Raw genomic sequence first — 70,335 nt, 5'->3', positions numbered from 1 at the left:
TGAAGTGTAATGATTTGCTGCTCCCCCCCCACACAGTTAATATCTTGGAGCCGTTGGTTGGGGTGATTTGAAGACATTACTTTTGCAGGAGATTTATTTCCTGAAATATGTTTTTAGATTTAGCCTTGATTTGGTGTGGGATTTGAAATGGAGGTTGCATTTTCCTCTTCATCAGTACAGTACGTCAGACTCCCGTTTGCTGGAACAGTCATCATTTAGGGAATCTGCAGGAAGAAATTGCAGCAGCTTGAGGGATCTGTTTTAATAATTTCCAGCCTAAAGGAAAATTTTATTCTTTCATGAGCTTCTAATACCGACGGTTGGTTAGTGGCCCTCGGTGTCTCTGCATGAGAAGCACCAGGCTTTCAACTAACTCCAACATAAATCCATTATATAAGATGCTCAGAGCAACGCATGTAGTATGTGGAGCAAGAATCTGTGTCACGGCACTTGGTTCAAACAATACTTTAACCCAGAAGACCATTGTTCGTGTTCTGTGACGTCAATGTTGACTTATTTGACCTAATTTTCCTTACTTTCGTACTGAAGGGACCTCGTGTATGTAAGAAAGCAAAGAATCACACTTATTTTACATAACAATCCTACTTCTTAGAACCAAAACCTAGTACTTTTGTTGCCTAAATCAAACCAAGTAAACCTTAAAACTGATTAAACCTACGATGGAAGCTTATTTTAAAAATACACTGTATGCTTATCATATACTTGTGTTTCTGTGGACCCTATAATAATTTAAATTTTGCCGTAGAATGTTTGAGGACATTCATGTTCAGCGCTGAGGAGGGGGAGACCATCCAGTAAATAATGTTTCCAAAAGGAGGAAGGTGAGCTGCACCTTTCAATGAGAGGTGGATTAAAGCCAAATGAATCAATCAGAGGTTAATACCTTCCTAGCCCGTCTTAACCTACCCCCTTACACACACACACACACACACACACACACACACACACACACACACACACACACACACACACACACACACACACACTGCTGCCTACACTGCTGCCAGATAACCCTGGAGTGGAGATTGATTCATGAGGCTAGTGTCAAGTTCAGACCAAGGACACCCAAGCACCTGCTTACAGCCAAGACAGCTGAACACCACACACACACACACACACACACACACACACACACATTTTAATGGGAAATAATGAGCAGTTCAGAACAACTATTTTGACAAAGGCTACCAGATTTCAGGTTCTATTTGGTCGCTTATCTAAGGATCATTCAGGACTCTTTGCAGAGCCGAGAGATGGATCCAGTTTGGTTAGAGGTGGAGGCTGCTTCATCTATACCGGCATCTTTGCCCTCCTTCACACACACTCCATTACACACCTTTACTCCTCCTTCACTGAACATGTGACAGCTCTGGAATCAATTTAGACGCCACTTTGGGTTTCAGACAACCTATTTATTTATGCTCCCGAAAGCCGAAAACACATCTGCATGATCGATGTTGCGACGTGGTCTAGTCTTGGTCTTAATATATTTTGATATTTCTATATTAATGATGCATTAACTGTGTTTGAGCAACCATTAGTTACATTTAGTCTCCCCCAGACATTTCATTTTTACATTTTTACAGAGCCAGAGTCACGTGTGGAGCATCAATTCTCAAACGTCCATGGTGGGCAATGGTACCTGAAAGGTATACTGACAATAATCTACAGACACATCTGCCTTTAAAAGCCAACTCGTTCAACCTCACGGGAGGAGGAAATGGGCAAGGAATAGATGTGAAACAGGGCAAAGGGCACTCAAAGGGTACAAAACTCTTCTATTTGCAATCAGCATGGTGTCATTCAACATAAACTCATCAGTAAGGCTCATTGGACCAAAGCAAGAGTATCCAAAATGTACAAGGATGTGAACGCCAACGGTGTAAGATGCAATCGGTCTCCTGCAAAGCGGATCGAGGGCAATCTGTCAGATTTTGAATGTTTACAACTCTCACGCTCCTCCCCCACGACCACTGAGCTCCTCCCCCACGACCACCGAGCTCCTTCCCCACGACTTGGTGCCCTTTGAACGCCACCTTTGAAACGCAGGGCCGATGTTGACTCTGGTTTTATCACGGGCCCCGTTGCAATCTTTCTTTTCCACCTGTGTTTTCTTTTCCTTGGTTGTTTTGGACCTCCTTGTTTCGGTTTTTAACGAGGAATTGGAAGCTCGTTGCTACTTCCCTCCGCCTCCCCCCTGTGATAGTGGTACGACCCGAGGGGGGAGGGGCTCTGTGTGTGTACGAACACACCCCTGCGTGCTGATTGGACAGGATGATCCGGGCTCTGTCGAAACAAACAACAGGCTCTTTCTTTCTAAAACAGGATGATTTATGTTGTTCTATCGGAGCATAGTGTTGGCTTCAGTGAATATGATCAAAACAATGTTGCCGACTGGGGCTTTAATATACAGAAAAAAACATCACATAGATGTAAACTCCACCCTTTATTGCATTATTTAGGGTTTCCTCACCCCACAACCATCCAAAATGAAAAAGAATGTAATTGTCTTTTTTGGCCGGATGATACATTTTTTGCTTGTGTTGAAAACCAAATAAGCAAGGTTAAAAAAACAAAAACAAACCCCAATAGAAATCAAACACAAACACAATCACAGTCTCTCTTTCTCTCTCTCTCTCCCTCCTTTTGTGTGAGACTCGAGCAGGAGAGCAGAGGTCAAAACTCGGCACTGAATCAAATTCACGACTTTGCCTTCCCGCTGAAGAATGGAAAATGTCCGGTGGCTTCACGGCAGGCGGATGATGCCTATATAGCGGCTTAGCGCTGTCATCCGGATTAGTGTGTCATCAAGCAGCATTAAGGTCGCTGATCGTCGTGTGACAGTCAGGAAGGGCGAGCCAATTATGTGAGGTCGAAGACATCTGACGAGCACGTTCACCAGCCTGGAGAATATACAGGTTTCTCTTTTTTTAACTTGTGTATCTGCAGTAGCTTTGTTCTCTGCAGTCTTTCATGTTTGTGTCTGTTTATCACATAGCACATCTCTGCTGTAAGTTTAGGAACATCCAAACGAAGCATAACTACATTTTTATTACATCTTCATTCTTATCGTTGCATCTCTGACATCACTTCTTTCAGTTATAGTAACATTGATCTCACCTAAACTATTGATGAGACCTCAAATGTGTAACATTGCTGTAAAAATAGGTCCAGCAGGGAATCAAATATGATCAGGTTGCCAAACTTATTTGAAAAAATTAAACAAACTTTCAGTTTGTCTGAAAGTGTGTGCTGATGAATTATTACATAGCCAATCTGTCTAAATGTTCTGTTTGTTTAAAACTGCTTGTTTGCTATTCTTCAAAATGTGATTGATGCTGTATTCATGTAAAAATGACACACGTCGTAAGGACTATGAAAAGTTCCCACTGGATTGAAAGCCTGTTTTGTGTTCCCATTCCTGGCCTGGTTGCAACGTATTCTCATGAATTTTCGTATTGAAACGTACGAAAAGTTATGTACAATTTTTCGTGTTTTATCCTACGAATATCAAAATGACGCCAGTGCACATGCGTGATTCCCTGCAGGGAAAAATGGCTTCCATTCCTTTCATTCATAATGGAAAATGCAGCATTTTAAAGCTGTCTCGGCATTAAAGTACGTTTTGATGACATTCCTAGCGAAAAATATGCATTTTGTTCTCATATTAATCCTTCAGTGAATGTATACGATCTTTCGTTTGTTGGTTAGGATTAGGGTAAAAGTTGAGGTTTGGGTTAGAATTGGAGGAGCCTGGGATCGAACTGACAATCTTGCGGTCGCTGGCTAACCCTGAAGGTTATGGTCAGGTTTCGGTCTGATGGTCTCTAACTACCAGCATAAAGCACATCGTTTACGCGACTACGGCTCTGTGTAATACGTAGGAAATCATACGAAAATATCGTGCTTTACTTTTCATAGAGCAGGACTTTTCATCCAAGGTTTTCCATAAAAGTATCCTTGTGGCTCGGCGGATGATAAATATAAAGCAAAACAAAGAGATTGAAAGAGAGAATGTCTGTCTAAGACAAATACAAACAGAACAAGATGGAGAGTGCAGAGGAGAGAAAAAAAAAGAGAAAGCAACGGGCAGAAGAAGCGGATGAGATAAGTTGGACTTCCAAGTGGAAAAAAATACTTTGGAATAAGAAATCCAATCAAAATCTTCATGATTGCAAACTGACAAAGACAAACACAAAAGACTACAATGATATTTTCCAGCACTGGAACACCATTTCACATGCTGGGCTCATTGTTGCCCCTGGCAACCCGAGGTCCTTGCTCAGGTAGAAGTGAGCAGCTGCCTTGGGCCATGATAACATATTTACCTGACTGTTAATGAAGAGAGGAGAGTCTCAGGGGCCCGGAGGTCACACTGCCTCTTGCTGACAGCCTCCACCGCTATCAGACCTCCTCATCTCTCTTCAGTGGAACCACTCATTGATTTTCAGGTGATATGCTTGTGGATATCATTTGTTGATTCCCAGTTCTCCCCTTCACAGAGAGTGACCAAAAAGCATTGTTAAAGAAAAATGTTATACATTCAAAAAAGAATACAGTACATAGAAATGATGTATAGGTAAATAAATAGAATGCTCACACTGTTACCAGAAACATAAGTGATGCATTCAGGTAAATCACAGAATAGGGTTCTTTGGGTTCTCAATGGGGAACAAGAGGAAGTTACTTTTTTTTTTGTGACTTTTCTGCTAGAACCACCACCATGTTGATCACAAGCTTTATCATAACCGCAAACTATGACGCTCTACAGAACAGAAAAGGGTCAAATAAAAATTTAAGAGAAAGACATGTTTTATTGACAACATAAAAATAAACTGTCATAATCTGAAAGGGCAGTTTGCCATGAAGTTTGTTGAACTTTTAATAATAACCCCACACTAAAACAACGCTAAAACCAACAAAAATCCCACATTGTCTGGTCTATCCGACGCTACTGTGTGGTCTAAACACCACTGTGGTCTGTCAGGGCCACCAGAAGGTCAACCTGGTGATGATGATGAAGAGGAGGAGGAGGAATGAAAAGTTTAAGTTTTCTCAACTTTTTTATGCAACGGAGTGGACCCACAATAGATGCAAAGTCAATGAGATCCGTCAAAGGAAAGGTGTAGTGTCTACGCGACCTCAGACTTTCACGGCTTCTCCTTCAACCTGCATATCAGCTGAAGCTCTCATGAGCAAAACAAAGTGGTGAGGGTTTGATACTTACTTACAGTTTCGGTGATAACAGTTTGAAAGCTAAAGCATAAAAGGTTATGTAAAGGTGTATAATATCCTGAGTCCTCACTGACAATATTCAGTTAACATTTCGGAGTAATCTAAAAGGAATTACTATGTATGATTGCCTTTGTGACTTTTAATAGAAAATGATCTTGATTGCTTATTCAAACATGAGAATGGGATGTAAAATGATCCTCGTATTTACATAATGAAATGTCTGAAAGGGTTTTTTTTTTACTGTTAAAATGTGCCGGTTTCCCACTGTAAGCAGCAGAAAAGCACACAGCGGTGGGCTAAATTCAATTTCCTTTCCCCTGGAGATTTCTCCAAATAGATGACCATGAAGATAATTGTGAGTGAGAGCTGGAAACTGGGAGCAAACTGGGAGCATGAGGGCGCAAATGTCACTCAGATAATACTGTATCCCACAGGGAGACGTTGCCCTTTCATGACGGATCGCGGTAAGCTTTATTATGATCGGTCATGGCTAAACTGGGAAGAAGCACACTTCCTGTGGACCTTCCTGCATGAAAAGAAAGGGGAAAAAAAGAAATAAGGCAGCGTGGTTTAAAAGAGGGGGAAATAACTAATATGACAGTTGGGTAAGGAAAATTGCAACTGACTCCTGCCATATTGTATAAAATGGAAGGAAATTTGTCAAGGGGTGGTATTGAATTAAAATTGTTATTCAATCAAAGTGATATAAGAGCCCTTGACAGTGTGTAATTGCAATCAGTTCAATTGCTTAATTCAAACGGAGAGCCATGGGGAAGCACGATTTCCAGAGAGAGGGACCAAGGAGAGAGAGAGAGAGAGAGAGAGAGAGAGAGAAAGAGAAAGAGAGAGAGAGCGCAAGTATGAGAAAGAGGGGAAGAGAATTTCATTTATTTGATTCTAATCGCCGCTAACTATGTTTACATCAGGCTGTGCAATTGATTAATTATGGATATTATGTTGATTGTATTATGAGCTAATGTGCCACTGAATATATCCGCTAAGTCGTGAGTATTTTCATCAAATGGTTACGGTTGAAGACAAAGAAAAGTAGAAAGCACATTTAATACGAGGTGAGATACAAATTCAATGTTTTTCCTTCATCTCTTCGTCAGTTCCTCTTGAATGGTAGTATAGTTTAGTTAACTTAATATTATTTCATATTCTTTAGCTTTTTACCTTTCAAATGAGACCAGATAAATGCATATGATGCAGCGCTGATCAAATCAACACGAGAGGGTTAAACACTAAGAAATGCAACATCGCTCTGTTTTCATGCTATTTATACATTTTCATATTATTTTATGGATGCTGTATATTGTCCAAATGTATAAAAACAAAGAGCACTAGAACATAAATATAACATTTCATTGCTGATGGCATTCTACTATTCTATTCTAAAGTGATAGAATTAACGTTCCCTTCCTTGTTGGAGTTCCACAGAGATCCAGCTTTAGTCAGCACCTCCGGGTCTCAAGGTCATGGTGGCGTTCTGGCCTGTTGTTTCATAAATCATGGGATAATGTGATTGGCCGAGATCATGTCAGGGAGGCAATTAATTTCCCCTACTCCTCCAGCAGCACTTAAGGTGGCATTGCTAACACTCCGAATGTATTATTTCAATCAGAGGACTCTCTCTTCTCTCGAGGATGTGACAGTGAGCTACTTGTGCCTTCCTCGTCCTCCTCCTCTTCTTTACTTCATTATTTATGTCTCTCGTTCCTTCTGGGTCTCCGATTGAAGTCTATCGTTCCTTATGTTTCCACTTTCCTTCTGTCTCACTCGGTCTTCTTTCTTTTCTTTCACACACTCGCTGTGCCATAATACGCTCTATTCCGATGCCTGATAATACACTCTGGATATATGCATAAGAGAGTCGAGCTGCTTTCCCCTCCAGGACTCTTGGAAACTAAGTCACAGTCAAAGTGAGAAGAGCAACAAAAGTGATTGGTTTCTCAATTGCTTGTATGACCAGACCATTACTGCTCAGATGCAAAACAGCACTGTGGTGAAGGAATGAGAGGCTGCGTCAGAATGGCTTCAGGTGAGACAATAAAAGGCTGGTTTTAGTGATTTCTAGGCTTATCCAACAAAGCACTGTCCAGAACTTCAGAATATGAAAAAAAGATTTGCAAATCGGATCCCCAGGAAGACTTTAGCCACTGGCATTGCTGGATGATGATTGCTGGTTGTATTGTTGTTGCCAGAGATCTCTGTGTTGTGAAAAGCCTTGGGGGGGTAACAGAAAATGGGGATTATTAGCAGGATTACGATGCATATAAACTAAATGAATGATATAGGCCTACTACTGTGTAACTCACATATACCGACACTTCATGACATGAGTCTCACGTAATGGCCTCACTGGGTGGTAATTCCGCCATTATTTTGTATGCAAAGCGGAAAAGGAGAACAGCTTCACAGTGCGGTGCAAGTTCTTGCAAAGTATATTATTTTTTTGCTTTTTGCTGAGATACATCCCAGCAAACTGAAGTGGGGAATTAGCTTGTAGTTTAATTGAATGTTTATGGCTAATACTGTTTCATTTGTATATTTGGTCCTGACATTATCCAAATTAGTAATGGTATAAGAATACACTTTGAAAACAACACCCCTCAACCGAGGTGGCGAGCCTTGATGGAGTCCCAATGAAATTACAGCCTTGTCTTAACACAGCCTTGTTCAAGGATATCATTAGAAAAAGCTAAAAAAGCACCACATTTGGATTGTTTGGCGTGTGCCTCCATGTCACAATGCCAGAGGAGCAACACATCACCTTGACAACTTATCGACCTTCCAGATTCAAAAGGACGAATCCTCTGGTTATTAATTGGAAGCCCACGTTCACGTTTGTCTCAGTGTGGAGAGAGGGAAGCTGTGACTCACTCACTGTGCAACCCTGCCAGCTATGCACCATTATTTTATGGCAACCTCCATCCAATCTGATGCAGAGCAACGGACCACGACTGCTACATCTGTATGTGCGTCGCGTTCCTGAAAGACAAGAGCTCGGTTTGCATATCTTTTTTTTTTTCTATTAATCACAACTCTGGGTAGATCTTTGGCTCGAAATCGCTTTCAGATTTGGCTGCTCGCATCATCTCTAAAACACGATTAAATGTTTTTCTGCATCAGCGTTTTGGGTCTCCACTAAAAAACACAGGTGGGGTAATTGTGACACCAGGCTAAGACAGCACATCACAAAGTAGACCAAAGAAAAACTTTAAAATATGAGTCTTTTAGTTTTGTCCTTCATAGCAGCTTCATCAGAACTTTGAACATGAGTTGTTTAACATAAAACTTCAACGGGAGCAGATGACGGTGCGCTGCTTTGATTCCACTTCACGGCTGGGGCTCATCAACGCTTTATGCTCTAGGTGTTCACAATCTGGACCGCCGAGAGGGATTTGAAGAAGGGAAAAGGCAACAGGCTCGTCTTCTTTGTGTTTTTTCTTCTTTTTTTCCCCCTCTTCCCGCCCTAGTTTGATTAACTGTAACCTTGGGGAGATAATATACATTAGAAGCCAATTTGTCGAACTTGTCAGCTTTAATTGTTCGATTTGTCTGATCTTTGCTAATGTCTTGGTGGTTTTCCATGGTGGTATTCACAGCTGCTGTGTTATTGACTGGGTTTTAGTCTGCTGGACTCTTCAGTAAAATGTTGGGAAAAAAAGTAATTTGTTTGACTATAAAATTCTCAAATTGACAATTTGTGAAGCATCCAAAGCCAAAAACCACAGCAATTATTTTTTTCTCATGACAGCTGAACATGTTTAACGTCCATAATTGTGTCCTTCAACTTCTTTGTGACTCAGTTTTATAGAGTATTTTATCCTCAAGCATGCCGAACAACCTACGGCAGCTCAGAAAGGTGAGGAAGTCCATCACATTCCAACAGCACAACTTTACAATAACCTCATTTTAAATATCTTAAACACCATCTGTGCCAGTTGCGTCCTATACTTTTTGTAATTGGGTAATATCTTTTTATTATCATTTATTTAACTGTATTATTAATATTAGCCTTCAGGGAACGGGGCATATAGGATAGATTGATGCCCCCCCTGTAAAATCACATTCCTTTCCTGTTAATTGCCGTTGACTCTGATCGTGATCGACTCTACGCCTTTATTCCCAAGAGCATCGGAGAAAAGAGAACAAGAAGAGTCAGCACTGGCACCAGATCCTCGTCTTTTGACGGGCATTGTGGGTGATTGGATTGTCTGTATCAGCGTGTCGGCGGGCCCTCGAGAGCCCGCTCGATGGAGACCCTGGAGCTGATTAAAGGGCTGGCGCCTTCCGAAACCTCCTAAACAGCTTGTGACAGGCCGGAGTCCGGCAGGCTCCTGCTGGAGACCAGAGGTGCCATCAGTGCTTAGAGCGTGTGTCACAGCGCCGGCTTCACAGCAGAACGGACAAAACCCCACAGAAATCGATGGACGCTCTGCAGCAACATTGCCGTTCTGGGCGGTTGCCGCCGTCGTGATGGTTAGCTGCGGCCTGAAAGCTGATCGCTGTTAGCTGGTGAGACAAAGAGAAGTCAGAATAAATACAAACCAGCCCACCAGAACGTCCTTTTCAACCCTAGAAGACTATCCACGTTGTTGAATTGCAGAGCCACAAAACAGCCACCTTTATGTCTACATGCAACAATAACCTCAGAACAAGAAGTGAATCACTCAGTGCAACACAAAGCTGAAACGAGGTAATGGCTGCCGAAGATATCTAAAGGCATAAATACCATTTTTCACCACCACAAAATCATCCAGGAACATTATTCAGAACCGTTATCAACAAGACATTACCAGGCCTTTACATTCTGACATGTCTTTTCAGCTCCAAGAACACTAATTGCCTCCATTGATATTCAAGAGAAAGCACACAGCCTTTTACATTATTTTTTTCAGCCACATCAAAAAAGAAAAAGCAAAATACTTTCCAATGCCGCAAGATAAACGGAGCCCGGTCAGATTATTCTCTCTCTGTGAAATCATCATATATTATGCACCGAGGACTAAATCTATGTGAAACGAAGGTTGAGTGCAACATGAGCCTTTTACATGTGTATCGGCCAAAAATTGTTCACTGCATGTATTATTATAGGCACGGTTTTGGTTGGTTTTCATGTATCGTATATTATATTTACCATTCCAATACCAGCTAGCTTAATATTGAAAACACCTCATCCGGCCTGAACTTCCACTTCCTGTTTTATTTTGGTTTTCACTCACGCCCATGTGTCAGTATACACAGTGCTGTCTCAGAATTTCCCAGCATGCTCTCCTCCTGTAGCCCTCCTGTGTACGACCATTGCCGCCCTGTTGTGTTTTTTCCCCACTTTTTGCTTAGTTTTAGATTTTGAGATACGTGCCTGTGGATTCCTGTTACCTCGACATCCCCGACCGCCTTCCTGTGTATGAACTCTGCCTACATTAAAAGTGAGACCATTGATCTGAACTGTGATTCCTGCGTTTGCGTCTCTGTTCTGGGTCCAGTTGTCGCATTACATTATGTATAGTGCAGACAAGCGTTATCCCTACAGGCAAACACTGAGCGAGGACTTTTTTCTGGTAGACGAGCGTCAGAGTGCTGACTGAAAGTTACACAGTATGAATCGATCAACCTTACCTCAACCCCACCTACTCAAACAACACACTTATGGAGACAGCATGGCAGGGCCATGAATAAGAGGAGAAAACCCCGGACGTTCTTGCATTTTATTCCTCACATTTCATTCATCACATCCAATGTGCATCAACTATGCAGCATTAAATGTCATATTATACCTAAACTTTGAAAGGCTTTAGATCGCTATGGAAAAGGCTGTCAAAACTCAAGACCTTGATGAGTTGGATCAGGTGAGGTAGTACTTGGCTAACACAAAAACCTGCACCCACACCGGCCCTTCTTGGATTAGATTGGACATCCCTGTTCTAACCCAAACCAAGTAGTTGCATAGGGTTTAGTTCTAAACGTTAAACGTGTGAACCTTCTGCATCAAGATACCATGTAAAAAGGCTGCAAGCGACCAAATATGAAGAACACGGTTGCAGATCTGGTTGCAGATCCGGTTGCAGGGACGACATTGCCGGCTAGGCCAGAGAAACGACCGCTTGCACAAGCCTTTACCCTCGGGGTTAGAATGTTGAGAGAAGCCACAGATCCATTATGGAGATCCGCCCGTAGAGGATCCGGGTGTCTAGACACAGAGCCCCTTACGTGATTAGGGGGAGTTAAGATGCAGCGTCGGTCGGAGTGTGTAAGTTCATACCTGTGTGTGGTGCAGATGAGGAGTACAGGTTTCTCTCCAGCTCCCAGATGAATCAATCCATGGCCATCCAATTTAGACTGTGGAGAGAAGGGTGCATCGATCCAGGCTGGGGATCCCCATCACACCAACTCACCCCCCTCCGGAAAAGAAGAATTAAAAAAACACTGCACTTGTGCTGCAGCATTTTCATCCTGCTGCATCTTGTCCTCTGTAGTAACTATGTGTGCAGACTACACACGTTTTTTTTTTTTTTAAGGTTGACTGATATACTAAATCAATAGAAAGACACAAGTGGACACAAGCAGATACAACATTGATCTAGCTGGCACAGATGGATGTAAAGATGTATCCATGCAATTTATCTGTGTAATACAATCCTTTAAGTTCAGTGAAAAGTTCACAGTTTCCAGAGCTGCATGGATTGTACCATTGAAGGAAGCAGTTGGAGTTTCTTTTGGATTAGTCTGACAATCAAGCTTTTTTCTCTCTCTTCGCTAACATGCATCTTTAAATTGGATATGGCTATTTGTGAGGAAAAATCACTGCACAGTGATAAAATGAACCAGCATTGTAACTGTAACAATGGAGTCCTAGGTAGTTGCTGCTAGTTTAGCCATGAGATTGTAGCTACTGTTATACAGAACACATCTCAATGACAATGTCGATACATTTCCGACCGATCTGATACAGTTTCATACCGAGTGAAGACAGGTAACCGATTCTACTTCAATGTATTACTCCCAAGTTGTATATTTTATTTGATTTTCCATTCACCATCTCGTTAAAAATCCATATTAATTGTGGGTCTGGGCAACAAAACGACAAAAAAACAACTCTTCATTTATCAGAGAGATTTGTCTTTTCACAATCTGTCATTTCCCCATTAACTCTTTTAAAATTAAAGTCAGAGAGAGAGCAGAATATCCCATCTGTCAGCAATAAACGCTCTGTACGTTGTTTCTCCCTCATTTCCGTGCGGTCACGTGAGGCTAATAATTCCAGACTGTCGGGTTTGATACGCACGCATACATCATTTCATTTTTCCTCAAACATTTAGCCCAATAAATAATTCCCAGTGTTCATGAGACATGAATCTCATTCCGGGGTTATGAAATACACTCACAACCAGAACATCGATAAATACAGACACAAATACTGAATAAATAATACAAATAAGGCATTCCGCCAGTAGATATGGACCCAGTGCACGGTGTAAATGCAGAATGGTATTCATGTGCAGGTGTTAAACAGGTAACAGGCTACAGAGGGCCAACACTGCTGCAGTGAGAGCTGTGTGGCTGAATTAGTGTTAGTACGGTGAACATGTGTGCAGACACAAACTCTATCAAACGTCTGTCCAGTTGCTGAATGCAGTTGTGATCTGTTGCCGGCATCATCAGAAACAGACGTTGCATCATGTGACCCGTCATCCCCGGGTGCTAAGATGCAAGTGAGGGAAAAAGTTCTGCAAAATAAAACGTACCTATCTGTAATTTTGTCTAAATAACTGTAGGTATAAAAGCCAGAATAGCAGCATGGAGGAAATAGGATGTATGGATGATGTAGAGGCCGAACATGAAGCTGTGGATAGCCAAGTGCATTCTGGGTATTGTAGGTGTTTTACCTTCAGAGATTAAAAAAAAGGAATACCAGTCCTTTTTCTCTGTTTTCTATCGTCTTGTATCGCCAATTAAAAAACAATATATGTGTGCCTTCCTATTACATGGACATCCCAGTATTATCAAAAGAAAAAAATATATAGTTTGTGATGTCACATGATCAACCTAAAAACACAGTTGTTAATTGTATCTCCGTCAAACAAACTGAAGTTGGAATCGGCTACACTGGATCAACATCAAGGCATCCTCCCTCACTTAATTACAACTTCCTGTTGTTTCAGAGTCTTTAGATTATACATCAAATGCATCACAGAGGACGAGAGTGGACGAGAATGCATATTAGTTTCCCGACTTCTCTCCATCTCGCATCCAAACAGTCTCGGTGACTCGTTGTCCTTGAGTCTCGATGCCTCCCGGAATCTTCGCCACAATCTGCTAAAAAAGATGAGGTTCATTTATCTTTTTAAGTGGGAGAAACACGCTGAGATGTTTTTTTGCCGCTCACAACAAACCCCCTGCAAAACAAACTTGCCTGCAACATTTCCAAACCAATTAAGGACGTAATTAATGAAACCTAGCACCTGTAGTGCCAGAGCAATCACCAGAGAGGGGACAGTGAAAAATGTAGCAATCAAATTAATCAGGCAAAAGGCACAGGCCAATTACTCACACCCCATCTAGAGTGTGTGGCGCCGCGCTCGGAGAACAGGTGATAGTTATCATTAAATTAGAGGGAGATCAGCGACTCAGGTTGTTTCATCGCGTAAGATCTTGATGAACCGTGGGGCCGGGCGCCGCATTTGTTGTGGGCACAGTGGCAGACAAGGCGGCCCATATGCTCAATTGTTTAAGAGGAGTGGAGGAGAGGTGTCGGTGGATAATGATTAATGGAAATGTGAGTGACTCCGCAGTTACACAACAACAACATCTGGTCCTGCATCGGGGCCCTCATGTACATCCGGTGGATCGGTGGTGTGGCCCTGTAGGTGAGCAAGTGCACACACACACACACACACACACACACACACACACACACACGTGCAGCCTTCAGAGTTGGAGTTGGAGAAAGTTGTTTGGAAATAGAGGAGAATGTGCAGCCGTCTCACTAATTCCCTCATCGCCCACAGTGGCAGCAGGAGTGAGTTATTTACTTATGGATTTGATTTGAAGCCTCTGCAAGTTGATTCCCCAAATCAATTTAAAATGATCTCTGATTTTTATGAAGTAGCATATTTGCTACTTTAGTATGACGCTAACGTCACAGCAATCGCAAACATCTGGTTGAGCAATGCGTTTACTTCCTCTATGACCTTTATAAAAAAACCTATTGAATCGACTTTATAAAGTAACAAATACGTTACTTTGCAAACACGTTGCTCGACCGGATGTTTACCGTTGCTATGACGCTAGCATCTTAGCCCAACCGCTTGATCAATAAACATCCATAAGATGACAATTTGGCCTTAGGACCCCAAGGACCTTAACAAGGCGTTGTCACACGTTGTGATGTATTAATTTAAAAATAATAAAGGCGTACATTCATGGGAAGTTAGCTAGCATACATGCTGGTTGTTAGCATCATAATAAAGTAGCAAATCTGCAACTTTGAAAAGTAGCAAATTTGCGGCTTTTTTTTCTCTGAATATTGCCTACCTCTCTTGGCTGCATATATATATATAATTTTTTTCCTACAGTGGCCGTAATAAGCCGTTGTATCTCTGGAAGAAGGAGAATCAAAAGTAAAAAAAAATATCCAGTATTGTTTGACGAGAAGAGACTCTCAGACACATGAAACATGACGTACAGGCTAAATCTTTGCATCAGCCCTCTAATTAAAACTATTATTAGAGCCCTATGAGAGTTATGACATCATGTTCTTGGAGACCGCAGCACAGCGGAAGCTTTTAAAGCTAGCCATTAGTACAACATATCCCATGAGTCTTAGCCCCAGCAGCACAGTCTAAGCCAAATGCTAACAAACTAATCAATCCTTTATCTTGCTTAACAATGGGAGCGTTCAATGTTCTGGATAACCTGGACGAGATAGTGGATATCTTCTCCAGGAGCTTTTCAAATAGATTGAGGAAGGAAAATCACGAGAAAACAACACTGATCACTGAAAACGAGAGCAGCAGACATGAATTCTGCTTTAGGATCATCTACACCTGGTGTGATATGGGATGTGAGAGATATGTACAGATGTTTCACAATCTGAAAAAAATGCACACTATTAAATATGTTTTCACATTTTTGAATAGATAAAAGATGTTTAAGTAAAGATTTTAACAAACGAAATATGTTGATTCGATGCCGTGTGTCACATGGAGGTGCTAAACTTGACTCTTCTGAGTTGATCAAACTGATCAGAGTGACTTGAGTCAGAATCACCCGGAGCATAGAAATCCTATTTCGCGCTGGAGGAAGCAGATTGACTCGGTCAGGCTATGAGAGTATAGGGCTGCTATGATGTTTAGCGAATCTGAGTTTAGGGTTTCCTGCTGAAGTTTCCCTGATCTACAGCAGTGAAGTCTGAAGTGTGATCCACTGTAGCATATCTGATTTGCACTTTAGCTGAAGTTTCACTGAGTGATCCACTGTAGTGAATCGTCTGCTGATCAACTCAGCTATGGGTCGGGATCTGGTATTTTTCCTTTCTGCAGGAAGTCTATACCGAGCCTCCGTGGCTGAACCACCTTCTCTCGTCTGTGATAATCATAGCTGATGGACTAGGGGATGTCAAAATTCCATTTTACAGGTTATAAAGAAGAGTAGCAAGCAATCGTTTTAATTTGTTTACGTTGCCTGGTGTTTGCAACAAGAGATGCGGGTGAATGGAGACAGCAGAATCGACACTTCCAGGTCCTTTTAACTGTTTCTCCAAATTTGTGTGAGTCTTTTCCCTCCTCTTTACCGTCACACCAACACGTCAGGATATTCTCCTGTTTCTGATCTGCAGAATGTCAAGTGTCACTCGTCACAAAGCAAAGAAGTGAATTGCTCTGTCTGAATGGATTGTGCTGTGTGTAAATAAATGTTGGCTTCTGGGGCATGAAGTGAAAACAAAAGGCTGGACTAAGTGTACTGGAGTGTGAAGAGCTCTCGTGCATTTCAATGGAGTGAGGCGGCGTTGGAAGCTGAAGTGTGAGAGATGCTGTCCGCCGAGCTGATTAGACAGGACGCGTGTTACAGGTCGGGTGAATGGAAGCAGCGCTGACGGACCGTGTGTAACAATCCACGATGACCTCCCGCTAATCCACACACCCAGAGTCACTAAAGCACAACCAATGAATGCAAAGCTGCCCAGTCGACCAACATGCAGGTACTTTTTGGTTTTACAAATTATATTGGTGATTGAAAGGTGGCTCATCAGGCAAAAAAAAGACAGACATCACTAATTGTGTGCATTGTGGCAAAATGCACGTTTTGGGGTTGGAAAGGGTTGGAGATTAGCTGGCAAACAAACTTGAGCATTTAGCTGCTGGAGTCAGATGTTTCACTCAGGAGTTGATGAACAAAAAATGTTGGACCTACATGTGTTGACTGGTCCAAATACAATATCATTATAATCAGTATTATTGATATTATTTCTATACTGTTTTTTTTTTTATTGTGTCCTGTAATTTAGATATAGATAATACAGATATACATTTGATACACACACCCACACATATATATCCTCTAGTCAATAGAGGTGACTAGAATGCATGTTGGGTTTTTTTTAGTGCAGGACTAAACCAGTTTGGGATTTTTGGCTCTATCCAGTGCGGTGGTGGTTAGGTTTATCTCCCAGTTTGAGTCATGATGTCCTCCAAAGGCTGCTGTTCAACACAGATACCAAAATAACCAAAAATCAGGCACCAAGTGGTTTCCATTTGGTTTGGATTAGTTTCTTATCTGTACTGTACAGATGGAGACTACAGTGCAGACACATTCACATTTTGTTTTTTTTTGTCGTTTTTGATTCATGACGCTCTCCAAAAATTGGCCCAGCTCGGACACCAGAGACGGACACAATCCCATTATACCGAGTTGCTGATTGTGAACTACATTTGGAAATGTGTCTAATTCTATTTTTTTTTAGTGCTCAACTGGAATAGGAACAAACAAATCATTAAATCAGCCGTGTCCCACTGTCGTCGTCATTATGAAACTCAGTTTGATGCCAACATCTTTCATTAAAAAAACAAAAAAAACAAAAACATGCAGCCATTCGGGACCCGGAGTTCCTTTCGACATGGAAAAATATGACGCTAATCACGGACACAGTGCTCTCCGAAGCTTCGGGAGCGTTTTCAAAAAATAATAATTGATGAAGTTGGCTCTGAGAAAAGGCACTAAGCACTTTAAAAGCCTTCCGTCGTCTTACAATACAATTTCCAAATCAATATTTCATTAACTGGATAGAGGTGCAATGTTCCTTGTTAATAAAGAAGGTTTGGCTCAGTACAGAGTAAACGTTCAGCTTTAGTGAATTTCAGGCGGGGAGGTGGGCAATTATGTTCCACCTGGCCTTCACACAAACATTCAGTTTATTCTCTGTACACACACACACACACACACACACACACACACACATGGCCCTCCCTTGATTGTTTCTGTGTTTATAGGCCGTTTTATGAGCCTCTCATCTCCAGCGTCGCCGGGCATCAGGTGACTTTCCCGGCGGCAACGGCGAGAAACAAAACAGGAGCTCCTCTGACTTTGGCCCTAATTCGAGGAGACATGGAAGGTGTGAATGCAGAGTGAAATTCACGACAGAATTAGCTCATGAGCAGGCTGTAAAGATCGTCGTTTAAGAGCTGATTTTAGATTCAGGCAGATTCATGACGATGATTTATGGCCATAATATTCACGTGCGGCGTTTTAACACAATCAGTCTTCAAATGTTACGTTCAAAGCTTTAAAGGTTATCCGTTTAATCCCATCTTCACTTATTTGCTCCATCTGATTAGACCTGCGCCTTTAAATGCCTGCTGCTGCTTAAACTATGTGATTAAAGTGGATTTTTATTGACAGACTTACACTCTGCCCCCTTCGCACTCCACATTTGTCTATTGACTTTGGATTAAAGTGTTGCCGAGTATAACACATGTTGAGATTTAGTATTAGAATCTGTGAAGGCAGTGTCAATAAGACGTGTTGCCGTGGTAATACTTGTCCTGTAGTCCAAGGCAAGTTGGCAGAAGAAGTAAATAAATGATCATTCACAGCTCCTTTTTTTCCTCCTGTAAAAGTATTATAGGATCAGGATGATTTCCCAAAAGCTCTATTCTGTAAACCTCCAGACAATACTGTCCAGACCAGGTTTGGTTTCATGCCCCACCCTCTCCCTCCGTCTGCCATGTTCTCTTTTCTTTCTCTGCTAATTGCAGTCTATAAAGAAAATAACCAGAAGAAATGCCTCACGTTACTTAATGTGTGAACCCTCGACTGTGCCCCTACAGCTGATTGTGAGAATGTTTCTCCGGCAACAGAAGAACTGTTTGGATGTAAAATCACATGGCTTTCTTGTTAATTATTACATTCATCCATTACAGATGAAAGCAGCCTTATGAGCTGAAAAGTGGAAGTCTGTCTGCTTAATTTACTATGTTACATTATTGTAAGCATGACGCATATTATCCAAAACTGTCAGTTAAAACGTACAACATTTGATGGTCACTATCACACATAATGCGCAAAAAAATATAGGTTGTGTTGCCAGCATTTTGCCATCTAACCACAGTATGTAGCCCTGTATAGTGAGGCGTGAATAGTGAATGAGTGATTTGAGGTGGTCAGTTGGACAACAACACATTCCCAAGTTAGGATTTAACTAACCAGATGCTTCATGAAGCAAAGGTTTGAGTTATCAAGCTCCTACCTCTCTGCAGGGACCCACATTCATGTTGTCTCTCTTTGTGTTCATTTAGAAGCTAGCTATAGGAAGTTAGGCCCATATAAGGGATTAACTGAGTATCTGTTTGCTGCCAAAAGCGCTAAGATAAACACGACCCTATAAGTACAGATATAGCTTTAGGATGGCAACCTCTCTCACTTCCATTGGAGAGGAAGAAAAACCATTTGCTAAGGTGACAGGATGAGCAGGAAGAAGGCAGATCAGGAAGGAAAGTGCTTTAAAAGAAAGACGTGTGGCAGGGAGATTTCAGATTTCCTGAATTCGAGGCCATGAAAGGACTTCTCAGGTGGAACATCTGCCAGGGATTAGAAGAAACGGCCACACACAGTTTCAGACGCAGGTTTAACATCTGTTTAAAGTCCCAGTCGGCAACATTTTTTTGATCATATTCACTGAAGCCGACACTACGCTCGGATAGAACAACATAAATCATCCGGTTTTAGAAAAAAAGCGTGCCTTTACGTGAACGTAGAGCCTGTTGTTTGTTTTGCAAAAAATCGACAGATCCCGGATCATCGTGTCCGATCAGCACGCAGGGCTGTGTTCGTGCACACACAGAGCCCCTCCCCCCTCAGGTCGTTCCACTATCACAGGAGGGAGGCGGAGGGAAGTAGCAACAAGCTTCCAATTCCTCGTTAAAAACCGAAACGAGGAGGTCCAAAACAACCAAGGTAAAGAAAATACCGGTGGAAAATAAGGAAATTAAGAAAGATGGCGACGGTGCCCATGATAAAACCAGAGTCAACATCGGACCCGCGTTTCAAAGGTGGCGTGATCTAAGGGATTTCAAAGGGCACGGAGTCGAGGGGAAGGAGCTCGGTGGTCGTAGGGGAAGGGGCTCGGTGGTCGTGGGGGAGGAGCTCGGTGGTCGTGGGGGAGGAGCTCGGTGGTCGTGGGGGAGGAGCTCGGTGGTCGTGGGGGAGGAGCGTTAGAGTTGTAAACATTCAAAATCTGACAGTGTGCCTTCCATCCACCGGACTAGCCCACTGGGTCTTTAAATAAAGATAATTCTCATTCCACCTGCCTGACTCTGAAGATTCATTTATCACCAATCTACACATTGACATCTTTGAGGAAGCTGCCTGAGAAACAACAATAGTATGGAATAAATTCACATGGTTTTGTTGTGTGTTGTGGCAAAATAAATACAAATAAAATACACTTGCTGTTCCCTACCAGGAGGGATTCAGCTGGCTGTGTGTAGTGGGACAACTGCTTCAAACTTGTTTATCCCATTTATATTTATATTTTGTGTCACTCTGTAAAATGTGCTTTACTCTGATTCGCCTTGGAGATGGATTTGCGTCAAGAGGGATTTTTCTCTTTGGCATCGAAGCAAATGCAGTGACGCTTGTCAGGGCTGTGCGCCTAGACATTTGATTAACTATTGTATGGCCGTAATGAAATATTGGAATGCGCACGCACAGTATCACAATTACAGAAAGTCAATTTTACTGTAACACTCTTTAATAGAACTTTTTTTTTTCTTTTCCCCCTCAGCCCCGCTGCACATGGTCCCCCTGCCCCACACGGGGCTCGGAGCCAAGCTGCAGCATGCGTGACAGATTAGAATATTGAAATTCATCTTGATGAATTGAAAGACATGCGGCACACATACCCATCAGGATTGTGCCAGATTGGTTTCTGCGTCTCTGGTTTCTGGGTGTGGGAGGTGATCTGTTGGAGGAGTCTGCAGACATGTTCAGGGAAACATGTCCCCTGCGTCTTGTGAAATGTGACGCTCTCCGAGCTGCTGCTGCCGAAGCCTCCGACTCGCAGTGTGGAGCGGGAGGATTCAGATGTGATGCAACAGTGACACCCAGTGCGGCTAAGATGCAGTGGGTAGTCACACCGCAAAGCATTAATCTGTGGTTGGATGTGAAAACATGGAAATGGAAATCACTGACAACATGAAAACCATCACTCATCTGTTTTCCAATCTGAATATCATTCGTTGTGAGTCGTGGGAGCATGGATTGTATTTTTAATCACCTCCATCTCCCCACCATCAGAATAGTTTTCACCCAGAATGACGCCTACCACCTGGAGCCAACTCGTTAATCATCTTACTTGTTGCATTAAATTGATGCACCAACGGTGATCAATAACTTCATCACTTTTATTCACATATCTGCTCTCAGTGGAGTCTCTGCTCTCTGAGCTAAAGGTGAGTTTTTGCCACCTAATTGTAATAATGGCGGACTTTTCTCTTGCCTCCTCTCTGCAGGGGAAGTCGGTTAGTGTTGCTCATCGCCCACGGCAACTGCAAAGCACAGCGGGAAGGTTTGAGAGGTTTGAACGTATCTGTAACAGCAATCTCTGCTCTAAAAAAAAATCAACTGAGAAGCAGTTCCGTGGAATTGGCCTGGTGGAAGAAGAAGAAGAAGAAGAAAAGAAGAAGAAGAAGAAGAAAAGAAGAAGAGAAGAAGAAGAAGAGTCGAGGTGATTCCACTGCCCCCAAGAGGTATTGTGGACAGATCCCACTAGGAGGGGACTCCGGGGAAGAACACACTGAGATTGTTTTTGGCCACCAGTGTCCCAAAGTGTTCCCGGGCCAATTTCTATCTCTTATCCAATCCAAAAGCCCAGATGAAGTATTCCCCAGGAGGAGCTGGAGGAGGATGTGGCTGGGGAGAAAAATGCTTTGCTTGTTGGATCAACTTACAGCAACTGAAACGCAATTTTCAACAGCAAATAAATCGGTTTGTTTCCGACACTTTCTGTACCTTTGCCGGGAAAGTCGATCCGGAGAGCAGCGGTTGGCCAGGCGTGCTGAGCTGTGAAAGACGGGAGAGTTTGAACGGCTTTCTCAAGGTCTACAACACCATGAAGGCCTTTGAGGACAAACTGTCCAACACTGTTTTATTATTTATTATAATAACAGGACTATAATGTGGCGGGTGATTTGTGTGATTGATTATTTCTAACGCATGTCTTTGAGTGTTGGCCTTCGCTAAAGCGCATGGACCCTAGTTGGGTTGAGGTGTATCGAAACCCAGACACAGATAAGTGGTAGAAAATGGATGGATCGATGGATACGTTTTCTTATTTGCACTGTGAAAACCACCGGAATATATCGTAGCAGACACGAATCCAAGGTGACCACAGTTGAGTGTTTGGTCCCCTTGGTTGCTATGTTTTACAGCCACAAATTTGACGATTAAATGACCTAAATGATCCAAAGAAAGGTCTAGATGGATTGTGTTGAAGCATCCCACTGGTACAGCCCTGTGTATATTATATTATATCATATACTATTAAAAATGCATGAGGCAAAACTAGACGTCTACCCTTAATAACCCCGAAATGTCTGCCGAAAAATCGACATCTAATATAGAGCTATTAACCACATTTCAGATGTCAAATTGCTCGGTGGGATGTATCAAGCATGAACTGAGCATTAATAAAAAAAACAGCCTCGCAGGTGATCTTTCCAAAAACAAATCCACTGCAATATTGAACTACAGCGAAAACAGATGAGCACTAAAGTACTTTTTCTTTCTGCGACTTTCTTCCTCTCTTTTTCTTTTAAAAACAGATGTGTCCCTGTCAGAGATAAAGACTGTGAGATTTTTTTATTCTTTTTTTTTTTTTTATCCCAGGGAGAAAGAGGTGAATGTGGCTTTATTGGAGTCTGTCCAGAGAACTAACAAAGTGTTTTGTGTCTGGATTTGTTTCTCAAGGGCAAAGCGTCCAGCGGCGGCCAGCAGACAGCCGGCTCTCTGGTGTTTGTGTATTTCATTTGGGACCTAACGCTATTTTGCGTCTGTCGTTCTCTGCACACAGCCACTGTGGAGGGAGAGAGAGAGAGAAAAAGTTCAAAAGGAAATGAATAACACCCTCAGGCGCTCCGCGCACAACTGGCTTCTGATTTCTATTTGTTTCTCAATCTGAGCCTCCGCTGGGTCGCCCCGGCACATTGACCGACAACCGACATTAAAAACTAATGAAAGGAAGCATCATGACATCCCATTCTTTAATGCAGGTGTGTGTGTGTGTGTGTGTGTGTGTGTGTGTGTGTGTGTGTGTGTGTGTCAGCCCCGGTGTTGTGTGGTGAATACACTTGTGTACGGAAGATTTTCAGTGCACAATTTCACCCATCATGAATAATGAAGCCCATAACTATTTGAATCTTTCCTCCGGTTCAATTCCCAACGCCGGTGACACGTCGTCTTGTCTTATTGCTTGATGAGCTCATCTTCGTGATGAGACGATACATAATTCACTTTGTGTACCCGCCGAACTCCAGCATGACTTGGGAGGGGGGGGGGGGGGGGGGGGATTCGTTTTTCTTTCTTTCTTTTTTATCAATTATTGATGTGACTTCCACAATAAGAAAGATAAATGTTTCACCACATTAGTGACACTTCTGGAAACGGTGTGTTGGTTTCACATGTAGTATGCATGTAAGTGTGTGATATTAATAGAAGGATTAAAGATATGTTTTAGTATTTATTGGACAGCCGACAAGGCGAGACAGGCAGGAAACAAGGGGCGAGCGAGTGGTGCGGCATACAAAAGTTCATGATCGAACCAAGATGTCGTTATATTTAATTCATATTTGGCTATTTGATCCCCAAACAACAGGACTGACTCCGTCTGCTGATGAAGACCATGTGATGTGGCTGAAAGCCTCGGCCATTAATCAGCGGTGTTGCTTCTTCACTGGTCCGATTCACAGAAACCTGTTCCCCTCTGACGGAAAGCCCCAGATGAACCACGAGCCTCTCAGGTTTATTGGCCGAAGCTTTGCCAAAAACATTTTTCACTTCAATCTCATCGTGTGTGTGTGTGTGTGTGTGTGTGTGTGTGTGTTAGCGTCAGTAGTCGTCTGAACAACGGCGGCTAATTGGTTGATATTGATAAGTCGTTTCTACGCCTGCGTGCTGTCTTTGCATGATTACTGTTGGGGGAAAGGAAGGTGGTCTGTTTTTTTTCACTTGACTACGCTCTTGAACGCATCATTGTTCAGTCATTTCATTTCATGGATACATTATCATCGCGGTGCTTTTAAAGGGACGCCAACATTCATCCCTGGATTTTTTTTTTTTTGGAAGGTTCTCACTTAACAACAGCCAACAGACTCCATGATTGGACTTCACTTACTCCTTTTTTGATGATTTTTTTTTAAAATTACACATTTGGCTAGCTAGCCAAATGAAAAACCACAATGAGTTTCTTATTTTGTTCCAACAATGATAGGAACCAGTCCAACTTCCCACTATGAAGACGACCTGATAATGATATATCCCTCACTGGCTTCCCATTCTCAAAGGACCAACCAGTTGTATTTGTTGGAACACAAGAGGTGCTGCTACTGGGAATTTAACTTCACTATCATCGTCATGTTTCGGCTGACAAATAGGAGGACATTTAAGCACAGAACTGCCAAACATATGTTTGAGATGAGTGAGTTTGCCCCCCAGAAAGCAGCGACTGTCATACAAAGGCACACAACCCAAACACACAACCTGCACATATGAGGTAACGCTGGAAAGTGAAGGGAGGGAAGACGGAGACTAAATAGAGCAGGAGGCGGGGAGACAACGAGGCACAGGTGAGACACGTTAGGGCAGGTTGGTAATCAACCTGAGGGCAGGGAAGTCAAGACACCTGAGACGAGAGGGGCGGGAACAGGAAATAACTTCTTAAAACAGGAAATGGAAAAAAAGAACCCAAGAAAATAATAAGAATTTAAGAAGAAGACCTATTTTGATGGTGGCAAAGATGTTTAATTAAAGGATGATATTAAAAAGAATGTTAAAGTTAAAATAATTAAAATTCCACCAAAGGTTCCCTGCATGTTTGTGCGATCAGGGAGTCAGAGTAAACAGACAGTCAGGTAAAGAAGTGAGAAAATAGAAAAAGGGAACCTTTTGCTCCCCTTGAAGTCTACTGCTTTGTGCCGTGGGACCGAGCCGGTCTCCAACCGGAGATTGAGGGCACTTGTCTGCTGAAATTGGGGCCAGCAGATGGCATTTTATTTGAAAATGCACTCAAAGCCGCTCAGAGCTGACAAGGTCTTTGGAGGGACGTAGTGACAGGCAGACACGCGAGCCGGATCAATCACATCAGGAACAGGAAACTAAAGGCCAATTAGGAACAGCGGAGACCAAAGCTCCGAGCCTCGGCAACACCGAGACGCTGTAACCTTTAGAAAATACAAAATTCCCAAAGAGGACGTTTTCTCATATCTCTGGCTCTGATTTTTTTGTTCTTCTAAGGATGTTTTCTTTGCCTCTAAATTCAATTTATTAGCAGACAGACAAAACAGACAAACATGATGAGAGCTTCAAAAGAGAATGCAAATAACAAATGGCCACATAGCTACACGTCCTGCGGGTTTTAGATAACAAAAGTTAAATGAATAAGCAATTTACATGTCAGTCCTCTGAAAAACATGAAAATGTTAAGTGTAAACTGTAGTTGAACATGACGGAAAATGGTGATTCTAAAAAAGTCAAATTTACTTCTGAAATTTCATTTTTAAAAACATGACGTTTTTCGCCAGACTGAAGCCTCCCAGACAAGCCAGTCACTTCCAGCTCATCACTTCCTGTGTTTTAAGAAAGGCAACGAGGCAGCTCTGACGATGTCCGCAGGCCAGTTCCTCGAAGACGAGTGGGATGTGAAGTGAAGGGATGAAGAACAGTGAAGCCGACGGGTTTGTTCTCCTGGCTGGGAGGAGTTGTGGTGACTGCTGTCACCCTGAACGCAACGACCAGACGCATCACAGCGACAGACACACCATTAAGGCTCTATTTTCACACGAATACACTGATATTCGTTTGCTGAGGTACAGTGGGATGTTTATCCGCCCTATTAGGAAAACTATGAAAACATTAAATGACAGAGTAAATATCCTTCACTCCTCACAAACGTTTAAAGTTGTATTCAATTGGTTGAGTAGCCTGTTTGCTGAATGGAGGCGTGATAAATGACAAATGTTTTGGAAGGACTGCGTAATTCGGCATGGTCATTATAACCATCATTTGGTTAGGGTTGGCTCACTATTTAAAGCTGCTGTTTTATTTGGAAGCCGTTATCTCAAAATGCACATTAGCAGCAGTGAAAACAAATAAAGCTTGCGTTAATTGTCTGCACTTGTGGATTTGGTATTAAATTCCCCTTATTTTCCATTTCCTGTGACGTACCTATCTTACCAGCAGACTTTCCTTTCTGTTGATTTTGTTTGTTTCAGCCAAGGTCAAACCATTTCCTACCTTCATTAATTATAAATATATTCAACTATTTTAATTTGGTTAGCAATTAGTGCACAAATAAACGTATAAAAATGTGATTAAAAAGGAAAACACAATAAGCATTTTACACAACCGTTCAGCTATTGTTCCGATTACATGGAGACAGTTACTGTATGTGATTTAACTAGCTGCCCTTTCTTAAACAGCTTCATGATCTCTATTTAAAACTGCATCACGGGCCCCAATCAATGTTATTTAAATCAAACATGAGATAATGAAAAACCAAAATGTGCGTTACGGTACACATTCACTCATTTATTTACAAATGTCAAACGACACACACAGACATAAGGTACGTAAAAAGGTAGATATCCCATCCGATGGTCTACAGACTGTGGATGATGGTTCGATTCTTGAGGTTCTGGACGTACTCTTTGGCCTGGTCGAAGCTCGTCCTCTCCTCCAGTACGGGCGGCGGGCCCTCCACCAGTTTAACAAAGTAGTGACAGTAAACTTTGTCCATGATGCCAAACATCCCGCGGCCGTGGTAACGGATGCGCTTCAGGTACTTCCCTTTGCCGGAGAAGGACTCGGCTGCAGGGGAGACGAGAGGGAGGCGACGGAGTGTGATTTAAAAGAGGGGAGGAGATAAACGGCACAGAATCCAGAGTTTAGGCTTTTCTGTAATAACGTCACACCATCCGATCTCAAAAGAAATCTACTGCTTTTGAAAGAATATTCATGGCGTGCTTGCCCTCCTACTGAAGGTCGACCCCCCCCATTCTGAAACAGGGATGCACTGATCTGACGTATTCAGTGTCGATACAGATACCAAACATGTGGTCCATTGCATTAAGCTGGATGCCTCTCTACGTGGAAGTAACTAGAATTATTCTTTTAATCAACATCAGGCTTGACATAAACATCCATTTCTGCGATTTTGTAAAACAAAATTGAACAAATAAATACAGATTTAGTTTACAAGTTGATTGAGTTATTATTAAAAATCTTAAAAATATATAGTAATTACAATTCAAGTGTAACCCTATTTTTAAATGCTTCAACAAATTGGTCAACACTTAAACAGGATTTATACAATATAAAACAAATCAGTGCATCCCTATATTGAAATGTATTTTCTTGCTTTGGGCACAATGGCTGACAGCTTTTGGTGCCTAATGAGATTTTTTAATTACCCACAATGTTAATTAAGGCCAGGTACCTGAGGTTATGTCATGATAAATGTTGCTTTAAAAGAGAAACCAATCAGCTTACCTACATACAGGTTGGATTTGTACTCTACATTGTGATTTTTGACAGCCATCTCCTGAGCTTCCTCCAGAACCTGAAGAAACAAACAGAGCTGTGACATCCCATACATGCATAGATCTAGTGAACAGGTGTGATAATGAAGAGTGAACATGCAGCTTTGAAACCTCTTTCATGATCTTTGCTCCCTTCTTGTCGTTGAACTCCAGCTGTGCGATGGCCTGGTCAATGCTCATCCCTCGGATCTGTGAAGGAGAACAAACGTGGAGATGAAACAACAAATTCAGATCGTAAAAAGAAGCCTGAACATAATGGGTCTATGGACAAGACAACAGGGGAAAAATGGATGCAACAGATCAGATTAAAACTCATAAAACAGACATGGTGAAGACCTTTTGGTGTTAATAATGGAACGTTTTTGGATCCAGGGGCCCGACAACAGAATGCTGCAGCGACGACCCATTTTTTTTGCAGAAAATACGCTCCGTGGCAAACAAATGTTTTGTTCAGAAGGAACAAAATGTTAAAATCTTTTAAGCTTATGTTACCAGGCATCTAACCATGAAAAAAAAACAAACACTGATTTGAGATGATGGAACCAGAAGTGGTTTTAGGACTTATTTCTGCAGCACTCTATTACAACACACCTATTTCATAAATTACAATGGTGGTAGATCATAACAAAATAGTGAAAATGTCTTTTATCGCAATGTTAAGAAATAGTTTGTAAATATCCCTGGATACAACTTTCCATCATATTCCATTCAGCTTTTTTGACAACCTTTTAAAATATCCTAACTAACGAAAGCAGATGAACCACCACCTCCGCTTTACCCCAAATCTCTTAATGTCCTCTCCACTGACTGTCATCAACACCTGCTTGACTGAGGTGCAAAATAACTCCTTAAAGAAGAGACATGATTTCCTTGAATTTACTCCATGATATGATATTGATGAGAAACTCCTCACCATTTTGGCCAGGTACCACATCTTGTCTTTGCTGTACTTGATCTGCCTCCTGCTGTGGTTGATCTCCTGAAGAAGGAAGGGACAGTTCAATGGATATGGAAATGATTGCGTAGCTTATTCAAATTCACACACAGACTCTTTAATTTTTCTTTAAAGTACTTTCATCCACTCCAGTTTCCTGCAGGTCCATCCTTTTCACACCAGATCATAAGAAACCCTGAAAAGACTTACCGCTGGTCTGCGGAGATCTTCGGGCTGCTGTGGAGGATAAACCTTCCGGTTATGTCTCTCCCAGTTCTTTGAGTCCAGTGACGTGCTGGTGTGGAGACATGACAGCTGCTGTGGGCCGCAGCCAAGAACCTGTAACCTGGAGAGACATTTAGGAAAGGGAGGGGGGGAAAGAGGCATTTATTTACATGTTTTCACACACAAATGACGCTACAGACACTGTAAACTGAGTTAGGTTTCATAACAAAAGATACATTACTACACAATTTGAAGGTGAAAACGGCCCAAAGCATTAGTGTAGTTCATGTGGGATTCCTTTGGGATTCTGTCTAAACAACACATACATGCTTTTTGGACTTTTCTTCTCAGATAACATTACATGGGTAGATTTTGTCCTTCTGCAGGAAACGATATCAACGCACTTACCGTGAATGCAACACCGCGGATATATTCCTAAGAAAGGGAACACCTGAAAACAAGTATTAATCTATTAAAATATAGCCAGAATCTTCATACATGTCATGGCATGCCACATTTATAAAACATTTGAGGCTACATTTCTCTCTTACCACGTCCTGTCATTGCAGTCGCCATCTTGCATTTTTTACGACGCTACACGGTTCGCTTTACGGTAGTGATGTTTACAGCGTAAACAGCGACCTTTGAGTTTTGCTATTAGCCGAATTAGCTGCATATACGACATTTTAACTTTGACGTTGTATAAAAATTTACAATTGTCTTAACACTAATGTATACAGAAGCGCTATAAAACAAAATAATGTGGTTTTTTTGTGTTTCGAAACAGCGAACTCGACGTCGTTTGTCCCAAGTAGGATTCCGTACTCGGAAGGATTCTTTTACGACACCACGCTGGCCGCACGGCCGGTAATGTAGTCGCTACGACAGTGGCGTCAACATGTGAGAAGTTCGCATCACTTTACCGGACTACATTAGAGAATTAGTGGATTTAAAACGATCGCTGCCGTCATGCACGAACGGTCGCTCCCCGCCTCTCCCAACTGGTACTGCTCGCGCTGCAGTGACGTCAACGGCGGCGGGTTACTGGGCGTCGGAGCCAAAAACATCATCTACCTGATTGATGCGTCTGCATCCTCCTGCAGGGTTGTAGGTGAGTCTGCTGCTGCTGCACCTTAATATAATCATCACAGCAGTACGATGATTATATAAGTAGATGCAGAAGGGAAACGCATATCTGATCATCAGGCTGGATTGATTAAAACAGTGTATTCCTGAAATTATTGATTACTCAACCACAGAAGCGCCATTTAAATCAAGTTTAACTAACAGATCCTTTTTTTAAACTGGTGTCTCTCAAGGCTTTTTTTCAGGTTTTGGGCTGTTCAGACATTTTTAGACGTCATCTTGGGAACTAGATAATTCTGATTGCTGATTTTGCATTATTCAGTAAACCAAATGAATCAAAAGGGTACTTCAATGATTTATTGGGGCACAATTGTCAAAATCAAACAATAGAGTTCAAGTTCAAGTCATGTTAACGTTGACTTTTAGTAGAAATTAATAATAATAACAAAATACACAGGATCCAACTGTTCTCAATAGCATCTTTCATTAGACTTATAGAAACCCCCTTTACCCTGATGACATCACAGAGAGGTCATCGGGGTCATTTACTCTGAGCCTATGTAAAATAAGTGGGATGTTGTTTTTTTTTATTACTGGAAAAGAATCAGTACAGATGCCCGAGGCTTGTTCCTCAGAGTTTGGTGTGTTGACATTTCTTTCTGTCGTTGCCGTTATGATAAGATGCTGATGTCCAACCCTCTGTGTGGTTTGTTTTTTTTCAGGTGAGCTTGTAGGTCATAAAGAATTGGTGTCTAGCTTTTCCTTCTGCCAGCATGCGGGACAGAGTCACATCTGTGTCAGCGCCTCCAATGATGGGAGTGTTTGCTTCTGGGACTCCGACAGCAAGGTTCTCCTCCGAGAGCAGACAGCTCATCAGGTGAGTGGGACTCCCCTGTTCATTCCATTGCAAACGGAAACGGTGTCAGGCTGGCGCCCCCTGCAGTTTTGCTGGTCAGCTCTGCATCAGCAGCAGAGGTTACTAGGAGGCAGCTTTTGTCAGTTCTGAAGCTGGAGTCGGGCGATGATGCAGATAAATGAGCTTGTCAGGTATGCTCCCGTTTTGGATTTCACGTTGCAGTGCTGTCGTGGCGACTAACCGGTCTGAACTGGACATGATGTGGAGGACAGTTTGCACTCTGCAGGGAGACAAACGGCACAGATTTCTGCCATGCTGCTCCTCTGCAGCAATTCCATCTCTCCCGGGGGCATTTTTAGAGCCGTTGATAAGGTTTCGGGAGGGGATTGCTTATTTAGTTTCCATTATTTGCTTCAAATGATGCCTTAAAGGGATAATTTCCCTGTGGTTTGGTATGCTCTATAAAATAAAAGCCACTGACCGACAGGATGGTTAGGCTCCCATCTTTGAGAACAGATTCAAGCCCTGAAAAGGCCTCAATTTCTATTCATGAAAGCGAAGTGTTGGCCAAACATGAATGATGAAGCAAGAAACAATCAGATATGCTCTGAATCCATTCAGTGAGGGAACAGAGGGCTCTCTATTCTTGTTTTTTCTCTTTCACTTTCAGTTCAGCCAGGACTGATAGAATGTTTAGGACACCAAAGATTGAAACAAATGGGGAGAGAAACCTTTGATCACCTTCAGATAAATGAAAACGTTATTCTGGAGCCTGAAATGTCAAATCTATTTGCATGCAGTATACAGTATGTCATCTTTTTCCACACACAGAACCCGGTCACGGCAGTGCACTGGTCTCCGGTGGATAAAAACCTGGTGGTGTCGGGGGATGAGAAGGGCATTGTGGTCTGTCACTGGTACAACACAGGAGACACCGCCAGCTTCTTCCCGGAGCCCCGCACCATCTTCTGCCTCTCCTGCTCGCCTCACACCTGGAGCTCTGTGGCTGTGGGGTAAGAAGACCTCAGAGAGTCTCTTTAGTGGTTTAAATTACATTTAGATATCTCTTATAATACCAGGGAGTACATTGACATAAACCATTTGTGACTGTGAACTTGAGAAGCCATTATAATATATTATAAAGAAATCCATTTCTCTGAAGCCCTGAAAAGAAAAATACCAATCATAAAATGTGTATTTCTTTAGATTTGCCTTTAAAAACGGCCTAATGGTGTATTTATAACTTTAGTTCCTGTGGTCTCAAATTCTCCCTCGGGCTGCAATACCAAATAAATGATATGAATATGAGTGATTGTGACATCATCGTTCTGTCTAAGGTACAAAGACGGGATGATCGTGCTGATCGACGTGAGTAAGAAAGGCGAGGTGATGCACCGTCTCCGTGGACACGACGACGAGATCCACTCGCTGGCGTGGTCGCCGCTGGCCGGCGAGGATGCCCTCTACAGCAGACCCGAGGACAGCGACGGTAGCAGTCTTTAAATGGATCATTCTGCACAGGGAAAATAAGTGGTAGGAATTGAAGAATAATGCGTTTATTTCCTCCCATAGCGACCGGTGGAGAGCCTGCTGGAGACGAGAAGGGCTGCTACCTCGCGTCGGGGAGCAAAGACCAGACGATGAGGATCTGGAGCTCAGCGAAGGGAAAAAGTAAGAGACTCTTGGGCTGCAAATATCAGATTTTGAGCTCATTCATTATTTGACTATTTGTGTCAAAGTGAGACAAGATCCCTGTAGGTCATCAATAAGGACCAAAACATATTGAACATCATTTATAATAATAATAAAAGTAGTTTTTGCATTTCATTTCAAAAAAGAATAAATAATAATTTGAATTCTAGACGAGTAGCGCGAGAAGTAAAATGATGATTTTTGAGGTTTAACTTCTGCCGCCTGCAGGCGTGATGACTCTGAAGCTGCCCTATCTGAAGAAGAGAGGCTCTGCGGTCGACCCCGGGGTCAAAGAGAGACTCTGGCTCCACGTCCACTGGCCCAAGGGACGACCTTCACAACTGGTGTCCAGCTGCTTCGGGTACACTAATGCCTTATCAATCAGAACATAGTCGAGAAGGCCGACAAAACGTGCAACAGAGCTCAGTAGTGGTCCTCTATATACGTGTGCTCATGTGCGCCCCCCAGTGGCGAGTTGGTGATGTGGGACCTGACCAGGACTGGGAAGCAGAGGTGGACTCTGTTCGGGACATCTGCAGAAGGTCAGAACCACAACAGGATCATCTTCAACATGAGTTCAGTCCGCCTGCAGGATGACAGGGAGCTGCTCATCAGCACCTCTATGGACAGAGAGGTGAGCTTGATAATTGCTTGATAATTGGCCAGAATTTTGTATATTTTTCAGCCCCGATTTTTGGAACTCGCTGTCCCAGATTTCAGTGAAGAATAAAGCATGTTGAACTTCATCTGGTTTGAATGTTTGTTGCTGCTGGCAGGAAATAAAACCTGAATCGAAGTATTTTAACGTCTTTGAATGGCTATGATGAATACGTTCCACCAGCTGACGTGTTTCTTTTGTCCAGATTAAATGCTGGGACCTGGCCTCCCTGGACTGCTGCTGGACTCTGCCCACCCTGGGCGGGTTCGTCTACGCCCTCACCTTCTCCCCCGTAGGCGCAGGGTGTCTGGCGCTCGGCGTCGGTGACAACATGATCCGGGTGTGGAACACGCTGACCACCCAGAACCAGTACGACACCCGGTCCTTCTGGCAGGGCATCAAGTCCAAGGTCACAGCGGTACGAGCTTTTGGTGTGATTTTCTCATTCTCTTTTTTGTTTAAAACAGGATAGTTGTATTTCATATAGTCTGCATGTAACGGAGATCCAAAGGGACATTTTTTCTCTTCTCTAAATGTCTGCTTCTTAATAAAATCCTCCACTGAGCTGCTGATAAGACCTCACAGACTCCTATCAGCCGCTCGCAGCCATAAAACCCACAAGACATTTTCTAAACTCGCTATGATTCAGACTGTAATTTATCAGTTTAAACATCCTTTAATGTTTCACTGGAATCTTCAAACACCCCCCGACACGTCGGAGGTGGATGAGTCACGTCCGTGAATCTAATATCCATCCAGAGCATCTGTGAGGAAGTTTAGTGGAGAGGATTATTACCATCAGGCCGAGACTTCAGTTTGTTTTGCCGCCATTACTCATTTCAGAAAACTTTTATATGACATGAAGATAAGACTGAGTGCATTAAGGAACGTTTCCATCCACTACAGCTGGCGTGGCACCCGAAAAAAGAAGGATCCTTGTCTTTTGGAACAGACGATGGCAAAGTTGGTATCTACGAAGTCTTCTCAAACAGGTAAGATTCATTATTTACTGTTATTTTTTTTGGTTTTTGTTTGAATCTCTCTTAGTTACACAAGTTTCACACGAGATTTGACATGTTATTAAATGAATAAAAAAGAAGAAGGGATCAAATCTGCACATGATGCAAACAAAAGGTGTTTTCTAAAAACATTGCCCACTAAAATAAAGGGTTTTTAACTTTTTCAAACTCACCTGAGTGCCTGTACTTTTTTTCTTTTTGATTAAGCTGCACATGATGCATTTTGGAAAAATATAAACCTTTTGTTTAGAGTAAAACTCCACAGGGCAGCTATTAAACATGATTATTGCACTTTTTGGAGACTTTCTGAAAGTCATGAAGTTTAATCATTGCTTGCTTGTTTTTGCTGAAGGCATGGGTTTTTTTCCTCACTTCTCATAATCCCTCAAGTCCCGAGTCTCATTGTCCCGCAGCTATCTATGTCATGCATTTCTGACGCATGGGCGTTTGTTCTGCTTCGTCTCCTTCCAGGCCTCCTCAGATATCGAGCTCCTATCACCGGAAAACAGTGTACACGCTGGCCTGGGGACCCCCAGTCCCCCCAGTGTCGTTTGGTAAGTTTCCTAATGAACCGTTAGCAACTGCTGCCGTTTTTCCTCCAAATACTCTGACCCAGCAAAAACATTGGCGGTGGGACGCCGAAAACCTGCGAGTCAGCGGAAAAAAAACCGTCTCCGCGCGCCCGGTGAATTTCGACCCTGTAATTGAGAAAAACACTTCATGTTCTCCACTTCTGCCGCTTCGTGGGGAAATCTAGACGTAGGGAGTTAATTTTCACCATCTGTTGGCAGATGACATTTTGATTAACGTATCGGTTTCACGGCTTCGAAAGCCATAAACATGATTGTTGCCGTGCCAACAATCTGCTGATGTGCTCCTCGACGAACAAAAGGGAGCCGCTGTTTGTTTACCGGATCAGCTTCCCTGCATGTTCCTGGCAGCGCGTCTCTCTGATCTCATTGGTTTAGATCCTCTGGATGACTTGAATTAGGTGTTCGGAGGAAATTAGGTGCAGCTGCTTTCTCTGTCGCTGCATATCTCAAGGCTATCAAGTGTTTGTGTTGTTTCTTACATTTAAAGACTGAGTGCTTTGTGTAATACATTTTCAACTTGGACAGAAACCAGGTCTAAAAAGGTTCATATCAGTATTCTCAAAGTTAAATGTAAAGAGAATGCTGATCTGGGGTCAGGTGGCAGGGCAGCGGGTTAAGCAATCCCTCACCCCCAGCTGTGTGTGTGTGTGTGTGTGGTGTGTTCAGGTGCAGCGGGAGGAAAGCCATCCCACAGCCTGTACAGCTGCGCCGGCGAAGGCACCATCCTGCAGCACGATCCGTCCAAGCTGAGCGGAGAGGCGTCGGACATCGACAAGCTGATCAGAGACACCAACGACATCAAGGTGGGAGGGGATGTCCACGAGGTCATCCTCAGCACGTGATTAGATAAGCTGTCGTCCAATTATGTCGCAGAAGTAAAGATGTTTTCAACGCATAGAAACATTTGGCCCAGGTAGAGGTTAAGTTATCTTTATTTGTTTTTGTTTTAATGTCATAATATATCATTTTTCGGATAAACAACACAGCAGAAGTTATCTCCGAACGCCCATCACGGAAAAAGCAATAAAGCTTATTTATGTTGTCAGTCTCTCCTGAATGTAAATGGAGGTGATTTGAATCGGTTCCTCTGCTTCCCCAACAGCACAAGCTGTCTGCACACACCGACCTCAGCTGGAAGCCGGATGGGAAAGTGGTCGCCATCGGCAACGAGGACGGGTGAGTGACCCATCCTGACCTCGTCTCGTAAAAAAAGAGACCATCAGCCTGTGGGGTCCTTCGAGGGCCCGACTGTCAAGTGGACAGCGTGTCGTCTTTAGGCTGCGGGACGGTGGATTTGTTTCTGCGTGACCTCTGACCTCTCGCGTTCTCCCCCTCGCAGGTGCATCGAAGTGTACGAGGCTCCCAGTCTGAAGCTGCTGTGCAGCATCCAGCAGCACCACAAGATCATCAACACGCTGCGCTGGCATCACGGCCACGACTCCCCGCCGGAGCTGCACTTCCTGCTGGCGTCGGGCTCCAGCAACGCCACCGTCTACGTGCACGACCTCCGCGCCGTCATAGGTGGGAGGAAACCCTGAACGCACTTTCCTCTTAACCGGAGAGCTTGTTCGGTACTGATATTTTCCCCCTTGGCACAGAGAACCCTCCGGAAAGCCCCGTGGTGTTGACGGAGCCGCATCGCAGGCTGTGTGGTCACACGTCTAAAATCACCGGCATGGCCTGGAGTCCACACCACGAAGCCCGGCTGGTCACGGTCTCGTATGACGGCACAGCTCAGGTCAGGACCAGACCAGAGTCACGGTCTTGCATTTGCTGCGTTATTATATGTCGTGATTTCTTTGTGATCTTTCCGGAGCTAATAAATCCAACGTTTTCTTCTGTTCAGGTGTGGGATGTGCAGGAAGAGGCAGCTGTCTCCAACTACCGCGGCCACGTGGGTTACCTGCTGTGCGTGGACTGGTCGCCCGTCGATCCGGATGTGATCTGGACCGGAGGGAAGGACTTCACCCTGCAGGAGTGGAGGGTCTCCAAACAAGAGTTCACGAAGCCGCCTAAAGGGAAAAAGATGGTCGGACTAAAGGATAAGATGAAGGCAAATTCAAAGCAGAAGAGGAAGAACAAGAAGGTGTCGGGGGCCGGAGGAGCTGCGCCGCCGGAGCTGAATGGAGAGCCCGGTCCGGGACGAGAGAAGGCGGCGCCGGGACAGGACCAGTCTGGTGACGATGAGGAGGATGAAGTGAGCTCAACGAGCAGTCCGGTACCTCCAACAGGTAAGAGAGTCGTTTTATACAGAAGACTGGTGGGACATTTAACGTATATAATAACATATATATAACCAGCATTACTTTTTGTTTTCAGCCACTTTTGAGACCCAAAGGAAATCCTTCACTGCCATGAAAACCAAAGACAAACCTGGTAAATACTTTGGTTCTATAGAAACTGTGGAATGAAAAACTCTTCAGGTCCAATTCTGTGGCTGGTTCAGATGCGCTTTAATCGCTGACAGTGGAAAAAGGAAGTTGCAGCGTTGCAATAAAGTCCTTTCTGACAAGAGTGGGTTTATATACAGACCAAGGAGGAAGGTGTGATGAGTGGATTTGCATTCAATCAATGCAAAAAGGAATATTAGGAAAATAAAACTGTGAGGTAACACATTTTCTTCTACAATTCCCCATTGATGTTTTTGATGTGTTGTGTTGTAATTTTCATGTGCCATTTGATTACATTTTCTTGTGTGTTTAGTGTTGTCCTATAGGACAAAATGGGGAATTGTAGAAGAAAATGTGTTACCTCACAGTTGTATTTTGAACATCCTTATCTCACATACATTGATCAAGGCCTGATGAATGGCCCCTGTTGTGACCTTGTGTAGAGTTCTCAGGAAGTCTCTTCCTCTTAGAGAGAATTTGTATCAATGCAAATCACACCTTCCTCCTTGTTTTGTATATAACTCTGCCTAAACCCACTCTTGTCAGAAAGGACTTTATTGCAACGCTGTAACTTCCTTTTTCCACTGTCAGCGATTACACCGCATCTGAACCAGCCACAGAATTGGATCTGAAGAGTTTTTATTCCACAAAACTTAAACTGGGTGTATGTATGGATTCGTATGTGACCGCATGTGCGTGTTCAGACTTAAACTTGCTGAAGAAGAAGAAGCCTCGCTCCATGCTGCCCCTCAGCACCTCCATGGACCACCGGCCCAAAGAGGATCTGCTGCAGGACTGCGTCACGCTGGCGTCCGTCAAACACAGCAGCGGTAAGACAGAGCGTGCCACGGAGATGCTCGGCTCAGTGTGTTGGTTTACAGTGCTTTTTTATAACACAACGTGTGTATGTGGTTTCCAGCTCCCCCTGCAGGTTGTGTCCCAGGCCAGGGAGATCACATCCACCTGGGCCTCTTCTCTGACAGACAGGCTCTTTATCGCATGTTTGAGGCTGAAGGTAAGTCGCTTTTCTCAGCCTGAAGTCACGACTGTCCTTGGAGTTTATTTCCTTCACTACCACTGTATGTCAGGGACTTGAATAATGGAATATAAATAGTAAATGGAGTGATGTCATTTTCTCTGCCGTCTACTACAGAGGAGGGTCACGTGGAGGCGGGTCACTACGACTCCGTGGTGTACCTGCGGCTGTGGAGCGGAGACCTGCAGGGGGCGCTGCAGCTGGCCACGGAGAAGGGAGAGCTGAATGACCATCTGCTCTCCATCGCTCCGATGGGTAAAAACCTCTAACCACTAACAGAACTTATAGTTTTTCCTCATCTTTTTTCTTATTACATCTAATTTTAGATGTGCACAAAGAAAATTAAGCTTCCATCTAAGCCAATTCCTGCCAGTAAAGATGACGTTACGGCCACCAGGTCAAATAGCACAGGAGGCACAGAACATAACAAAGAAACTGGTTCAAAGTATTTATTTCCAGTAAACACACACCTTACCATGAACCCTGAAAATAAACAGATCAGATGATCTGGCTAAAAAGAAACAATGAGGAGCTCAGGTCAGCCACACCATGGGCTGTCGGACCTGAAACACCCGACTACGTAATGCAGGAACCTAAACTACCAACAAAAGAACTGAAAACCAAACGTAAGCCAGTCCCATCCATCCTAACCCTCATAAAGAGTGACATATAGGGTGCAGTCGAATAGTCTTTTTTGCTTAGGAAGGTTCCTAACTGAAGAAGTGACCCGGAAGTAAACAAGTGGCCGCCATGATAAGAGCTGTTCGAATTCTCTAAATGCATAGGAAAGGAGCTCCAATGCTTCCTTTCAGAGCTCCTTTAGCATAGGATGCAACGGACCTTCCTATGCCATAGGAAAGGAGATTACGCCGACCCACAATTCTTTGCGAGAGCAACATTTAAAGTGCCGCACACCTCGGCCCTTAATGAAAACAAACGATATGTGCATTTACATATTTAACAATGACTTTCATGCAGACATATAGTAATTGGAATAGTGATAATAAATGTGTGGACAGTGATAATAATTGAATGGTATTTTTTTATTTATTTCAATCATGTTACAAATGTTTGACAAAAACGAAACTAAAACCACAAATGAAAAGTAAATACAGCAAACGGTCAAACAGGAAGGAGGAGCTGCTGGACCTGAAGCCGGTCAGTGAACCAGCTGTTGATAAAACCAACATGTGGAGAAGTGGACGATGCGCTTTTTGTAGTCCATTATTGTAGTTTATCCAGTGCAGACGCACGTCAATCGCCGGTGCCGATCATCAGCTGTCAATCATCAGCGGCCGCGTTTTAATGACGTAGCTTAGTGAAAGTCCGGTCGGATTCTCTGAGCACCGCGGTCGACTATTCCTAAGTCCTTTTGCGTTCTCCTATCGCCTTTCCTTAACCCCGTGACGTTTTCCCCAGAGGTCAAGGAATAGGAGATAGGAATAGGAGTTAGGACCTTATTTTTTGACTATTCCACTGCACCCATAGATACATGAATCTTGAACAACCACAGACTGCTGCCTTCAGGCTGGAGGAGACAAGTGTTCACTGGGGCCTTTTTCAATGTTGGGAGGATCGTCAGGCCAAACGAGCTGCAGCTTGGCAAGGAAACCACGGGAGCAATCAAGGCTCTGACAGGCACCTCCAGAGCATGAGACACAAAGGATCAGAAAAGTGTAAAAGCTAAACTGAACATTTCAAAATTTTGACTTACAGAAGTTGAAATATCGAGTCGTGAGAAGTAAAACGTAACATGACATACTTTTAAAGAAGCAGTCAGTAAGAGTTGAGATGCGTTGCTTCTAGCGGCCTCTCTGGCGAAAGATGGAACTGCAGGCGAGCCTCTGGGACTCACCACCCAACAGTGTCGACTGTCTCTCATCTGCGTGATGCCTTCAAATGCTCCACACTGAATGGAGGACCGTGGTTTTCCCTCGTTGGCGGTCACTTTGCTTCTTGATGACTTTCCTTCTTCACTTCCAAGCATTACTCGTGTCTCCTGTGTTTCCGTCTGCAGCCGGTTTCGAGGTGTGGAGCCGGACGGTGGAGGCCTTCGTCAAGCAGCTGTGTCTGCAGGAGCAGTACCTGAAGGCAGCGTCCCACCTGCTGTCCATCAACAAGGTGTATGAGGCCGTCGACCTGCTGCGCTCTCACAAGCTCTACAGGTTCTCCTTCTTCTACCGTCTTTAATGTATTCATTATATGCTTGTTTTTGTAATATTCTTTGTCATACACCTACACAGTGTTTTATGGACGTTTTTTATTTCATGTCAGGGAGGCCATAGCGCTGGTCAAAGCCAGGCTACCGGCTGAGGAGCCGGTCCTGAAGGAGCTGTACACCAGCTGGGCCGCCATGCTGGAGAAGGACGGGCATTTCTCTGCAGCCGCTAAATGGTGTGAACTGGAAGGATTTGTGGGATTGTTGCCTCGTCCCTTTGTGTTTACAAAATGCATTATTTAAAGCTGCCCTCGCCTTCCAGCTACCTTGCTACCGGCGCCAGTTTCGACGCCACTAAAGTCATCGCCAGGAAGAACGACGTCTCCTCGCTGAGGACGGCGGCCGCTCTAGCGAGGATCTCCGGAGAGGTCGCTCTGGCTCAAACGCTGGCGCTGCGGTGCGCCAAAGACCTGGCCGCCGCTCAGGACTGGATCGGGGCCCAGGAGGTCCTCAGCTCCCAGGAGAGCCTGCTGGTCAGTAGCAAAAAAAACACCCTGGTGGGGCCAATCCAAAATCTGGAATAACCTGCATTTCAAGCCTTTAAAGGGCCAGTCAGAGCATTGCATTGTGGGGTTGTATATGTTGAATCCCAAACTTTACTGTCCACTTGCATCACAACAGAAACAAAAATGTGAATAAAAAGGAAGAACATACATTTCCTTAGCAGTTAATAATTTAAAGAAAACACTTTTTTTTGTATTGAAGGTTTGAAAATGACTTTTCGCCTTCATGAAATAAACAGAAAACATAAAGGTTGTGTCCAACCCTTCTGCAGGTCCACAGGCTGCACCTCTGTGTCGCCGAGCTGCTCGCCGCGGCGCTGACCGACTCCAAAGCTGCACCTCAGCCCCGCCTCTCCAGTCACCCGTGGGCGTCGCCGGCTGAGCCTCACGCCAGCATCCAGGACCGAGTGAGGGACGTGTGGGAGAAGCACTTTGGCGTCTCCCAAACCTCCGAAGGACACCGCGGCGTCGGAGCTCTCCTGCAGGAGCTGAAGTCTGTGGAGAGTCCGACGCCCACCGCCAACATTCCCCTCAGACAGGTGCACGGACCTCCAACCAGTAACTTGATATTTACAAGAAGTGTCTTGCCAGTTAAATCAGCGGTGAAGCAATACGTTTTCTTTTATCTAACGATGTGCTTCTGTCTCTCTCGTCCTCAGGTTCAGCTGTATGCGTCCCTCCATCTGACCCGTGCCGTGCTCAGCTGGTTATTGGACGATGATGGTCAGCTGATAAAGGAGCTGTGGCAGGCGGTGGCCTGGCTCAGAGACGCCGGACACTTCTACGTCTCGGCAGAGCTCTGCAAGCTGCTGTTCCCTGATGGTCCGTCCAATCGAATCAGACGTTTTTCACCAGTTGTTTCATAGAGACGGATATTTGCACGCCAGCTTGCATTTAAGTGGAAAATATTATGAAAAAAACATCTGCTTTGGCGACACCGTGTGGTGACTGGTCACATTGCAATTTAGATCCCAGAATGTCATTTCTGATACATACATAACATTTTAATTGTATTATTTAACGTTATTCTGTTTCTCTTTCATCAGATGACATCAGTGTTTGTTCCAGGAAATACTCCAAAACACTTCTTTACACCGAGGAGGAACCCAAAGCTGCTGCTAAGAGTCTACAGGCGTTTGTCCTTTACCACCATCTGTATGAAACATGGTGGGGCAACGCCACCCAGACCCGGGGCAGATGTGACCCCTCAGCGGTTGCCCCCGGAGACCAGGTGAAGGATGAAGTGTTGAACGGAGACGTGTCTGAAGGGAGCGTCGGCCCGGCGACCCGGAGTTGTGATAAACTGGACATTGACGCGTCCGTGCTTCTGTCCGAGCCTCACGCCGCCTGTCAGGCGGCTCAGAGGGCGGTGAGAGAGATCCAGGATCGGCTGGCAGCCATGGTCCTGATGCACAGCAGAGCCCAGGAGGGGCAGGGAGAGGCAGACCCACCAACGCAGACCTCCACCACCAAGGACTCATCAGACGGACCGGGGTGAGGGCTTCTTTTTGTGATGTTTGAAACTATAAAAAGTGGGATGCTGGGAGATTAAAGAACCTGGCATGTCTGAAATATGAAATTAAAAAAAAAATGTATCAGACCAACACAACATGAATGCAGCACAAATGCCCTGTAGATTGATCAATAGCGTTTCTCTAACATCGTTTTTAGCTTATATATCGGGTTAGGCATGTATTTATAGACATGCAGAAAGTGGTACAGTTGAGGTGGGGCTCCTAATATGTTCTCTCTCTCTGTCTCTCTCTCTCAGGACCGAGGACCAGGAGACTCTGGTGTCTTTGTCCACCAAGATGTCAGGACACCAGAAATGGCTGTCTGACCTGCCTGACACGATCAAGGTACAACTCACCACACAACGCGTACAGAGAAGCAGCTTCCCATGTATTCAACCTTCAATGTATTCAGACTTTGTAACATCTGATCATTAGTCCGTCTGTTTGTTCTCCTGAATCACAAGATGTGAAAGAAGTGCTTTCCACAGATTTCTCCTGATCATCAGTGCTAATGATTCCCATCCGTGTCTCCTCTCAGACGTACCCTCACCCCGACGTTCTCGAATGCTGCCTCGTTCTGCTGCACCTCAGCAAGTCTTCCCAGTCCGTCTCCGAGTCGCTCCGACAGGAGGCCAAAGATCTGCTCCGCCAACACGGAGCGAGTCCCTCCGTCCTCAAAGCCTCCCGGAGATTCCTCGCCTGAATCTCCATCGGTAGACACAAAGAAGCACTTCCACTGTACAGCTTTTTTTTGTTGAATGAAAAAATAAATCTTTGATTACACCTGATTTTTGTTTTGAGTGTACATCCGGAGAAGCTCAAACTGATTGCCGTCAGTGCCGGGGTTCCCTGGAGTTTGGGAGAGATTTGCATTTTGACAGACGTATTATGCAAATTCTCAGCTTTATATGCATGTGTGTGTTTTTATACATCTTTAGCCTGTCTCCTTAAAGCCCAATCTGCTCTGATTGGCTTGCAAGAAAAACATGGCGCACCTGAACTGCATTCTAAATCAGATACTTTTCATGCTGTTTTTTTTTTTTTTACATAATTATACTGACATTTTAATTACATTTTATAATAGTGTATTTAAATAAAATCCCCTAAAATAAATAAATATAGCATTGAGGGAAAATTCCAATGAAATAAAGTGTTTTAATATCTACATATGTATTGCTTCATTTATTTATTTCATCGGCATATTTATGTAATTATTTAACAGATTAAAACAGCATACAAGACAGGCAGGCGGGGCATAACGTTTGATCGTGCTGATACTGGTGTAAGCACATGTCATTTTGTTTTCCAACAACAGAAAAAAGTATGTCCTCAAATGACCGGTGACGTCATCTAAAGGGGGTGAAAGGGCACTTTTCATTTCAGCTCTACTTTAAGCCGGACCTACGCCTGCCGCCAAGGTTGCGAGTGCCTGCGCGGCCAAAGTGACATCACAGCGTCAGACACTTCACATCCAACATTTACTGCAGGAAACTTGTCATTTGACAGAAAAAACCCTTCATCATGCTTATTTTCAGGCTACTTTCCACAGTATAAGTCTCTAGACGGGAGCTTCTAACAACCTGACATGAACCCGTTGATGGTCAACGAGCTGCGTGTCGGTAAATATGGCTGGTAAAAAAGATCAAATACTTAACATTTACATTCAAAATACAAAACAATTTAATATACAACTGTTTAAAACAATGTAGAATGTAAAAACAACATTAACCACAACATCTGTAAACCCCGACTGTGGACAGTTTGGTTTGGTGGGTGAATGTACAGAACAACAGTAGTTTGCCCATTGAAACACATGCATAACCAAGCACAGTTATACACGTAGACGCCCGCTGTTAAAAGTTTCTGAAAGTGGAAAAGAGCTAAAACATTTTTATTTTCATCAAAATTATACATTTTAATTTACAGGCCCTTCCAACATTAACTTAAAAAATGAAATCCCTGCAACAAGAGACGAGTCCCACTGATGAGAAGGATAGTCTGAACTGAAGAATCGGACTGTTTTTTTTTGTTTTGGCGAAGTTTAGTCTGCAATCACAGTATGATACAGGAGCTGGTCCCATGCTGTTAAAGAAGGGTGTCACTATAATGCTGAAAAGAACAATTAAAAAAAAAAAAAAAAGTGTTCTGATATATATGGCCATATACTCAGTAAAAGCAACTAAAAAGAAACGACTGAGCCAGTGAAGGATTCTATGTCACTGCGAGTCCATTTTACAGTCACTCTGGAGGAAACATTTTTAAAGGAATATATATTTCGTTTTTGTCTCGTTCAGGGGGCCGAGTGTTGAGGGAGATCCGAGGGGAAATCTGCTGGTTGGGTTTTTAAAACAAGTGCGTACTCCACTTGAAAGATTTGAGCGCTCAGTCAGTGCTTGTTGTTCGTCTCCTCCTGGCCGGAGCCGGAGATGCCGTTCTGGGGTTGGGTGGAGCCCGAGCCCAGGCCGTATAATCTCCCACAATACTTTGCGTCATCGATGTTGTCCTCGAAGAAAAGCTGGACGAAACAAAACGGATAGAAATGAGTTGAAACCTGCTGTTGGAACTAAAACACAATATTCTATTTGTATTTCCTTCACGTTTTCCTTTTAAAACAGGAAGTTAGAGGGGGGACGTTTTTAACAGTACGGCTAAAAACACGCAAAGCAGCGAGATGAGCAAAGCAGCTTGCCCCATTTATATTTTATAAGCAGTGAATCTGTAGTGGGGGCATGCAGGACAGCCACTAATGTGCAGGGCGAAGCTTTAATAATCTGGAAGGAGTGGGGGGATTATGGCTGGTAACCGATCACACCTGATATCTGTTGAGATACTGATTGTAAATAAATACTTCTACAAGTGAGGGCCGTGAAATGAAGGTACCTCTTTCATCCTGAAGAAAGCCATGCCGGTTAGAAGAGAATCTGATCCTGCCTGATGCTGCCGCCCGATCCTCTTCAACTCCAGCTGGTCTGCTACTTCCTGTAGCCCTCCCTGCAAAAAAAAACACACGAGTCAGATGGTTCAAGATCAGGTCTGACGGATGGTGGAGCCCCATCACCAGGATCTCAAACTGTAGAGCTGAACCAACTCCTTAAGGCACGACAAGGTTTCTACAAATACTCTGTCCAGCCTCCGGATCCAGTCTAGAATACCTTTAGGTTCTTGCAGCTCTTCATCAAGTATTTGACGTCATAGATTGCGGGGAAGAAGAGGTTGAGGATCTGGAAGAAGTCGTGTTCCTCCTCAGGGAGCGGTGCATCTGTTAGAAGCTTCACCAGGTAGCCGAAGTCGTAGCCACTGAGAAATGCAGACCAGAGGGATTTGGGTCAGAAAGGACTGTTCTCTCATAAAAAACAAATGCATCCTGCAGCTGACATAAAATATCATCCTCTTCATGCAGCCGGCCTCTGCCTTTTTTTTATAGATTTTTTACCTTGAATAAAGTTTGTTTTATAAATGTTGTCTTTGGTGTTATAAAGAAAATGAGGATCTCAAGGTTGCAGGATCAACAGTCCTCTGGTCTGGGACCGACGATGAAAAGAGCTGAATCAGAACAAAACAACTGACCTGTGGAAGGAAAGCCACTTGACGTTTTCACAAAGCACCAGACCAGACGTCATGAGAAGCTCAGCGAAGTAAAGCGTTTCAATTCCCTCTTCTTCATGTTTTTTAAACTGGAGGCCAGAGTTCTGCAGCAAGTCTATGGAGTCCTGTGAGTACATGTCTTCTCTGTGCGCAGAGAAGAGGAGAAATAACAGTCAGACATTCAGTGAGTGCCATCATCAAGCGGAGCGGTAAGTAAAAATAAATGAGAAGACAGTCTGCCTACGTGAGGTTGAACTTGAAGTTGAACTGCCACGTCGTCGTGCCAGGAGGATAGTCTCCGTCCTCGTTCATGAACGTGAGGCCGAGCTGGATGATCTTCAGGAGGTCGACGTTACACCGCAGCAGCTGGTATTGGTAGTCTACCGTGCTCCGAAACTCGCCGATTGGCCGGACAACCACGCCAGGGAATTCTGTGTCCTGATGAAAAATAAAGACATGGACATAAATCTCCACCCTGCAATATAACTGCACTGTTATGTCTCATCACTATGTGACGGTCATCACTAAAGCACTGGAGTTTTGTAATTTCACGGTTCTGCTTCTACTTTGCCTTAACTTGCCTGATCGACGTCATATTTTTTATTTTTACAGATTAGCTGCAGTTTTTTTTAATGAATTAACATCCAGATTACAAAAATTAGGTCATGAATGAAGCAGATTCTCTTCATGGTAAAAACAAACAAATTGTAGTTACAACATTTTGCCTTCACATTACCTATGACGGTTATACAAAGTCAGCATGCAGTTACTACAATTTTGGGGGCTTTTTGGTGTCATAAATTAAATCATTAATCATGATTTTTAGACATACAATTTCCTTTATGAAGAATAGTATTTACACCACCAACTCCTCTCTAAATATGGCCCATCTCTTACCATGGCAATGAAATTGTAGCTTTGAATAATTTGCCGGATCTTCCTCATTTCCTCCTCCACATTGCTCGCCCAGACTTCACAGATTATCTGACTGGAATCTGTAAGAGCGGCTGGCATGTTGGCAGGTCAGGAAGAGAGCTAACACCCCAACAATCCTGCAGCGCTTGTGAAGTGGGCGAAAGGGAGGCAGTGTGACGAAGAAACACAACTCTGGGAGAAGGTAAAACAAAAAAAGAAGAGCGTCTCAGTGTTTTATATACACCAGTGACTGCAAAGTCAGGAAAAGAGTTGCATGTTATGACGTGACAGTACAAGATACAGAGGCATGGACTGTTTTTTGACAAAAGCATAAGGTTTTACATAAAGACTACATGAGAAATTGGAATTTCCATCAAATTGTAACTCCACATTTCACGATTATCATGTCATTACAATATCATTATCGATTTCCATCACAGTGCTGCAGTTACAAAACACTAATTCACAGAGAACAAGGTGGCACAAACAAACATATAACATATATTTTAGAGAAAACCTGCAACTCCGCCAGTTATACTTCAAATAAATATGCAATGTTTTAACAGGACTTGTTAAACTTTTTTTTTAAAGACTGGAGCCAGCGCTACTATTGCACAACACTGTCCAGTTGCCAGTTTAGTGCACCACCTAAACTAAAGCACAGACAGAACAGCCTGCTCTGCTATAAAGCAATTTTGCTGTAAGGTGTTTTTAAAAAGGTGCCACTAACAGTAATTAATGTATGCTGCATTTCCCTCCTAAATTAACCACAAGACAAAACAGAAGCATTTTGATACAAATCATGAATAATAGTTGTGTAAGACTATTTACTTTAAAATGAACTGCATTTGAATTGCCGCGGTATCATATGGAATTAACCTTTATACGAGTTAGCGACTGTTTGTTTATAGTATCGGGCTAACTTAGCCAACATATAGCCAACAATATAACAGCAGATATGACAAGCGTCCCTCCTAACTGAAAATATTTGGAAACGTGTAATAGTGTTTAACAAGTCGTTAGCAGCTGCACATGTTAAAATAATATTGATGTTAACTATAACGACGTTGTAGCGAGGGACCATAAGCTAAATGTGCTTAGCACGAACGGCTAACGTTTACAAGCTAACCCTCGCGTTGCCAAGAAAGCTAACAACACCGGAGCGAAGAATAACCGGAACGGTTGTGTTTTTACACGTCTCGGTTTGTCGCAGCAGCTACGCAAACTGCAGGCGTGGCAGTGTGTGCAACTGTGGAAAATGCAAAAAAAAAATGTTGAAAGGTTTTTACCTCAGGCTTTCCTCGACGTAACCTGACAAGCTAGCTGATAGCGCGTCTGTTGTTCTTCTTCGCGTTCCGTTCGTTTTCTTCTTCTTCTACTTCTTCTTCGTTTCCGAATATTGGCTGTTCGCAAAGAGGCGAAACACTGCCCCCTAGTGTTTTGGGCATGTAACGACGTGGTATTTTGACATACATTTGACATATAATTATTGCAACTCCAATACAACTTTTTATCATATTAGTGCTTTTACACTTTAAGAACATTTTATAAATACTTTTTTTAGAAAAACGAAGTTAATTTTTAATAAAGTACTTTTGATTATAATGGAGTATTTTTTTCTAAAGTATCATGGCTTACTTAAAGGATCTGAATAGATACAGATTTGGACCAGGCTTGAGAGATTTCCCCCCATTTAAGATAAGACCTGACCCCGCGCCTATCAAAAATCAAAACAAAGGTTTTCAACCTGTTATCACACATCAAAACTAGTCGACTACATTTATAAATGTACATCAACCACACAAATCACAGATTGGGTTTATATGAAAGACTCTTTATTTGCAGTTCAGTTTCACAAAAGCGAAGCTTATTGGCTAAAAGAAGACGATCACAATCTTCATGGCAGATACACGCTCCTTCGTTGAATAATAAACACCTGAAGTTATACTTTGAAAAAATAGATGACAATAAAGAGGGAACTTACATTGGCTGAAATGTATTAATAGATTTCAATTCTGGGGGAAGCTAAAGGGAGGGAAGAAGTCAGACAGGAAGTGATCTCACTATAGAAAAATACTTATTTAAGCCTGATGTTGTCCTACAAAACAAGTGAGTAGAAACAGACGGAGGCAAAAGAAAGCATCAGAGTCGAAATTGAAAGCATGGTAATAAACCTTCTTTACTTTTTCAAACAGGCATCATTAAATCTACAGTCCTGTAACTAATTTCAGCCCATCTGCTCTCAATGTCAGGATGATACAGAGGTTTCCAAAGCCTAAAAGAACAATAATCTGTACGTTGGAAATTGTAAAGAAGTAATTAAAAGCTTCTTGAGTCAACTAGTAGCCATTTTGCTGGAAACACAGTGGCCATCTGGCTTCAGAGACACATTTAAGTCCCAATACTATATTTGTTCAATACTTGTCCAAAGACACTCAGCCGCCGACTGCTGGAGGACCAGTGTTTTAGAAAGATATGCATAGAAAACCGATGACCATCTCAAACATAATACAATAATCAACAGTGGTGTCTCCGTCACGTATGTCTTTTCTTTTTAGTGTTCTGAGGCAGAATTGAGAGAAGTTCAGAAAGTGCTGTCAGAACGGAATAGTGTACGAGTTAGAAGAAAAGGAAGAACAGGAAGTTGCTCCCTGTTTAACACGAATGCATTTTAATTGCCTTAGCTGGTAAATCCAGACCTCTTCAACACTGTTCTTCAATGAATCCATCTACTGAGCTTAACAATTAAACCTGCGATGCAACAAAATTAACACTGTTTGCAAAACAAAAGAAATGTCCTCCCAGGTGTGAACATGATTTCAACCTGAGCCGACTTCCTCACATAGTAAGAGCCGACGCAGACGTTTCTTTAAAAATACGTTTGTATAAACAGTTGACCGCTGTGTCACGGCGGCGGTGGGCAGAGGCGACGTCAGCTGGTCACTGCGTCGGGGCTTCAGCACTCCTCTGGATGTGGGAGATCTCAAGTATGGGCATCAGCAGCTGGAACGCATCCTGGATGTAAGACGCGCTGTTGGACGCCTGTGAGGAAAGACAGTTCAGAACAGGCGAACGGTGTTTCTCTGCGAAGCTCGTATTTGTGTTCGTATGACACGGATACGGACAATCCAACTGCAAACCATCTTCCTTAACATGTTATTTAGGCTCTTTACAAACTATTTTTTTTCCTTCAATGATGTGATATATTTTCATTCGTTCTAATTATTCAAGGACTTTAGTAGAAAAAAAGGGTTTTAACATTTAAACAGGATAGCAGGACATAGATTGTGGCACTTAAAAATATCACTTGATTTGGGGAAATCAGTTGATTTTTCCTGGAAAAAGGTGGGATAATAGCTGTCTAAAGTCATTCTTGAGACTTCTTTACCCATTTCAAGGTTGAAACTGACCCGGACAGAAGCAATAAAATGGATATAGATAAAAGTGCAACAGGGTGATTTAATTGTGACGAGAGACACAGACCTCTAAAAAGACTCCTGTTATCAGTGGGTTGAGGACGTCTCCCTTCTCCTTTGACTGTAAAACAAAAACATTTATTCATTTTATTTTAATGGTTAAAAATTACAAGATGATTAGAATGATGACAGATTCATTGAGTCCTAAAATAAACATGTATTTATACTATATTTGAGTTCCACCGTCACATTAATCAAACCAGAATCGTCACACTTACCCCTGCTGAGGTTAAGCAGGAGGTGAACTTCTTGGAAAGCAGTGAGAGTTCTTTACACAGGAGAACAGTTAACCTGAGGACAGAGCACATGAATAATGCAGACGTTTAGAGTAAAGTACAGGTGGAATGGTGAATTTCTCCAGGACGGCTGCTCCAGTGTCTCCGAACAGGAAATCCCCTGTGACTTACTGTGACAGAACGCCGGCCTCCGTGCTGCCGTTGGAGAAGAGGATCATCTCAGCCAGTTTGTGGAAAAGCTCGATGGATCGAGCCGTCAGCTCTGCCAGACTCCTAATGGCTGCAGCGTGAACCTCCTGACAAGAATACAACATACAACACAAATACATCCAGTATCAGAATACTCAGGCAAACGAGCATCCCTGCTTTTACAATAAAAGCACACAAAAATCTCAAGTGTCCATTTGCAACATCCGGCTAGTTAGGAGCATCACATCATTAAGAGTAAAGTCATTTGATAACGCATTAAAATACCAAACATTGTCTTCTTCCGCCTCCTCGAGCAGGACAGCAACGTGTTATTTTAGAGATGGCAACGTTGGAATGTCTTTCTTCCATTCAGAATCAGCACAAAGCCTTATAACACATCTATGCTCCTCTGTGATAGTAACCATTGATGACATCATACCTCTACAGAAAGTGTTTTCTTTGCATCCTCCTCGCTCTCCTCCCCCTCCTCCTCTGGTTTGGTCATGTCGCCGATCTGGCTGCAGGTGTTCTTACAGGCCTGTCGGAGGTTAGAGACCATGCTATCAACATGACCACCACAACCCACACTAGCTCTGTGACGCTCATCATATATACATATATATATATATACATAAATATATATTTGAGTGTACTATAATGCCAAATGGTTCTGTCGGTACCTTGCTGAGTTTGTCAGCTGTGGCGGTGACGCTGAGACCCTCCAAGGCCTCGGTTAACTCCCTCTCAAACTCCGATCCGTCTTCGTCTTGATTGAGAAATGTACAAATCAATCATTCCTGCCATTACATCAACTCTGGTATATGTGGTGCAGTGCTGGTATTCATCTAAGCATTTCAGGTGCTACCTTTCTTCTCGTCCACTTCCTCATCATCGAACTCCACCAGGGAGAAAGAGTCCTTGATTCGTTCCAGCTCTTCTCTGAGCTGAACCAGCTCATCTCCTGATAGAGTGGTCAGCACGGACTTCACCTACCGCACACATACAGCCACATTTGAGTTGTTTAAATCAGTTTGAATTGAATTATGAGACATAAAAGAGTGATTTAGTCCATCTATTTAGCCACAGTAGGCGTCATCATACCTTAGACTCACTGTCTCGAGACAGAATCTCCAGAGCCTCAAGGTGCGACAGACCCTGAAATTCATCAAACAGCATCCCGTAGTGAGCGACCACCTTCTTGTCAGAATCTGAAAACTCCTTTTCCGCCGTCTGCAGCTCTTCACGCTCCTTCGCCTCCCTCAACACCTGCGAGACAGAGAGAGATGTCAAGTTGAAGGAGAGGGGATCGAAGGGCAGCTACCTGTCAGGCAATCCGGAGTCAAACCAGAGTGAGTCTGCTGAAGTTTATCATGAGAAGAAAGTGTGTCGTCTCGTCTCTTTTCCTCCTTCTCATCTTTTAGAGATGCCAAAAGGTCAAACGTATTCCCGTCATTCATCAAAAATAAATGTGGCACTTTGAAAATGAGCTCCTCATTCAGATGCTCTGCCTACCTGAGACAGAGTGGAGTTCCTGATCATCAGCCCTTTGGTCTTCTTAAAGCCGGGATCGCCTTCTGCTATCACATCCATCGTCTTCTTCCCGATGAACTCCAGAGCATCCAGACCGCCCGTTATCACCGTTTTCCCCTGCGAGGGGAAGGAAACGTGAACAACAGTCCCTGCTCTCAGCGAATGAAATGTAACATATTTAATGACTGAACTTTTAACAGCTATGTTCACAGCTACGCATCAAACAGATCATTATTCCCTAGTGAGAAAGCAATCGAGAAGGGATGAGGGTTTTCTTTAGCAAAAAAAAAAAAAAAACACGCTGAAATGTCAATACTGCATCGCTGATATTGTGTAAAAACTCATATCCAAAAGTCCTCCTGCCAGCAGAGATTCAAACTCATATTAATTCTCTTCTGATTGTAAAAGATGAGCCACGGGTAAATTGACTTGAAATAACTGGGAAACAAAACAGGATCCCATTTCTCTGGAGCTGTACATTTTCAGCCTCGATGCTTCACTTAAGATGGGTTTCTTAACCGTTTGAGATGTGAACGTCTCGTTCCTGCTTCCAAGGAAGGAGAGTATTTATGCTTACTGTGCTCTGGACGACGCTGGTGAGCGACGACAGCATTCCCATCGCACTTCCCATAGCGGCGGATCCATCGCCTGCTGCTTTGTCGGTCTCACTGCTGGATTCACCTGCAGGTCGAGCAACACAAAACATCATTTTAGCGTCAACACAATATGGAGAAAATGGGTGATAAACTGACTTATATTCAATCCGTGATGATCTGACCAGTTAACCCAGTGTTGTGCCTTGGTTACACATGACATACAGTAACGCCTTACCGCCATCTTTCTGTTCTTCTTCAACTTGTGCCGAGAGTTCGGTCGGACTGGGGATTCCCAGCGATGTCTCTGCCTTCTCTATCACCTGAGTGAGCCCTTGGCCTGCAGCCACAGGGGAGACGGGATGCATGTATAGTAGTAACTACATACACATTGTGCATAACGCAGTACCACTGGGGTAGTTAGGTGGTCTATACTCACCCACAGTGGCAACGGTAGCTGTTGCTGTGGATAAGATGGATTTGCCCCAGCTGCCCCAGTATCCCCAACCACCCTGTGACACAGTGGATTCACTCGGTGTCTAAGAGAGAGGACACGAGGGGGAGAACGAAAAACACACAGTAAGATAATAGCAGAGATTTTCAAAAAATGAAGTGACCTTTGACATTGGGATTAGTGATTTAAAGCAGCAGCCTGTTCAAAATTGTAGTTAGCAAATAAATAGCAACACAGCATAATATCCAGTGTGAGGAGATCTCTAGATGACCAGAAGGTTGATATGATTTTCCCAGATTGGCTCATAATGAAGCCTTATAACTCTGCTATGAGAATGTTGGTGCACTCAAACTCCTCAGGAACGTCCCAGTCATTATTTAATTTGTTGTTCTGACCAGCACTGAGATGAAAATTACAGCCACACCTAGAAAATCTTCCGCAAAAGGCACATGCTCTCAAACAAAGGAGAAGGCATTCCCGACAGAAGTTACGTTCCCCTTTTTCACATTATTGGCAGTTTTATCTCACGGGTGTCTTTGCCGGATGCTCCTCTACTTTTGGCATCTCCTCGGCTTCGGCTGCAGGTTGGACTTCTGGTCTCCTCCTGGCTTTCCTCGTCGGGGCCACGTCAGTCGAGCTGGTCGGCGAAGGGCTGTCGGGCGTTTCTGCAGGAGAAGCATCCTGAATCTCAGGTGCCACCTCTGGATCCACTGCTTCTATAGCTTCGCTGTCTGACATCTTGGTGGCTTAGTACATGCCTTGAGTGAAAACAAAAAGGACATAACTATTACATATAAGGATTAAAAAAAACTACAGCATTTGTTGACACATCTATTTGAGGATTTTAAGTGTGAGGCTGTGATTCATTGTTTTGATTGCATTTTGTTTTAAACCCAGGGAGAGAACAGCAGTGAGCTAGTCAGCAGCTGGAGATAGCGTTAGTGTAAAGTACAACCTTTGAACCCTTTGCATTAAGCAACTGGACTTAAGGTTATTGAAGACGTGTCGCCTCTCATCCATGATGCTTGACATTTCTGACAGGCGTTCAGGTAACTTCCGTGAGAGAAGCCACCCAGCCCTCAAGTGAAACTACAGTCGTTAGCACTTTAAGGGGGGGTGGATGGGTCACCTGAACGTCGTTGACCCCCTCCTGCCATCATGAGTCGTTAAAGTACAATCTGATCCAAATCACCATGACAACAGCGTTTGCATATCGTATCAAGTGTCTCTGTGTCTGCAATTACAGCTCTAAATACCTGAAGCAGGAGCAGACGTTGGTAGCATGAGAAAAACATCACATTAAATTCAGATATGTAAGTCAGATATTCTATTGAAGAGTGGTATTGTTGTTACAGTAATATTAGCTTGATTGAAGTAAGATGCTAGTAGCGTTAGTTTTAGTGAGCTAATGACTATTTGACATTAATATTAATTTGTTGTATTAATAAACGCCGTTTTAATGAGTATAATCGCACAACAACAGAAAAAAAACATCACACACTGTTACTACTTTGGCTGTAAACTCACCTCTTCACCTGTCAAAGTCTGTATGCTAGCAGTTAACGTTATCCCAGCCTGCTAACAACGTCCTTCCCAAAAGCAACAAACGAACGGTTTGTATTCTATATTTCGGTTAGCACGTATGTTTCTACACGTTAAACGCGTTTTACTTTTACTGTAAACAGTTCAATGACTCGCGTTTTCTGGTTCTTTTTGTCCAGCGATTAGCCACGTCACATTTTGTTTTCACTAACTAGGTCCCGCAGTTAGCCACACTGAGGAACGTGGGTTCCGGTTAGTATCGTCAAAATAAAAGTATTCGCTTAGCCCATATCCGTTTTTTAAAAACACCGTAAATTGCGACACGCATTAAATGCAATCTATGGATTATTATCAACATTAAGCAACTTTTTAGAAGTTATAATTAATAAATATACTTTTATTTAACTTTTCCCCAGAGTGAGCGCCATTACGATTTTATTTTGAAGGAAGACCCGTCGTACTACCGGTATCTCTCGAGCTCCCGCAAGGTAGCCTGACGTAGAATTCAACACGTCGCACGTAATGCAAATAAATCAACTTCCGGAACAGTGAAATTAAAAATAATTTTACAGTCAAACTTAAAAAAAATAAAAAATAAAATATTGATAATATTGATTCTCTACAATAAAAGACGCAATGTTCATTTATTGTTTGTCTTACAAGTATATTTTTAAAATTTCTGTAATACATCAATTCCTTCCGCCTACAATCAAATATTTAGAATCAATAAAGGAATATTGCTAGAATTAGTAAATAAAAAAAAGAAATCGACATTTAACAAGAAATAGTGTGTTTAAAAAAACTGGTCTGCAGCCAGCAAAATATGAGTCAGTGTTATTTGAATCAGATTGTATCGTGTTAATATTATTCATAACATTATGTACACATGAATGTAAACAAATCAATAAAAAAGTGTGATGACAATATTACTCTCGGGGCTCTACTATATGTATCATCGGGCCTATCATTAGTACCAACATGTTTATTTCAACACAGGATACTATTTACCGCCTGAAGGGTGAAATCACCTGCTGCACCTGCATGAGGCCACGCCCACTCACGGGCACCTTACACCAGGAAGTGAACGGACCGGTCGGAAAAACAGACTGAAATAGGACTATAAAGGAATAATACCCGCAGAGAAGTTAGAAAAGGACTTGATGAGGACGTCGGTGGAGGATTTGTTGGTCTGGTCTTTGTCCCAGCAGCAGGTGAGCATGGATCACGTTCTGTTTGGGGTTTTGGTGAATCAGCCGATCATCCTGTGTGGGGTTTGTGAGACGTGCTGGGTAGGCCGATACTCTTAAGGCACTGAATGCTAAGTTCCAAGACCGCCAGAGCAAGACGGACATTTATACACCCTGGTTGTTGTAGTGATACTATAGTAAATTACCATTATGTTATCAACAATACCTGTTTGTAAATTATTTAAATGCTTACATGTTCTTCCTCTCACCTCTTTTACTGATCTCGTCTCACAACTATTATCTTAATTACTTTATTTGGAAGGAACAGCAAGTGATTTTTATTTTAATTTGTTTTAAAGTCTAAAAAGGTACCAGTCAAATTAACATTTCAGATAAAAATCAATGTTTTTCAAGAGAAATCAATGAAGACAATGAATTCATGGTTGGCTAATAGTAAGATATATATTATTTTAGTTTATAACCAATGTGCCAAGGGAAAATCAATCGAGTTGTAACAAAAAAAAAAAAAAAAGATGACAAAATTACTGAGTTCAGTTTTGTCCTTGAATTTCCAGATTGAAAACATGGTTTGAATGTAACTTTTTGTTGCACGTCCCTGCAACTTCATGTGTCTTTGTTACAATGGTGATACAGATTTGTTAACTATGGACAGGACTTCCCTTTTGCATGGGCCATTACCATTGACTCTTCCTGTTCTGCAGGTTTGTCTCGTCTAAATGTGAGCCGAGGCTGGAACTCCCTCCGACATGTTACCGCCTCAGAAACTCCTCGTGTCACGCCTGCTTCTCGCGGTCGTGCTGCTCGGCGGATGGACCGCGGACGGGGCTCAGAACGGGTCAGAGGTGGAAGTGGCGTCCTCCGGGCGCCTGGACGGCGTCCCCTCCGGCAGAGACATTGTGGCGAAGGAGGGATCTAGCGTGCTGATTGAGTGCAACGTGACCGGAGGCCACGAAGACGTCCGGTGGTACAACCCTAAAGGGCTTCTTCTGCTGGGGGACTCAGGTGGGAGGAGGACGTGCTATCTGTCTATTTTATTTCCCCTGTATTCCAAATTCTTAACATCTCTGTTGCTTCCATGTGTTTTGACTTCAGGTGAGAGGTGGCAGATCCAGGACCAAGGCCTCCTGAACATCACCCTGGTCCTCTTCGGGGACCGTGGTCGCTACACCTGCGTCGCCGGCGACACCAAAAGCTACGGCGTCACTCTCCGCGTGGCCCACACCGACAGCGGCCTGGGCCTGTACTACGTCATCGTCTGCCTGGTGACCTTCACCATCACCATGAGCCTCAACGTGGCGCGGCTCTGCATGGTCGGCAGCCACCTGAAGAAGACCGAGAAGGCCATCAACGAATTCTTCCGCACCGAAGGCCCCGAGAAGCTGCAGAAGGCGTTCGAGGTGGCCAAGCGCATCCCCATCATCACGTCGGCCAAGACGCTGGAGCTCGCCAAGGTCACGCAGTTCAAGACCATGGAGTTCGCCCGGCACATGGAGGATCTGGCTCGGAGCGTCCCGCTGCCGCCGCTCATCCTGAACTGCCGCACGTCGGCGGAGGACGGCGTGGAGACGGGGAACCCAGCGGAGCAGGTCGGGTCTAGGAGCAGACAAGCCATCGGCCCACCCGAGGATGTGTGTCAGGCGCTCCTGTCAGGCGAAGGGAACAATGAAGGCTGCGTTGATGTCAAAGTTTCAGTCCATACAGGTTCGGAGGATAAGGAGGCGTGCCTCCGTGTGCCAGGTTCACGGACAAGTGTGTCGTATGAGAGCAACGTGTAGGCTCAGTCCGGATCCCATCAGAGGAAACGCATCTGATGAAATGTTGTGTAGCTGCAAGTGTCTCAATTGTAAGTGCTCTGCTACATGATTAAGATATAAATAAATAAGTACATGCATCGACATATGCTGAGCCAGTTATTTGGAAGGAAGTGAGCTCAAAAAAGCTGTTTTGGAACTAATCCTCAATTCTTATAAAATTGCAAAAAATAGCAAATTTTGAGCAACAAGGTCAGAATTCTATTTTCTCTTGTTTCAGATAATATTTTATTCTTCAGTTTCATGTTTGTGTCCATGCCTTATACTTTGGAAGTCAGCTTCCACAGAATAATGTGAAGTGAAATATCCTGATTTCACTTTCACAATTTTCATGTCTCTGCTTCCTGTCAATCATCCGACACCCTCACAGGAAGAAGTGGAAGAAATAATGCCTCAAGAACGTGTCACTTCAGACATGATTGCAATTTCCATGTCTCTTTATTTTTAGTCAGGCAAGCAGATAATTACAGGTTTTGCTTCTGAAAAAATTTTAGATTTAAAAAACCAGCAAAACAAGATGTTTTTGATGGGATTTTCAAAAATGCTGCCAAATTGCAGCTACTTTTACCTTAAGAAGCAGCAGCAGAACGGAAATAGCATGATTATTTTTACATCAGAGTTTCAACATCCAACCTGATGGAAAACGTCTGAAATTGTTCTCAGGTGTAATTTATCATATTTTGAGTTGTTTGCATGCCTGGAAATATTCTGAAGGTGATGTAGCATTTTCCCTCTATTTATAATGATATTTGTGAGCGTCAACTATGGTAAGTTGTGATTAATTTTGAGCAAATATGTAATTTATGACTTTTGTTTAGAGCTTTGCATATGTATAGACCTGGGGCCTCATTTATCAACCTGTGCGTAGAAAAGGTTCTAAATTCTTTCGTAGGACTAAAACTTAGAATGTGTGTAAGTACAAAAAAAACAACATATTTATCAAACGTGCGGACACCAGCCATACGCACACCAGTAAGTAATCTGCTTTGATAAATCCCACCTGTTCTAAACTACCATGCTGGTGCATGTTTAGGCTCATTTGCATTCAGAAACGCCTCCAATTGACCATATATGGTAGCAGGAATCCCTTTAAGAATGCGTCAATGGACTTTTTCCCTCTCTGAAATCATGGCAAAGAGAGCGAAGAAGAGGAATTTCTCCGACAGAGATTGAGAATTTCTCCGACAGAGATTGAGATACTTGTAGGAGAACTGGGATGGCTTTAGTGCGTCTTGTCTCTAGCTTGAGAGCTCTGGGAAATGGTGTCATATTTATAAAATGTGTTTAGAGATTTAAAAGTGATGTGTCGGTTATCCACAGCTACCAAAAGCAACCATTTATATCCTTTAAACAATAAAATGCTATCAAATGTTTGTCTGTTGGTTATTTCTGCCCCCCTCAGGTAACATTACACTGCAAATGAGCCACTGGGTGGAGCTGTTGGGTAAAACATCACTATTGTTTATCTGCTGTAACTTTGTACGTTCTCCACTAAAATGCTCCCGGAGGGTCATTTTGCACATAAAACTGCTGCTGACGAACTCCATACATCACTGTTGAACAAACAGCTGAGAGCTTTCTGGTTTCTGCTTGGTTGAAGAACTGAATACAGTTTGAAAAATCTGTAGTTGTACTCGCTGGCCGAGTGCCATTTCTCAGTAACTCTCGACATAATGTGGGTAAAGTTAGAAAATGCTATATTTTTAATGCTCACAGTAACATTTCCACCAGTGAATAGTTTCTCAACATCTTTAAAAAAAAGACCTAATTGTGTTTTAGGAGAACTATAGTTTCTAGAGCCATTGTTTGGTTTGTTCATTCTGGGCTACTGTAGAAAAATGGCTCATATAAGGCAACAAAAACAAAACAATTCTCATTTCCAGGAGATTAAAAACTAGAGAAAACAATTCATACTTAGTCCTATTTCTGATCAGGTCCAAAGTTCTTTAATTTCACTGTTGAACATAAATGAATTAGCTTCTGCTGTAATGTATCCCCCAAAAACACACAAGCAATACAGAAGTCATGTATTTTCCACCTTTGTGAGTTAAAGATGCTTCATAAAGCTCATCCTATACAATGCTGCTGAAATACAGCTATTAAAGTGTTCCAGTCTGCCCATACCTGAAAAACATCAGGTTGAAGAGCAGCCCAAATGACAATAACCTTGGGCCTCTGTGTTGAATACCTCAAAAAAAATCCATCCTTCTTCCCTTCCCCGTCCTCTCTGGAGGAAAGCTTATCCAAATAGAATTGATTGTTCTGAACAATCATTAATCACGCCGAGCCAAAGCAGACGTTTAAGGGGAGCGGGAAGGAAGACTTTAAAGGATAGGATATGTCTCGGGGGCCCTTTGTGTCATCGAGGTAAACTAACCAAATTGATCAGACTAAAAAAAGGACTGCCTGTGTGTGTGTGTCTGATTATGCATACTTATAAATTAATGAAGAATGTGCTTGCAATAAATTTGGGCCTCTTGGATTTAAATTGCTAATAAAATGGGGTCAGAAACACACTGTTGCTAATTGCAATTTATTTCCAATCAGCCTGAAGGAACACGACAGGGAGGGGAAAGGTTCGGACAGTAGATGATGAATTAGATGACATGATGAGAGAAGTGCTCGTCATATCTGCTGTTCATTAGATGAGAGGAGTCGGTGCAGATGCAGCAATCGTGATTAGCTCCGATGTCCCGGACTCCCGGCTGTGTGTGTGTGTGTGTGTGTGTGTGCGTGTGTGTTTACTTTCGCTATTCGCTGGCATGATCCCAAACTCAGCGTTTCCCTAATACCTTCTAGCTCGATTGTCTCGTCCCCTGAAGGACGAAGCAAGACAAAATCTTTTCCACAAGCAGAACTTCACACCAGCACTTAAAGACAGATACGAACATGTGGACTCGTGAAAAACTGCACTGATATCAGACCTCCAGGCCGGCCACTTGTTGTGTTCATTAACCACCAGAATATGTGAATCCATACATCCATCGGATCCACCAGACATTCATGATGAATCCGTGTGACCTTGTGGTGACCCCCTGATCTTCCAGCTAATGCTATCATCAGGATAACTTTTAATGTGTTTCAATACTTTGCCTGCAAAAGTGGCATTTCCATCAGCCTGTGTTGTACTTGGTGCCAGCAGACATCAGCACATTAACACGCTCAAGTAAGATAGTGACGATGGCAAGCATTATGCTAAAGCGTGATTTAAGTAGCCTGCTGCCTCACATCGCTCCTCTTCAGCTGTAATCTAGTGTTAACGGTCAGTCAAAGCAGCCTTTTTGCATCAAATGTAGATTTCAAGCTTGTTTGTCCTCCGAACAGAAATGAACGGTCCCATCCAAGGTCGAACAGCACATGTGCCAACAAAAGGGACGGGGGTGGAGGGGGGGCACACTGGGGCTGACCTGATTCTCTGCGGGGTCTCGCCGCTACAAACGGCACGCTGTCAAGCACTAATGGGAAATAATGGCTGCAGCAGCATCACAGCGGCGGGCCGGGCTCGCTGGGGAACGGGGGTGAAGGTATTGGGGTCACATCTTCTGACGGCTACTTGCGTCCTCGGACAGATACTGCACACGGGGAAAACATCTGGGGGTAGAAAAGTGGCGAACAGCGACGCCGGCCGAATGAGGTCGCATGGAAAAGGTTGTGACTAGGAGGAAGTCAGTGGGGCTGAGTGTGTGTGTGTGCGCTCGCACTGCACCATGGGAATTTTTACTGGGAAACATCATCATCATTGTACATATTGAAAGCTTGTGTGTTTATTCCCAACAACATTTTCCCTTCCTTGATGCAAATCCTCGTGTTTTATAACACCCGTCCATCATTTCCTTATAAATTCCTCTGCAGTTTTATGGAAAGAATTATTTTCTTTATCATAATAATGTTTTTCCCTCCCAGATTTTATGTTTAAGACTGAACAGTTTATGCTTCATGTCATTGAAGGTAATGAAATAAATTGGGAGAAAAAAAAGTGAGCTTTAGACCGATGCATCAAAGCGTTTAACATTTTTTACAGTGTTCGGGCATATGGTATAATTAAAATTTCATAAGTGTTTTTATAAATAAATAAATAAATAGAGCCGCAAGCGCAAGTTCAAGCCCCTTTTCTCTCAACAGAAGGAAGCAGAGCAATTGCCAAAATCAAAGCCACAGGCGGCGGCAGCAGCAGCAGCAGCAGCAGCGAGTTGATTTCAGGCTTCAAAAAGCTGAACAAAGTCACTTCAGCTGGTTTAATTCTGTCTAAAGGAGGACTGAGACCAATCTCACACACAACTCACACAGCCTTTTAGACAAGCAAAGTCCTCCCAGTCATATTTCTTGGTATGTTGAGGATATATTCAGCTCAATTAAACATATCTAATATGTCTTTGTCTTTAGATTGAGTCATATTGTTTGGGAAGGACTAGATTGCATTTGCTCATGATGTTAATATTTCATGGGAAGCACTTGTACATCATTTTTTTTTATCATCGTGCCACATTTCACGTTCCTTGCTCACAAGGATTTTGAGCTGCTAGCAGGAAGGGCTAGAACCCTTTCAATAAACCCACAAAAACTCAACGGGCTTTTAACCCTGCAGGCTGGATGACTGTGGATCTATTGAGGGGGAAAAATGGGAAATGCACGATGACGGAAGGTCCTACTTTTAAACACTTTCTTAAGCACACCTGAAGGTGTTTGTCTGAAGTCACTGTAACCTTTATGTATCGTTAATTATCTTCCACTTTAAGCGATTTCAGAACTACAGCAGGAAATTGCCATAACCCCCACTGACCAAAGGCCTGTTGCAGGTTATAATGTGTTAGTCTGAATAGAATGATCAATTGAAATAAATTGTCTTGAAATTACCACAGAGGTCCCTTCATTTCCACCCACGTTAAATGTGGAGCTCCAGCCTGCAATTTAAAATGTTCAAAGAATTACTGTACACGTCATGTGGCTATTTTCCATTTCTCATTCATCAAGGTCTGATTTTATTGTGTTCCTTCCCCCCCTTCACTTTGAAACAGCTCCGGTTCCCTACATGATATTCAGCCTAATTTGACCATTTGGGATGCTTATGACTGTGTTAAGTATGGAGTGGTGCTTTTGTCCTTCCTCCTCTCATATTCTGCAATTTCTTATTTCCTTGCACATATTGTGTCCTGATGCTCTCAAACAGAAATGTCCCAACCGCCGTAGATCAGCTAACCAGATCCTGCCCTCGTTTCGCTGGCGGTGAAGGCTCGGCGGCTTTTTCACTTGGCAGGACGGTTAAATGAGACGATCCGCCTCGCCTGCCCGCCGCACGGCTCGACTTTGTGGCTGTTGGGTTAGAGATTGTTTCACGGCACGGACTCAGACAGATTTACTGAGTGGCAGACACACTATAAATATGCAGTAATGAAACTCATGAAATATTTATTGACCGGCTTCTTCTCTGTCTATGCACAGACAGGTGGGGATGTGCTCCTCTGTGAAATAAGACTGGAAGTTACTGGATGACATTACTGTAATGACTGCGAGTTACTATTCAAGCCGCTATTCAAATGGGAGGATTTCAGCCCTGGATACATTTGAATAAATCAGCCTAAGAAAAGCTGTCAGACGGAGTCCCAGGCTACTGAGCATTATTTTACCACTTGCCAATATTGCGACATGGACTCCATACGAGCCGTGTAGCAGTAACGTTCTGTCATGGAAAAACTGGCAAGTCAATTATACGGCCCGTGCTCAATCTTCAAACACATGACACGCTGCAAACAAGTCTGCCATGTGTGTGTGTGTGTGTGTGTGTGTGTTGGCATCACAGAAATATAACAATCGTTGTTTGCATTTACACTGTTTGGAGATTTATAGAGGCTTTAGGGAAGCTAATAGTGCAGTAAAGCCAATTAGGTTTTTAGGACTGTGATATTTGTTTGCAACAAGTTGGGTTAAGAGTTTAATAACGGCTGCAGGGCGGAAGTGCCATCTTTAATTTAAGGTTATTCCCATCCATATTGGATAAACAGAGTTAATTCCTCAATTTCAGGGCAATGCAGCTGAAACAGAGACAAGGCAAACAATGAAGCAGACCCGAATAAGTCACATGACCCGATTCCAACTGATCATGTGGTTCACTGTTGGCGACCAGACTGGAGGCAAAAAAAAAAGAAGAAGAGCCAGAAATAAACAGGAAGTGAATGTGGTTGCAGTACAGACACTGACAGCAACAGCAAGGACGTGTCTGTTGATGTCTGTGAGACACGTTTACAATGACGATTTTTATAAAAATATACATATATAAGAAAGCTTTAATTCCTTCTACATTACATTGCAACCATGGTGTGGTTAATGTTAGGTAGAGAACGTGTCAGTTGAATAAATAAGCTTAAATATTAAACTGATTCAGCAGCAAAAACAGGTTATGAAGATAGAAACCTACAGATCACAGTGTAAAAAAAGCACCCTTTAAATTTATGAATTATGATAAGGTGATAAAGTAGTTGTGAGACAACTTTTCTTGGAAGAAAAAATATGCACTGTCTTAATAAATGTGCTGTGACACGTCATATAAGTGATTTAATGGATTAACAGCATGCAAAAATGGAAAGATAACACCAGCACATCTCCTGTAAAGATAGAAGTCAACCCTCAAATTCTATTAAAGTTTAATCCGAAGAATAAAAACTTAAAGAAAAAAAAAAGAAAGAAAAAAGGCTGCCCTTTCCAACATGGCAGGACTATTTAGGATGAGTCATGCAGGGAAGATGGCTGCAGATGAGAAGGAAATGAAGCTTTGGGTTTTAAGATTAAAAGGGGTGTCCTTGTTTTACTCAGAGAAAAAAAAAGTTGTCTTTTCCTCCCTACACCCGTGAGACGTCCAAGCATTTCAATGCTTCGCTTCTCCACCGTCTACAGCCTTGGGTTCATTTCTCTGATGTTCTCATTAAGCTCCCCTGAGTGGCTGCTCTTGTGTGACATTGACAATCTATGAAACGTCTTATTTCATGTCAAACTGTACTGAGAAACCTCAGAGTCCCTTCTCTGTTAGCGTCAATTAATTTACGTGGAACGTTAAAAAAAAATAATACCAAAACCATTTGAGAAATCACTCCATTTGTCTTCCGTGTTTTCTCGCCGTTGGGGACATTATTTTTACTCAAGGTTTCTTCCACCTTAGAGCTCCAGTGACTCCCTGAATGAGAAAAATCACACCCTGAAAACTCAGATGGAGCCAGGTGAGGATGAGGCGACCGTCTCATCGGGCGTAACGGCTTTGTTTTATCGTTTTAGAGTCCAGCAGACGAACGCCATTTGGCAGCAGTTTTAACACATCCGAGTTCTTCTTCTTCTTAAAAAGAAAATTTCAACAAGAAGTAGCAGCTTGTGTAAACAAAAATCTTAAGCGGACCCAGCCACCCGTAAATAGCAGCACTCATCGCACACAAACACATTTCCTTTACCGTCCACCACCTCCGGTGCATCACGAGACACTTTTCTTCATAAAGACGCTCGTTTGCCGGCGGTGCTCTGATGTCTTCACACGACAGGTTTGAGATGTCGTTAACAGACTACTGGGCTGCTGAGATAGCAAAAACCAATTAGGACACTGAATATGCTTCTCTAAATGGAGAGGCGAGTCAAGGGGGGTCCTGCCATGTTTCGCTGATTGTTCTTTTGTCTGTCTATTAGATATTGTTTCGGGCAATCGCTCGAAAACAGTTATGGACAGATTCTGGGGCCAACGGTGACGCTGAGGGGCCTCGAGATATGGAGGTCTGTCGAGTGGTGATAGAGAAGGTCAGCGATTTCATCAGAAGCAAAGCAATCGGTGCACAGAGGCCTCATCACTCACGGACAGATTTGTTCTTGAGTGGCTCAATTTAGGGAATTGGCTGCATTCACCACTTTTCTTGTATTTTGAATTTCCTTTTAGATAAGAACACAATGTATGAGCAACATGCAATCAGTCTGCTGTTATACATAAATATCAAGTGTTAATAGATTGTGCATTTCAATACTTTGAAGCGTGTGAGTTTGTAAATCCCGTATAATACATTCATAGTTATGTTCAGGAACATTCAAATGCTAATCTAACCGCAGCTATAGCGCTCTATCAAACGTAAATAAAACGATGTCACTGTGTGACAAAGTGATCACCTGATCACAGCTTTCTAAAATGCAGTAAGCTAAAAAAAAAAAAAACCCCCAAAAAAACACACACATTTGAATTGGAAAATTTTTTAATTTATTTTTTCTTATTTAAACCTTTATTTTTCCAGATAAAACATTAAGAACAGTTTCTTATTTACAATATTGATCTGGTCCGAGAAACCTCAGCAGGAATAAAGGTACAAAAAAAAAAAAAAATATATATATATATATATATATATTTATATATATATACACAAGTGTACGACGGCGTATTAGGGCCACTGTCGAAAAAAAAAAAAAAAACGGAGCCGAGAGAGGTGGGCATAGTCTAAGATTAAAAGTCACAAATTTGCGAGTTTTAAAGTGGCAAATTTGCTAGTTTATTACGATGCTAACAACCTGCATTTATGCTAGCTAACTTCGCTTCCGAATGTCGCTTTTATCTTTCTAATTAATTCATCCCAACGTGTGACGCTTTGCTAAGGCCCTTAAGGTAATGGCTGTTGATGGTTATTGTTGGTTAATTTTATATGCACCAAATTGTCATCTTATTTGTGTTTATTGAGCAGGTTGTTTGCCCTGCTAGCGGTAGCTTTCACTTGTTGTCATAGCAACGGAAAACATCCGGGTCACTTCTCTATGACCGCTAGCTTAGCCAAACCACCCGATCAACAAACACACATACCGTAAGATGACAATTTGGCCCATATAAAATGAACCAACACTAACCATCAAGAGCCATCACCCTAAGGACCTTAGCAAAGCATTGACACACGGGATGGATTAATTAGAAAGATAAAAGCTAAATTCATGGGAAGTTAGCTAGCATAAATGCCGGTTGTTAGCATCGTAATAAACTAGCAAATTTGCCACTTTAAAACTCGCAAATTTGCTTGTTTTAAAGTCGCAAATTTGCTAGTTTTAAAATCGCAAATTTGCCACTTTAAAACTAGCAAATTTGTGACTTTTAATCTCAGAATATTGCCCACCTCCCTCGGCTCCGTTTTCTGTTTTTTTTTTTGACAGTGGCCCTAATACGCCGTCGTACAAGTGTGACTCACAGACAAATATACAACAGAATACAAATGTACACAGCCTATGTACAGACATAAAATAGAAAACACAAATGTACTAATAATGTGAGAAACTATCAACAGGAGCAAGAGGGATCTACTGAAACATTGTTAAGTTTCTGCTTGAAGGCAGACTTTTTTGACCTGCATAAACGTTTAACACTTTTGTTTTCATCTGTCTTAAAACTGTGTTGTATTTGTTATTATATGCTGCAAGATTTGAAATCCAAGTGCAAAGCATTTAAAATCATTGAAAACGACATGTATGTTCTGCAATGACAGAAATGCAGAAATCAAGGTGCCGCTGTCTTTGTCAGCATGCACAGTCCAACTGGTTTAGCACGAGCATCTACAGCAGCATTCCTGTGTGTTTATTGGATTCTGTGTTTAAAGTGATCCCGATATGGCATCATATCCCACCCCCCTCGCTCACCGACTCCCATACTGATGCGCTTCGTATTGATTTCCTGACTGGCCGGGTTTCCTTCTCCTCCCCGGTCCGTGAGCATCCTGAGGAGTCAGTTAATGGTGCGTTGCTAACTCCAGCCCAGTCATCCTTTACATGCTGCTATCACAAGAGACCCCTTCACCCTGCATATCCATTACCGCCGGACTGCATTGTAACGGCAGGTCCCTGCTCATAACATATTTATGAATGCTGCCTGAGGGAGGGCTTGCGCTCTGAATGCTGATGAATCACTTTTATCACACACTAGCAATGTTTTTTTTGTTTTTTTTTCACGTTTCCCCTGACAGGACATGAGGTCCATCAGCTAGAGGAACGTCCCACCAACAGTACCCTCTGTTAGTTTTGTTGTTGTTGTTAAAATGTGAGAGTTTTGTGTTCATCATGTGAGCAGTATAGGAACGGGACCGTACGATGCTCAACAATGTATCTGAACTCTGTTCACAAACAAACACAACTGGCATGAATTATTTAATTGAAATGCATAACATGGGTCTTTATGCACCAGTTCATCCGTTTCATTTAGCACTCAGCTCCCTGTATCGACTATATATGACATTGTTGTTTTTCAAATATATACATATATATATATATATATATATATATACATATATATATATATAAGGGGTATGAAGGGATGTCACTAATGCACTTAAGGTTATTTAGTAAGCCATGAACTAGTGCACATATAAAACGTGTGGTTGTCCATCTTTGTTGGCCTTTGATCAAAGAATGAGGCAGAAAATCCACAGGTTTGACACACACACACACACACACACACACACACACACACACACACACACTCGCTCACCACGACTCACTCAATTCTATACTATCACAGTGGAGGTTCTTTGAATAGAGCAGTCGTTTTAAAAAAGAAAACTGAATCAGGATGTACACGTGCAAAGTGAATTTTTGTTGAATTTGAATGTGAATGTTTTTTTTTTTTTTAAAGGGAACAAGGCAACATATCCCCCCCCTCAAATTAACATGAGACCTTTTCTCTGTGCTGTGCCAAAGTTGCAGATTGATTGATAGATGGATGTCATGATATCATTGGTTGAAGTAAGTTGCTGATGTATGCACACATCATCATTAGTTTGCAGGGGAAAAAATGTAATATAGGTTAAAAGGGCATTTTTTATTTCACCTCAACATTTCATTTACATAACAAATCATACGTACTCCAACATTTACCATGATCTTTTCCTAAATCGAACCAAGGCGTTTTGCTTAAACCTAAGTGACACCAAAGGGAATACCGATTGAATGAATGGAGTATACAAATGACCAGAAGCCCAGGGGAGTCAACCAATGACGGCCAACTTGGTTCTTTGGTAGAACATGTCCAGTTTTGTGTTACGTGACAGGCCTCTTGATGAAAAAATGAACATATTCGCTGTTATGATGGAATTAAATGGTTCCTTTTTAAACTGTCACACGAAATGTTAAAAAATGTAGTTATTTGCCCAGCATTGATGCTTATTAATTGCAACAATAGGTAATCTTAAGCTCTACATGAATCGAGAATCGAGTCCTAAAAAAAGCCTATAGCGTATCTAAAAGGCAGTCACTCGCCCACTGGTGAAAGGGACTGCGTGGTCTGCCATGTTGTTTGTCTCTGACTGAATCAAAGTGTGCAAATTCTCCTTTGATCAGAGCACGAGGTTTTTCTTTCTCAATCCATATCAGATGTGTTAATTCAAAACAGCATTTGGATAGTAATGAACAGAGCCACACTCTGAACAGACACAGTCTTTTGATGTTACAAATTGCTTCCCCCCTCCCAACGGGCATGGCAAACATGCAGAACTTCCTTTGACGGCCATGTGACAAGTCGGCCTTTTTTTTTTTACAACCGTACGAGTTGTGATGGTTGTCGGTTTTTGAGCTCCCCCCCCCCCCTCCTCTTTGGCCACGTTTATACGTAGCAGGGTATTTAGAGAAACTAATATTTCCCCCCCTCCGTTATCAAAAATAACATCGTGCACACAACATCATTTTCAAAAGTTGTCATTTACATCAACCCGCATAAATCCACCGTCGAGCGCCATTATAACTATACCAAACCTAAGGCGGCACTGTAGGGAGAAGGATAAAGCCACGCAAGCCAATCAGAATCCTCAGAATCAACAACAACAAATAACACAAGCGACTTCCTGTGACGCTTGAGAACCTAAAACCCTGTTTCTCCCAGTTGACACGACAACACATAACCGGCGTTATCAGAAATCTCCACTTTGGCCGGAGTTTTTAGAAATAATCGTTTTCTGTGATAAATATAAAAATGAGAGGCCAAACCGCGTGGAAATATCTGCGTTTTCCCTTCGTGTAAACGGGGTCCTTTGTCTCCTTGCAGACGAGGCACACCTGTTCCTGCTCACCTCATCAACCTCACAATAAAAGCCTCGTCTTCTCCCCATTACTCTCAAGTTGAGTCTTCTCAAATTAACCATTGTCCTCCTATAAATATTTCATTAGAAATCAGCGACAGTGACATGTGTGCAAGCGTCTAAAATCACCCAACTGACTAGATGTGTGAGACACCTGCTGAATGATCTATTATCATAACTGATTGCCTGAAGGAATGAAAAGTGGCTGGAAAACTGAAATAGTTTTGCTCCTCCGTGCCGGGAGGATGGCAGCTGTGAGTTTACCATCCATTAGATTCCAATGGGACCTGCAGTCACAGCAAATTGAATATTCAATCCATTCTTGCATTGTGATTGTTTTTGAAATCATAAAGACTTAGTATTTGTACCTAGAAACCTAGAAAAGGCGTGTTTTATGAATCTGTCTTGCAACATTGTGTTGCAGTTCGTACGATGCCTCCAGGAATG

General features: G+C 42.8%; 5 protein-coding genes across 6 annotated transcripts; 2 read left to right on the top strand and 3 right to left on the bottom strand.

The window, feature by feature from the left end:
- Positions 1–26,530: 26,530 nt before the first annotated feature.
- mrpl22 (mitochondrial ribosomal protein L22) lies at positions 26,531–29,334 on the bottom strand. Its single transcript, XM_084029434.1, has 7 exons — positions 29,280–29,334; positions 29,137–29,179; positions 28,714–28,849; positions 28,483–28,548; positions 27,681–27,758; positions 27,520–27,589; positions 26,531–26,838 (listed from the first exon to the last, which is right to left on the bottom strand). Exons 1-7 carry the CDS (start codon positions 29,302–29,304, stop codon positions 26,630–26,632), a joined length of 627 nt encoding a protein of 208 aa, XP_083885560.1. The 5' UTR covers positions 29,305–29,334; the 3' UTR covers positions 26,531–26,629.
- A 261-nt stretch (positions 29,335–29,595) lies between these two features.
- Positions 29,596–43,081, top strand: gemin5 (gem (nuclear organelle) associated protein 5). Of its 2 annotated transcripts, none has more exons than XM_084028292.1 (27): positions 29,596–29,839; positions 30,537–30,691; positions 31,502–31,683; positions 32,008–32,159; positions 32,243–32,341; positions 32,591–32,723; positions 32,831–32,996; positions 33,226–33,438; positions 33,927–34,012; positions 34,511–34,593; positions 35,299–35,435; positions 35,735–35,808; positions 35,972–36,153; positions 36,231–36,370; positions 36,479–36,863; positions 36,952–37,008; positions 37,727–37,852; positions 37,942–38,037; positions 38,176–38,313; positions 40,076–40,223; positions 40,333–40,452; positions 40,539–40,749; positions 41,052–41,318; positions 41,439–41,601; positions 41,826–42,273; positions 42,551–42,638; positions 42,832–43,081. In XM_084028292.1, exons 1-27 carry the CDS (start codon positions 29,698–29,700, stop codon positions 42,994–42,996), a joined length of 4,356 nt encoding a protein of 1,451 aa, XP_083884418.1. In that variant the 5' UTR covers positions 29,596–29,697; the 3' UTR covers positions 42,997–43,081. The 2 variants fall into 2 exon arrangements, with proteins under 2 accessions (XP_083884418.1, XP_083884419.1); XM_084028293.1 differs by lacking the exon at positions 42,832–43,081 and adding an exon at positions 42,729–42,764 and having other exon boundaries at positions 42,551–42,659.
- An 874-nt stretch (positions 43,082–43,955) lies between these two features.
- cnot8 (CCR4-NOT transcription complex, subunit 8) lies at positions 43,956–48,161 on the bottom strand. The gene is made up of 7 exons (XM_084028294.1): positions 48,083–48,161; positions 46,776–46,985; positions 46,123–46,316; positions 45,861–46,022; positions 45,446–45,590; positions 45,174–45,284; positions 43,956–44,808 (listed from the first exon to the last, which is right to left on the bottom strand). The coding sequence occupies exons 2-7, from the start codon at positions 46,890–46,892 to the stop codon at positions 44,680–44,682; spliced, it is 858 nt and encodes a 285-aa protein (XP_083884420.1). The 5' UTR covers positions 46,893–46,985; positions 48,083–48,161; the 3' UTR covers positions 43,956–44,679.
- A 445-nt stretch (positions 48,162–48,606) lies between these two features.
- Positions 48,607–55,031, bottom strand: fam114a2 (family with sequence similarity 114 member A2). Its single transcript, XM_084028388.1, has 14 exons — positions 54,799–55,031; positions 53,800–54,029; positions 53,257–53,356; positions 53,056–53,157; positions 52,802–52,905; positions 52,207–52,341; positions 51,796–51,960; positions 51,560–51,683; positions 51,375–51,460; positions 51,134–51,232; positions 50,677–50,801; positions 50,488–50,560; positions 50,277–50,330; positions 48,607–49,835 (listed from the first exon to the last, which is right to left on the bottom strand). Exons 2-14 carry the CDS (start codon positions 54,007–54,009, stop codon positions 49,734–49,736), a joined length of 1,479 nt encoding a protein of 492 aa, XP_083884514.1. The 5' UTR covers positions 54,010–54,029; positions 54,799–55,031; the 3' UTR covers positions 48,607–49,733.
- An 846-nt stretch (positions 55,032–55,877) lies between these two features.
- On the top strand, positions 55,878–57,918 carry LOC311025675 (microfibrillar-associated protein 3-like). The gene is made up of 3 exons (XM_084028740.1): positions 55,878–56,024; positions 56,723–57,023; positions 57,114–57,918. Exons 2-3 carry the CDS (start codon positions 56,768–56,770, stop codon positions 57,794–57,796), a joined length of 939 nt encoding a protein of 312 aa, XP_083884866.1. The 5' UTR covers positions 55,878–56,024; positions 56,723–56,767; the 3' UTR covers positions 57,797–57,918.
- The last annotated feature ends 12,417 nt before the right edge of the window (positions 57,919–70,335 follow it).

This window comes from Eutrigla gurnardus, assembly GCF_963514095.1.
Source record: "Eutrigla gurnardus genome assembly, chromosome: 15".
NCBI lineage: Eukaryota > Metazoa > Chordata > Actinopteri > Perciformes > Triglidae > Eutrigla > Eutrigla gurnardus.
The sequence above is the reverse complement of the archived record's forward strand: the minus strand, read 5'-3'. Positions and strand labels throughout refer to the sequence as shown.

What these genes read in the sequence shown, in the direction of transcription:
- mrpl22 (XM_084029434.1), bottom strand. Translation starts at nt 29,304, where the DNA reads ATGGCGACTGCAATGACAGGACGTG. An exon ending in AAGATCTCCGCAGACCAGCG is followed by an intron (nt 28,549 to 28,713) that starts GTAAGTCTTTTC and finishes TTCCTTCTTCAG; the next exon opens with GAGATCAACCACAGCAGGAG. An exon ending in GAGCAAAGATCATGAAAGAG is followed by an intron (nt 27,590 to 27,680) that starts GTTTCAAAGCTG and finishes TTGTTTCTTCAG; the next exon opens with GTTCTGGAGGAAGCTCAGGA.
- gemin5 (XM_084028292.1), top strand. Translation starts at nt 29,698, where the DNA reads ATGCACGAACGGTCGCTCCCCGCCTCTCCCAACTGGTACTGCTCGCGC. An exon ending in CGTATGACGGCACAGCTCAG is followed by an intron (nt 36,371 to 36,478) that starts GTCAGGACCAGA and finishes TCTTCTGTTCAG; the next exon opens with GTGTGGGATGTGCAGGAAGA. An exon ending in CAGTCCGGTACCTCCAACAG is followed by an intron (nt 36,864 to 36,951) that starts GTAAGAGAGTCG and finishes TTTTGTTTTCAG; the next exon opens with CCACTTTTGAGACCCAAAGG.
- cnot8 (XM_084028294.1), bottom strand. Translation starts at nt 46,892, where the DNA reads ATGCCAGCCGCTCTTACAGATTCCAGTCAGATAATCTGTGAAGTCTGG. An exon ending in GCTACAATTTCATTGCCATG is followed by an intron (nt 46,317 to 46,775) that starts GTAAGAGATGGG and finishes ATTTTTCATCAG; the next exon opens with GACACAGAATTCCCTGGCGT. An exon ending in AAGTGGCTTTCCTTCCACAG is followed by an intron (nt 45,591 to 45,860) that starts GTCAGTTGTTTT and finishes TGCATTTCTCAG; the next exon opens with TGGCTACGACTTCGGCTACC.
- fam114a2 (XM_084028388.1), bottom strand. Translation starts at nt 54,009, where the DNA reads ATGTCAGACAGCGAAGCTATAGAAGCAGTGGATCCAGAGGTGGCACCT. An exon ending in GAGGCCGGCGTTCTGTCACA is followed by an intron (nt 50,561 to 50,676) that starts GTAAGTCACAGG and finishes CTCTGTCCTCAG; the next exon opens with GTTAACTGTTCTCCTGTGTA. An exon ending in CCTGCTTAACCTCAGCAGGG is followed by an intron (nt 50,331 to 50,487) that starts GTAAGTGTGACG and finishes TTTGTTTTACAG; the next exon opens with TCAAAGGAGAAGGGAGACGT.
- LOC311025675 (XM_084028740.1), top strand. Translation starts at nt 56,768, where the DNA reads ATGTTACCGCCTCAGAAACTCCTCGTGTCACGCCTGCTTCTCGCGGTC. An exon ending in TCTTCTGCTGGGGGACTCAG is followed by an intron (nt 57,024 to 57,113) that starts GTGGGAGGAGGA and finishes TTTTGACTTCAG; the next exon opens with GTGAGAGGTGGCAGATCCAG.